The sequence below is a fragment of the Echeneis naucrates genome, chromosome 15 (genome assembly GCF_900963305.1).
Source record: "Echeneis naucrates chromosome 15, fEcheNa1.1, whole genome shotgun sequence".
NCBI lineage: Eukaryota > Metazoa > Chordata > Actinopteri > Carangiformes > Echeneidae > Echeneis > Echeneis naucrates.
Window position 1 is genome coordinate 14835925 of NC_042525.1, and position 64573 is coordinate 14900497.

The 64573-nt window shown below is 39.8% G+C and overlaps 3 protein-coding genes across 4 annotated transcripts; 2 read left to right on the forward strand and 1 right to left on the reverse strand.

The window, feature by feature from the left end:
- Positions 1 to 294: 294 nt before the first annotated feature.
- On the forward strand, positions 295 to 5567 carry LOC115055367 (myelin and lymphocyte protein). Of its 2 annotated transcripts, XM_029521110.1 has the most exons (4): positions 295 to 436; positions 3881 to 4048; positions 4237 to 4374; positions 4779 to 5567. In XM_029521110.1, the coding sequence occupies exons 1-4, from the start codon at positions 350 to 352 to the stop codon at positions 4851 to 4853; spliced, it is 468 nt and encodes a 155-aa protein (XP_029376970.1). In that variant the 5' UTR covers positions 295 to 349; the 3' UTR covers positions 4854 to 5567. The 2 variants fall into 2 exon arrangements, with proteins under 2 accessions (XP_029376970.1, XP_029376971.1); XM_029521111.1 differs by lacking the exons at positions 3881 to 4048; positions 4237 to 4374 and having other exon boundaries at positions 305 to 436.
- Positions 5568 to 7041: 1474 nt separating this feature from the next.
- On the forward strand, positions 7042 to 10376 carry LOC115055548 (myelin and lymphocyte protein). Its single transcript, XM_029521439.1, has 4 exons — positions 7042 to 7237; positions 9208 to 9375; positions 9475 to 9597; positions 9895 to 10376. The coding sequence occupies exons 1-4, from the start codon at positions 7145 to 7147 to the stop codon at positions 9967 to 9969; spliced, it is 459 nt and encodes a 152-aa protein (XP_029377299.1). The 5' UTR covers positions 7042 to 7144; the 3' UTR covers positions 9970 to 10376.
- Positions 10377 to 12768: 2392 nt separating this feature from the next.
- On the reverse strand, positions 12769 to 33939 carry mrps5 (mitochondrial ribosomal protein S5). Its single transcript, XM_029521857.1, has 12 exons — positions 33879 to 33939; positions 32624 to 32776; positions 31107 to 31232; positions 30362 to 30475; positions 29803 to 29922; positions 27306 to 27340; positions 18746 to 18836; positions 18203 to 18249; positions 17662 to 17719; positions 14316 to 14378; positions 13618 to 13754; positions 12769 to 13305 (listed from the first exon to the last, which is right to left on the reverse strand). Exons 1-12 carry the CDS (start codon positions 33925 to 33927, stop codon positions 13081 to 13083), a joined length of 1218 nt encoding a protein of 405 aa, XP_029377717.1. The 5' UTR covers positions 33928 to 33939; the 3' UTR covers positions 12769 to 13080.
- Between the last annotated feature and the right edge of the window lie 30634 nt (positions 33940 to 64573).

Here is a 64573-nt window from a genome sequence, read left to right on the forward strand (position 1 = left end):
TCACCATCAGCTGATTTCATAGCCAATGACAGCTCTGCATCAGCTGCAACATAATCACTTTTTTGTGTGCATGTAAATAGTGTTCTTGCCATTTATAGACAAACTTACACACACTGTAAACACACACACCAACATCATGCCTCTACAAAAACAAAGCCAAAAAAAAAAAAAAAAAAAAAAACACCTGTCAAACTGGTAGTTTCGAGCAGAGCAATGGATGAGTAGGTGTGGTGGAGGGAGGTGCAGAAGACAAGAGAGAAGGGGGGGGGTTCTTTTAAAAAGCTGATTAAAGCAGGTTACACACCTCATTCTAACGAAGATCACACAGACACACACAGTGTTTCGGACTATGGCTTCCACCACATCAGGTGATAGTCTGCCAACAGGCAGCAAGATCTTCAGTACTATTCCTGACGTGTTCTTCATCCCTGAGTTTGTGAGTTTCATATTTGTCAACTTTTTTTGAGTGCGTGGGTGTGTGTGTCTTTGTGTGTCGACTAATCAACCTTTTTAGCTTCAGCTGTAGTAAGTCCATCTTCACCTTGCTTTCACAAGTGATTGTGGAAGACTACAAAGTTTCATTTGCCTGTTTCCTTCTTCATCCTCCTCCGTCATCCCTCACTCACTTAGGTCAGCAGCATTAAGATTAAGATCTTGTTCCCTTCACTCTTTATCTGCTTCCTCATCATTGCTCCACTGAAGTAAATCTCCATCCAGATAGGAATCTGTCACATTATGTTGAAACAGGCAGTGTTTGATCAGTGGAGCCAGCAGAGAGGAGACGGAGCAGCTAACTGACCATGACGGCAGGAGTGGCTGAAAGGTTTGCTTTGGTTAAGAGTTTGTGCCAGCTGAGCAACACGTACCCTTCATTAATGATGGCGGCCACATTGCAACACGCTTCCATACTGACAGTTGTCGCAAGAGGAAAAAGCAGTTTCCAGTATTTGCATGTTTCCGTGGCAACAGGAAAACAACAACCACAGCTAGTTATAGCAACAAACATATGGAGACTTCGATGGAAAGTCCTAATTCGACTGCTGGTACAAACACGTGCTGTCATTATTTTTTTCTATATGTTGACAATGTTTATATCCACAAATCCAAAAGTGTTAACATGGAACCGAAGCTGACTATCAAAGTGTCAGAGGTTGCGCCAAAGCCAATTTCCTCATTTTCAAGACCTTTTTTCCAACGCTATTTGATCAAATAAAAGTCAATCAGTTAAAAACTGACTCATAAAATTCCGTTCAATGAATCACTCACATACAGTGACAGACCGTTAGCAGTTTCTGTGCAAGCAAATTAAAAAGATGAAACTGTGTAACAGGTTTAATTGCTGAGTGAGTGGGCGTAAATCTAAACCAGCCATAATTTCAAGCGGCGTACCTGCCGGCTCATGCCTTTTCTTGCAGCTCAGTAATGGAAATGTACTGGCACTGCTAACTGGTCTGTGCGCACTGTAGAACTGAACCATTACAAGAATAAGAAATAGGCAAGCAGGGTAATTGGCAGAGAGCTTGGCAGCTTCTCTGGCTTTTTATTTATTTATTTATTTATTTATTTATTATTGGTAACAATGACAGAGCAACGATGGTTTAATCATTTCAACCAAAGAAAGTTCAGAGGGAAAAACCAACAGGCAGACATGAGCGTTTTTGAAGCCGCTCGGTCAATTTAGAGACCGCAATGCTCGAACGAGCCTTAACCCAAAGCCTTTCACAAAGTCGCCTTTGAAACAGCAGGGCTCGAAGCTGATGTATGGCAGCCACATGAATGAATGAAATGAAGTGGGCTGGGCTGGGCTCTTGACAATAAAACGATCACTGCTTGGTATGAAAGGATGGAAATTGCATTCATCTTGGATTCATACCAGTCATGTTTGATTCTAATAGTGAAGATAAATGAACTCTCCAACTTTTAAAAACTTCAGTTCCAGTTGCAGCACAAAAACTCCTCGCCGTCAGACGTATATATATCTGTATGCTAAGGGCCCCGCGCACTCAAGCTATTACATCTCCATATGTATGGACATTCAAATACCAAATATCAGAAGAAGCATATTTTGCAATATATGGATGATTCAGGGATTGTTCAAACATCCGAATCAACAGTGTTAACACTGCTGTAGGAATCTTCACAGAGCTTTATAGACTTTCAGGTATGTCTATGTATTTCACACTTCTTCTGAAATTTAATGGCACGCAGGCCAAATCTCCCTCAGCTTGGGATCGATATGAATAGATAAGGTTCCTCCAGCATGCCTTTGGATAAGTCGGATATGGAGAAGTAAAGACAAGGTTTATGTAATATTTGCTGATAAGCTGTCTCGTGTATGTGCTTAAAGTAATGTTTGTTTGAGTGTTCTCACGGTAATGAACTGTTGCTGCAGGCGTGTTCTCACCTCTCCACTTCGTTTTGTTGTCCCCGTGTACCTTCGGTTGCTCTCGGCTTTCATCACAGTCATTGGACTGATGTGGCTTTCTCCCATTAAAGGACACCTGTACATCAGAGAAATTGATGTGGCTCAGCTGTTTATCCATTTAACCAATTTAAAAGACATCTTTCAACATGTTTTGAAATAAGAAGTTTTTTTTTTCTTATTTATTTTCAAAACTAGAAAACAAAGCAATACCACGGATTAATGATATTTTCTCATTGACACCTTATCAATTGTGTTAAAAGTTATGAGTCAGCCAACTGCAGCAGTGCCTTTGACTGGTTACCGGTCTTTATTAAGCACTATTCAGGATGAATGGTAAAGTTTTCAATGTTACGAAGGGGTAGTTTCAAGATACAACTAGAAATATTCATTTTGATGTCATAGCATGTCATCACTGTAGATTCAATGAAAAGGTGGCATGAGCAGATTCAGTTTGCTGTGAGCTGACTGACTGTATCAGTGCAAGAATGGAAAAAAACAAAACAAAAAAAACAAAACAAAAAAAAACTAAACGGAAAAGGATCTCCAGCTTTCAATTTATTTCTTTTTTTTTTTTTTAGCAGTGGTGGTGACAGAAAATCCTTCTTATTTAAATGAGTCTGCACTGTTTGCTCCCGCTCTAACCCGGTACACCTGATACCTGTAGGCAGGCTTACAGAGAGACCGAGACACAGAGGAGTCATGGCAGCCGATGTGTTACCTCAACACAGATGAACAACCTGAAACTGAGGCAGCAGTGAATCATTTTGCTACTCATACGTTGGATTTGCTTACTCTGACATCATAATTACACCGAGAGAAAAGAAGAGAAAAGTTTAGTTGCACAATAATGTACCCTGCTTTCCGTCTTACACGATTTCAGAGTTCTGCTTATCAGTGACCAGTGTTTGCCAAAGGAGGAGAGCAAAAGACTGTGGAATTACACCAGCGTGTGCATGCTTCTTTTCAAATTTCAAATCTAGTCCCAGACCTGGGCATTAACTCGTCATAAAGAGTGAAATGATGCTGTTGAGCTCCATAATGTGAAATGTAGTATCCAACTTTTTTATCCCAGAAACTCAATATTATGATCTGCTGCATTGATTTCTATCATTTTTGAAGTTTTATTATACTACAGTAGCGAACACTGGTGTTCTGCTTCAAAGAGGCCTTTCTCTACATTTTTGAAATGAATTATGTCCTCATGTTAGTTCAACAATAGTAAAGAAACAAACAGGTTTGAAAGAAATAAAAAAGGAGCAAGGATGGTTTGCCAGGCCAAAGCCCACTACAGGTTTATGAAGCCTCACACAGGACAATAAACATGAGTTGAAGTTTGCCCTTTAGGCTCACTGAGGCCGCCAATCTCACGTTGAAATGATTCGTTGTTGTTATTTAAATGCATCATGGCTAACAGAAATGAAACCTCTTCTTCTCCCTCCCCCCACCAACCTGCAGGTGATTGGAGGTTTGGTATGGATCCTGGTGGCATCGACTCGCATCACCCCTTTTGAAAACCCTCTGGGCTGGGTGATGTTTGTGTCCGTCTTCTGCTTTGTACTGACAACACTCTGGTTCTTCATCTTCCTCTGTGGAGCCAATCAGAGCAACATTTGGCCCTCCCTGGTTAGAAACCCCCCCTCCATCTCATAGTTAGCTCACTGGTCAAGCTAGTTAACTGTAGACGGAGAATAACGGCCAGAACTTTGTAGACACGCCACACACAGTATGTACGATGCTGCCTTTTCTCACTTCTTGACTCTCACATTTTGCCTCTACTTCCCCATCTTTCCCGCTCACCCCTCTCTCTGTAGGATGCAGGTTACCATTTCTTGGCTGTGATTTTCTACTTGAGCGCATCGGTGGCTCTGGCTTACATCACCATTATGAATAAGACTCTTTCTCAAATTATTGACGGTCTCAAAATCTACCGGCTGGATATTTCTGCAGTGGTACGATGAAACAATCACACTCAAACACACAGCCATGGATCAAACTGTTATGTGCAATTGTGCTAGCTCAATTTAAAGTATTCTGTCACGAAAGAGGGTAAAATCTAAAAAGCCATATCCGGTACAACAAAACTTCATAAGTTAAGGAAAGAAAATATGACTTTTGGGACTATACTGTTGAGTAAAAGTATAAAGTCGCAGAAAATGGTATGTACATCAATGTAGTTTGACTCTGTGAAGTGGGGAGGGGAATATTATGAGACCAGAGGATATAAGGGATTATTTGGTGTATTAATAAATAATGGGAGTAACTGCTAAATTTAGGTGTAATGCAGTCTGTAGTTGTCATTCAGTCCACACCTGATTGAAGATGTTTAAGGTCTGTCTGTCTTTGGGTGCTTCAGGTGATGTCCTATGTGGCCACTCTCCTCTACTTCATCCATGCCATTTTCTCTGCCATCCGATGGAGGAGATCCTAAACCAAAACTCCAACCGCAAGTTAAGAGCAAGATGACGAGATCGAAAACAAACCAAATTGCCAGCTAAGCTCTTACCAGGCTCAACGCGTGACTTTGTGTTTTGCTTTTTCCTGACAGACTTTTTTTTTTTTCCAGCATTTTGTTTTTAGTCAGCTCAGTGATGAAGTTTCTGTTTGGCTTTTCAAACAACGTGCCAGAAAATGATATGAATGACTGAGAAGAATACTGAATGTTTATCTGACTGTTGAAAAATGTCACATGTTCCTGGCCTGGTCTGGTTGGTGAGGAAATTCTTTCTTTCTTTTTTTTTTACAAATCCATTCAAGTTAAGATGCTTTGGTCAGGGGATATCGTGGAAGACAGATGGGTGTAAATAGCTAATTAAGACTATTAATAACTAAAGATCATGAAATAAAAAGAACGTGACTTACATTTGTAACAATAATGCCAATGTGTTTCCTGAATTCATTATTATACATATATATTAGAGACCATTTATAACGTCTTATCACTGAAACATTTTGATGTCAACAGTTTCAAAGATAGGTTAAAACATTTCCTTGAGTACAAGCCATGCAGCAGCAGAGCTGGTGTGACGGATTTTTCAGTTTTCAGGAGAAAGTCCGTAAAATTTTAACATGTAAATATTGGGTTGGTTTTACTTCATGGCATATTTGGAATCCACGATGAATAAATAAAAATAGCTAATTATTACGACGTATTTCTGCTTGGGAAAAGGGTTGTCGCTTGTCTTCTTTGAAACCAAATTTCACATATTACAGTTATCCTGGAGACAGTTACTGAATTTTAAGCCTCAGCATTAAACCACGCCTTACACATTTGTACTACAAATGAATTTTTCACATCAACACCATGTAATTTCACTTTAAGATGAACAAGTATTATGTGTAAAGCGCCCCAAAGAACATTTCTCTTCCCCTGAGCCAGAATGGATGAATAATGGAGTCTCTAAGATGTTTGCGTCTCCACTGGCTGCAGGTTAATGAACCTGCGGGACGTTTCGTGACGTTGGGCCCTCTCTGTCTCTGTTCCTGCCTCACAGAGTGAAACCTATCAGCGCAGTGGAGTGGCGTTACTTTACACAGCCCCAGGACAGGTCCTCCACTCCAGTTTTCCAATCAAAGATGCAGCATTTCGCAGAAATAATCACCAGTAACTGAAGTTTAACCATCTCCACACCTACCTCAATAAACCACCAAACAAGTTTTGGTTTCACTTCATCTGATGACACAGTGATACACAGACAAACGGCACATCGTGACAAGATATCTTTTTTTTTGCCTCGTGTGCCTGTTCTTATTTTTCAAGAATTCTGGTAATCACTGAGCACATTTGTTTGGAAAAAGTGGCCTCACGACAATAATTTAAAGCAGTGAAATGAACTAAACACGACATCAATGTATTAGAAACTTCTTACATTGCTTATTTACATTTGCCCTCTTTACATGGAGAGATGGATGCAGCCTCTGTGGCTACAGGTTTGTGAGGAGAGGAGAAAATCAGAGAGGGATGCTTTGCTGTTGCTATCATTGCAGTGCCGCTCTGCCAAAAACCTGTTTGGTCTCAACCATTTCCTGGGCAAGTTTTCAGGCTCTTCAGCATCTTAAGACCTCTGTCTCCCAGTTACTCACTTTAATTTTTAATTTGGCGCTGAACAAGTTTAATGAAAGTTTTTTTTTTAGCAAATCTGCTTTGGCTGCTTTGGAAATGGATTGGCGACAACACTGGGCAGTTTTATAGAATAAAAAATAAAAAAGTGCGTTGAAAGCATCTAAAAACGCTGCCTGTGACACATTTCGCACAGAATATTGTTATTTGATCCACTGGAAACTTAAAAATGCAAATCACATAAGTTTGAAAATCAAGCTTTGTGGATCTGCCAACGTGTCAGCAGGTAGACAAAAAGCCCCCCAAAAACAGAACACAACTTTGCGTGCAGTATAAGCCTTCAGCTAACCTCTGAGCTCAGTAGGCTGTTCCTTTACACAGAAAGAGCTGAAATATTTCAGCCACACAGGTTTTACTGTGGCCTGAGGGCAGAAAATTCCTTCCCAGGTCACCATGATACACCAGGTACCCTTGGGTGCTGTGAGAAGGAGGGCGTGTCCAGTTTGCTCCTGACCAAAGACACGCTACGCACAGTGGCAGAACGGGTTTGTGTGCTAACTTGGCGATGCTTTAAGTCTCAGGAACACCTGCTGCTGCTCCATTAGCTCAGAGGAGAAGCAGGTCGCTCACCACTGACTCTCTGGGTGAAGGAACAGGCAGAGATGGCTGCCACCACAGCTCAGCCAATGGGAAGTCTGCCCAGCGGACTGGAAATATGCACCACGGCCCCGGATATATTTTATCTTCCCGAACTGGTGAGTGGACAACGACCGAGGATACAGCAAATGGCTGATTTTCAAGCATTTTGGATTAAGTTAGAAATAAATGATGATCAAATGGTATAAATCGATCCAAATGAGTCCATCCATCCAAATAAATGATCAGATGAAATGAAATGAAATGATTGGTGGACACACTGATTTCATCTCAAAAATGTTAAATTAGCACAAATTACACAGATATACGAATTTATCAGTGTCATTTTATTTATTTTTTTGTAAATCTGAACATAAAAATACTGTATAACTGAGAACTGATTTTGACCTGATTTGTCGAAAGTGAGGCATTTTGATGAAATGGGAGGGGAAACATATTCCTCCTCATTCAAATCTCACTTTTTACTCTTTTTGTATCTGTGCTACTAATCTAAGGGAGAATGTGGCTCGTATAACTGCTGGGGAATAGCTGCATAGATGTTTGCCCTTCCTTATGCTGTGACATTCAGTGTTAAACTTCGCTGGAAAACCAAAGATAACGCCCCAAAACCTACAGTACCGTACCTACAGGAAATGGAAATCACACGGGGTTTTTTGTTTAAAACTCATGCAGCTTTGCATCCAGTCTGCTACCAGCTTATGTTTAACAAACACAGGTGACCTGTCACACCCTGCCCAAGACAGTCACAATAATGGTACTGTGACTGAATATCCATCCACTGCAAACGTCACGCCGAATCTTTCCCTTCAACTGTCAGGACGCCGTTGGTGTTGCTGAGTGACAGCGAGTAAAGTATCCGGCAGAAAGCAGTGGATGAAGACACATTTCTGCTGCTGGTAGGACATCATGTCTTCAGGGTTAGGGTTAGTTTTCATCTTAGAAAGTCACCTCAGACTGACTCAGTGTGCTGCAGCTAGAGTACTTCAAAATGGACAAAATTAAGGAGAAATGTGTCAAATTGGATGGTGGTAATAAGTGTTTGGTGAAATTCTTCTGGCACACCAGATGGATGGAGTTTGGTTTGACTCGACAGTGAGAAATGGAGAGTTTAAGAAAGCATTTTGAGGGTTGAAATTTGCCAACAACATTTGTTGTGATGAGCCCTGAGGTCACCCCAAACCAGTCAGACTGTGAAGGCCAAATTGAGTTGATCACTCACGCCACCTAGCAGTACAAAAACTTGAGTTTTTAATTCAAAGTGCTTGTTTAAAAAAAAACAAACAAACAAACAAACAAAAAAAACTGTTCTGTGAGCTAAACCCAAAATGTAACACATCCTCAGCCTCTCGGTCACCAAACTATGATTTGTTTCAGACAGGGATCCATGAAGGATCTGCCAGTAGAATCTTTTCTTTTTGCTGTGGAAAAGCTGCATTTCCCAGCAACATTTGAAGGAGCCATCGAAATGGGACAGCTTTGTTGTTCCACTGTGATGGGATCAGTCTTCCAACTACAGCATCGAAAGGAGGTCATTAATAAGGACAGAGTGTATAATCTCATTTCCAAAAACAGCTAATTTCAATTTGTGCTACAACGCACCAAAATGCCAAAGCTTCCAAAAATCAAAACGCTTTGTGTCTCTGGAAGGAAGTTTGGCTTATTCCCGACTTTGTAAAAGAGCCAGCCTGTTTTCCGTGTACCATGTAAATTTAGTGTAATTGCCAGCGTCACTGGGATTTCCCATTTTAACTTTGAACAAGAAAGGCCAATGTGTCCCTAAATATAACCTTAGTTTCAGCAGTGCAGGCGGTTCAGTGGTTAGATCGTTATCGCAGTGTCTCCAGTTCAGCTCTGACCTGGGACCTGTGCTGCAAGGCCTCTCTCTTTCCGTCTCCCAGCTGGTTTCCCTGCCATTTTCTGGTCCAAATAGAGGCATAAAAAGCCCCAAAAATAATCTTTCACCTCCCCCCCCCCCAAGAACACAGTCTACCTTTATCTCAGAGGAAAAGAGGTGTTTCGATTAATGCACAGCTGTCATGTCTGTCCGTGCTCCACTCTGGCCTTGCAGGTGTTTGGCGGTTTGGTTTGGATCCTGGTCGCGTCGACCCACGTGAACCCGCCGAACCCTCTGGGCTGGGTGATGTTCGTCTCCGTCTTCTGCTTCGTGCTGACTTTCCTCTGGGTGATCATCTTTGTCGCTGGCGCCCATAAGAACAGCTCTGGCTGGGCTGCTGCTGTAAGAGAGAAGGAATGAATGCCAAAGGAAATAAAACAGAGACAATGAGTGATGCGCTGAGGCCTTGTTAATATTTTAAATGAATCTCTGTGTGCTCAGGACTTTGCTTACCATGGCCTGGCTGCCTTCTTCTACCTCAGTGCGGGGGTGGCCTTGGCTTTCATCACCATGGATAAGAAAGGCGGCGAACTTAAAATCTACCAGATTGACATTGCTGCTGTGGTGAGAAGTGAATTCATCAATAACGCACATCACTGAAAAACTCAACTCTGAACACACGTTACCGTTTGTTTTTTCTTATTGTCCTGAATTTGTGCGATGCAAAAATAACAATAAGTTACTTCCTGTTGCTAAAATAGACTTTAAAAAGATTAGTTCAGTCCAAGAGTTAGATTGAATTTCTTTCGTGTGCGGTTCCATCATGTTAATGCATATTTTCCAATGATCAAATCACTCCTTTTATAAACCAGCAAACACAAAACAGCAATTCATTTGTGTTCCTTTGTGTTTGTGTGTCAGGTGTTCGCCTTTGTGGCCACGCTCCTCTACTTCATCCACGCCGTCCTCTCTGCAATCCGATGGAAAAACTTCTGAACAAGTTCTCATTTTGTCTGCAAATGTCTGTCCTGTATGTTCTTTTGGAAACAATGAATTTTGTAAGGATGAAGTCTACCATTGTTTAAAGTCCAGTGCACAAACAAATCAGCGTATCCTAATTTCGACTCAGTATTTTGCCAGTGATCGAGAAAGTGTCAGAAGTCCATGTTTCTTTGCATTGACTATGATGATTTAGCTGTAAAATACTCAACCTATTCATTTTTTGATTTTTTTTTTTTTGTAGCCATTGTATTTTTCTTTGTCATATAGAATTAACACAAGCAAATTATCAGTATGTAAAGGATCGTAAAGTGTTTTTTTTAGATGTAATACTTCCCGATGCGATTTATACATGTGAGAAATTCATTTTTTGTATAATCCAGATTAAAGAATATTGATGTACATACCGTTGTTGTTTCAATTAAGAGGTGAAGTCACAGATCCAGATGGATTTAACAGCAGACTGGATGTTGGTTGGAAATATTATTTCTGTTCACAGCTCGTGGAAAGAGCAGGATTTCAGGGCGGACACAGCCTCAGCTCGATGCCGGTGCATAGCGTTAGTAAGGCCTTTCTGGCATCATGACAATACTGCCGATCGGGTGAACACTTCAGCTTGTGCGGATTTCTGAGGGATCTGGGATGTTTGGCATCATCATCAGCTCCCGTTTAGTCTGATTGCTCCTGTTTGGTCTTCAGTGGTTCGTCTCGTCACCCAGTTCATGGCCAGCTGAAAATTAGTGTTCGCATCACACAACCTTTGCCTAGACGGCAAAAGATGGCAAAACTGTGGTGACTATTTCCTGACTGACATATTGGTGGAGAAATGAAGAAGGAATTTTCAGATAGAACTCCCAATAAAATAAGTATCTCTTATACAGGAGAGAACTGGCCTTGGTTGGAAATACAATCCGATTGGCTGATGTACCCAAAATGACTGTGTGAGGAAAAGCATTATGGGTAATGGATACATGGCTACATGATATTCAGCTGCTGCCACCAGCCTATGCTGGTAATGACATTTCTCAAGGTTTATATTTGCTCAGCGCATCATCTATCTTTCAGAAATCCCGTTTGCCCTTTCATCAGGTGATTTGCCTCTTGCATCTGATGATTCCTGTAAAGTCGTGTCAAAACACTGATTGGACCTTGAATTGCTTTGCTTCAGTGCATCATAGCAAGAGTCTTAGCTTTCCAAAGATATGCTGAATCTACGCAGATTTACACTTTGGAATTAGAGTTAGCGTTGTTTGCATGGGTGAACTTTAGTTTCAGTACTTTGTGCACATTGCAGTTGTAGCCCAATCCTTCAAACTGCTCCGGGTTCCTCCTGCTCGCCTCCTTCACTGCTGTTGGTCTTGTGTAAGTCCAAATTCAGCCACACATCCACCGTCTGGCAAATATTTAGCCCATTCTTCTCAATATTTAAAGTTGATAAGCAAGATAAGATTCATGGGAATAAAAGTGACAAAAAGCAGAGCTACATGTGGAAAACGCAACGGTGAAGGGAGAGTTTAGACCAAAAGGAGGAGGAGGAACATTTCTGAGACCTGCTTCGTTACGACTTAGCACAGTCGATCAGGTGCTCCCTGACCTATCTGGGACCAACACCTTTAATATCCATGGATTGCCTTAATAAACAAACACTTGTCCTCCTCAGGCTTTGCTTCCTGATCAGATACCTACAAAATAACATGTTTGCATGGTTATATTGGCCTTTAACTGTGGCTGAGTCTTAGTTTTGTTCCATTAAATTTAGTGTCAATATTTTCTTGTCTGTTGGCCATTCTAGATTAAAAGGTTAAACAATTTTAAATCGTCTGCGATATCTGAAGTATAACTGCGCTTCAGTGGAGTAGGCAGACCGAGGATTCCCCCTGGTGATTATTTATGGAACAAACGCAGATAAAGGAGCCTACTTTCCACAACTAATATCGCAGCTAATCCATGTAGATGAATAAACTTTTCCAGTATCTGAATGTGGTCAACAAGGTGTAGAAGAGAGCCCTGCAGTCGAGAAGCACACTTCACGTCATCCTACAAACAAACCACATACATCAGGGGCTATTTGCTAATAACCATATAGCTCTTTGTTAGTACAACTTCTTGTTATCCCTGTTAGATACATTAACCAACATGTAATTTAGGCCACTTTTCTTTCTTTCTTTCTACCTTCATACATACAGAAAGATTATAAAAAAAAAAAAAAAAGTTACTACTTTCCAATCATTAAAATACAAACTGAAACAACAACTATAGGTTGGGTTGAATGTTTCAGTTTCCTTTGAGCTCTGTCCCCAATGAGGCGAAATGTGTGCACATGAAAATTACTTTTGTGACACAGCATGAAAGAAAATGTGTTCTACCTTTGAGTCCACAGCTCATTCCTGCATGCAGTGAATGTAATAAGTCACATGATGCTGTGACCCTGAGCAGACAGTGAGTTAAAACCAAGTGGAAGACGAGAAAACCTTTCACTGAAATATTTGCCTTTAGCTGGATCAGATTTTTATGAATCTTCTAATTTAAACATACAAATGTTTTGTTTAAAGACCCAGCTGAAAGGAAACTGCAGAGTATCAGTGGTGGCTTCAAGTATCTGAAAATTGTTTCTTTATCCTCGACTGTCAGCGGCTGTCGACAGCCGTTAAAGCGCTTCCTTTCAGATTTCTTTAACCTCCCGTGTTTGCCTGAAAATATTTCTATTTCATCCACTTAGTCATTCATTCAATGTTCATCCAGACAATCAGTGTGTAGGCCAGTTATTGACAAAAAAATATTTATGATGAATAAAGCTTTTTTTTTTTTTTTTTTTTTTTTACATTTTTTGATTAAAACCCACTCTTAACACTTAAAAAGGAATGGTGAAATCTTGGGCATTCATATTTTACTGAGCACACATAAAGACCGTTATGGGGTGTAACTGGACAACGTAATCTTAAATCCATAACTGACAAAACAATCACAGATTGAAAAAGTGAATATTCTTCTTGTTTTTTCACACAGTTCCAGCTTTCTGTGCAAAGTCGGAATCAAAGCCTCCATCCAGCACACGTGGCCTTCAGCAGTCCTGTGGCTGGATCCAGTCATCGGCTCACTCCTCTTGCCCTACCAAATGGTGCGTTTAACACCTGCCCAGATTGAGCGCTTGATTCCCTGTGCGGCTTGCACGTCGTCCCAGTGCAGCCGAGTATCGGGAATCTCATCCTCGGGTTCTGGGTCGGGTCGTGGCCCATCTTTAGGACTCGCCACCACTGTGGGCAGCGGGCCTCGCTCCGCCTGAAACTCAACAACGTGGAGCTTCTTCTCGTCGGCAAGAGTCTGGTGGTTTCTCTGCAGGGTGGCAGAACAGGAGGCATACGCTATTAGCACAGGAATCATAATAATGGCTGAGGATGAGCAGAAATAGGGCTGCAGCTGGGGAACTGTCACCAGTTCAGTCCAAAATATTTTACTAGAGAGTTACCTCAGTCTACCTAAAAGATGATAATATGTTGCTATAGTGCTCACAGCATTCGCCGAGATGCTGAGCAACAGCAGACCTGTTCTGGATTAAATATTTTAAAGCTCTCTTTAGGACACAGGATTTTGAACTGTCTGGTGTTTTTCGGTAGCAACTCAAACATGACATGAATATGATCTCACCTGATTGGCTAATCCAATGAAGAGAGCTTTGGTGATGTTGAGGTAATTGATAGATCCCTCCACTTTGCAGTACATGTCTTCGATGCCGATCAACTTGCACAGGGTGATGACTGCTCGGTGGCAGTGCAGACCATAACCTGCAGAGGGAGACTGATCTGTCACCAGGGCAGGAAAGTACAGGCGGAGGATTCAAAGTCTTTGAGACACTGTAAAATAGTAGTACACTACCTATTAATGTATGATATTCACTTTTAGTGAGTGCACAGCAAAGGAGCTCAATTTATCTGCCCTGTAAATTATTCATCATAACATTTAGGATAGATTCCAGTAATTGAACGAATGAACTGGTTCCTATTATGTTTTCATGCATTCATGCAAACAGACTTAAACCAACCCCAAAAGCTTTAGAATGAAGTGCTCATATGAAATAATCAAAAATGACCAATGCCAAAGTCATCAGCCAGCCACACCACTGCATCTGGTGTCATTTTCAATATGATGGGGATGGCCACTGTGTTTCGTTTAGAGTCAATACCACATCTTCCATCCTACCTCTGCAAATAAGGGCTTTCATCCACAAAAATGCACCATACAATTGTGTTTGAAAGAAAGACTGGTGATTTTTTGTTCAGAGTCCTTCCAACCTCAGCCTTTAACTTTGGCCCTGCCAGCTAAACGCTGAATGAATACAGATGTACCTCTGTGTTGTTTCTTCATGCGGAGCGTTGTCCTCTTGAACTTGGATTCAATGTCATGATAAACTGTTGGAGAGGAAAACAACCAGCAAATTACTGTCACTCACTGTAGAGCGGGGAGGGGGGTGGGGGGGCAAAGGGGAGCAAACAGCCAATGAACCCACAAAAGTTTAACTCAGTGTCTAATCGCTCCCATCATTTCTGTGATTTCCGAGTGACCGCGTCTTTTCTCCTGCTCTCCCACAGGGTTTGTGTTTCTCTACCTGCCCACCAGATGTCCGTCCACATGCCAGCGTGTCCTGCTCACTGCAGCATCTGTGGCTGGTTAGTTATTCAGACACACTCAGGTCCTCAGTGGGAGCCCTGTGTTCCTGAGAGAAGCCTGAGGAGGCTGTACACCTTCAGGTAAAAAACGATGTTGTGATGTCTGAGCGCTGTAAAGCATCCTTCCATACAACCAGCTAGTTATTTCATACCCTTGAAGAATAAGCCTTTTTAGCTCAATGATACAAAAAAAAGGGAAGAAAAAGTTACAGAAGGAGGGAACTAACTTTGGGAAAAATTTGGTGCTTATGTAAAACTAAATGTCAAATACATGTTCTCTTTTAGAAGCACGCACACAGAAGGAGTGAAACATTTGCAGCGGCTGCAGGGGGTCTGGACTCAGTTGGAACAGAGTGTGTCCTTTGTGTCATCAGTGACTCACAGATTCAAACGGCGACAAAGTCAGAGCCCAGAATAAAAAAAGAAAAAAAAAAAGGCAAATTTCTTCATGATTCACAGTCTTTCAGATGCAAGTAGCTATGACTGTTTCAGCTCCACCAATCAACTTGACATCTAAACTGACTTAAACCAAAACGCGTGGCTGCTCTTTAGAACAAAAGGTCTTTTTTCTTCCCCCAAATGTCAAAACTGCACAAAGAAACCTCCACAAGTAACCAAACATGCTGTTATTCACTGTCTAGTTGATTCACTTTTACGGTCACTGCAGCCACATGAATATTCACAAAATAACCCCTATCCTGAGAGGCTGGGAGCAAAGGAGCCAACAACAACAACAACAACAACAACAACTGGAGTGTTTGGAGCCCCGACACCTGCCACCTGCCCGGCAAGCAGCTTATCTGCTGATTGCTTGATGCTGTTTCCTTTTTGCGCATCAGGTACGTTTTACTGGAAAAACAACACATTTAGCTGGCTCATTTGGAGATAACCAGACCCGCACTCTGTTGGCAGAAATCCCAGATCTGGACCGTCACCAAGACTTGAGTTATTACTGGGCTGCTTGTTCTCTGACAATCTGATTACTTCAACTGATTCAGATAAGTCAAAGGGACTGAGGGTGGGGCTGGGAATTGGGGAAAAAAAAAAAAAAAAAAAATCAACTCAGACATTTCAAGATAATTTAATCGTGCTCATATCTTTTAAGTTGGTTAATACATTCTTTGATAGGCGCCTTCAGAAAACCTCCCCTTTGAAAAATACTAACTTGGCACAGCTGACAATATGAATGACAAGTTCTTCAGGCTCCGTTCATAATAATGTCTGAACAGTGCCGAGTAGAAACAGAGACCTGGGGAATAGATGACGGAGAAACCTGCCTTGCCAAGTGATTAGGCCATGATCTCCAGCAGTGAGGGCAATATGGACGACGAACAAAGGTAACGTGACAAATGTATTAAATCATAACACCTCCAAATAAAAGACGGACCCAGGCTATAGTGTAAACCAGCTAAAGCTTTGAAACAAGCCAGCAGGTCTGGCAGCAGCGAGTGAAAAACAAAGGTGACAAACAAGATCAGATTTAATTTGAGCCCAAAACACGTCCCTGATATTCTCCTTGGATAGGACGAACAAGGAGATGCGTAACCAATCACAGGATGGATGATCAGACAGGTTGCAGACAGTTGCACAGTGTGAGCTGACATATGTTAGGATCTGTTTTTTTTTGTTTTTTTTTAACTCCACGGACATTGTAAAAATGTAATATACCACAGTTCAAACTGCGTAGAAAGACATACTTCTCGTCTGGTTTCGGGCCAGAGCCGGTAGCCACTTTCTCCTCCGGTGGTCACAGTAGAGGATGATGACTCACTCATACACCATTAATCTTTCTGGCTTTGCTCTCTGGCAGCAGCAGCAGCAGCCAAATGGGTTTTTACAATAAGAAAGTAGAAGTGGTGCATTTTCACTCTCATAACCACCCCGCCCCCATTTTCCCCCAAAAAAACCCCACTTTTTTTTTTTTTTTAATTACATCGCTTATACGAGTACAAGCAGGCAACAGGAGGAAATGATTCAGGACACGAGGCGTGCAAGAGATGTAGGAGAGGAAAATTATAAAAGAGGCAGAGGGGCGATGAGGAGACACAGAGAGAGCAAGGTGGGAGTGAGGGAAGCAGAGCACAGAACACAGAACTGTGTAGTGTGAGAACATATTTCGGGCACCATTGTTTCTGTCAAGAGTTAAAAAGCGTAAAAGTGTAAAAGCGGAAGGGTATGATGAGTCACGGTTGAACTGTCAGTACAAACAGAAAACATCTGATCCTTTGGTTAAAAGGTCCTCATTGTCTGTGCTGTGTTCTCTTTCAGGTCAAGTGCTTCTATTAGCTCGAATGTTTGTATTAGACAAAATGGCCAAAGTTGTCATTTCTAATAATGTTTGAACACAGCACAACAGTTGTATTGTAATATGCTGGTCATGGCATTGGATATAAACCCTCCCTGTCTTCCTCACTATATACTTACAAATAATTTCTTATTATTAACTAACTTTTTTTGCCTTTTTCCTCTGGCATCAATAATGACGTAATCTTGATTGTGTGTGAAATCACAAAAGGATGATAACTCATTACACGCCATGCCCTTTGTCTTGTTGTCCTAATGAACCATTGTCCTGCTTCATCCTAATAAATGTACATGCACTATGCTGTTTCCTTGACTGTGGACATAAAAATGAAAGAGGACAAGTGACTCATTGTTTTTCAGAGGGAAGCGGAGCTGAGAGTGTTAGACGTGTTAGTGAGTGAAAGATCACAGAGCAGAGAAAATGGATGATTTTTTTGGGGTGATTTTGGATGAATTTTGAACTACGATGCTACGTTTTGTTTTCAACTGTGTTAATCAGGAGTTCCTACGTCAAATGACAAACTGAAAGGCGTCCCAATTTCACCATATCACAATCATTGTTGTGAGTTATAAAAGTTGTTATTTTCCTCATGATAGAAAACAAAAATTTGATTAAAAAGTGGATAAAGCCATTGATCACACTTTACAACTGTGTTAAAGCGATAGATTAAACATGGGAGCAAATAAAAACAATAAGAACACACAAACAAACTTCACTTACTTGTGTGATTGTTGTATCGATCTATATAGTACAAGTAGTGGATGGCTCTGTTCTTGGCCTGCAGTTGAAGAAGGAGAAAGGGAAATTAACTCTGGTTGAGAAGTTTGGTGGCTGCTGTAGCTACTGATAAATTAGAAATATGGAAAACACAAAAACAGAGAGGACTCTGCATAAATGAGGGTCGCATCACTCTATTGTGCAGCACAGCTGAAATACATGGATTAAATAAGACACAGGTAAATGTGGTTAAAAGAGATATGTGATGGGAACCAAAATTAGTTCAGTATTCTGTAGAGTAAGTTATTGTTGTATTAGTTTGTTGATTCAAGCCTTAAATGGTAACTGTTGTTACATGAATCATAATACAAAACAATCAACTACAATCGACCTTGTATCTTGGGTTTCAGTGAAATCTAATGCCCTGCTGCCGTTTCTGTTGCACTATTGTTTAACTTGATTTAATTTTAAAATACAAGAGTTCATCACTTACACATTAAAAAATTCTTTTATAAAAGAGGAAAACAGATTTTGCTATTGTTACCTTCCTGAGAGCAGTGGTTCTGTCCGCTGCTTTACCCAACGCAAAGCCTGACAGGAGAAGATTCAGCTTCAAAACAGGGCAATGTTCAATGCTCAATGTGGCACAGACAATACACAAAGGGAAGTTTATTGAGCTCTTTATTAGGAATTTTGCCAAATAAAACCAGATTTTCACATTTCAGTTATTATTGAATTACCATATTTGATAATATTCCCGCATTTTAAACAAAGACTATAGAAGAGAAACTTAAGGGTAAAGACTTTCCTCAGCATTTTGTTTGCATGTGAAAAGTGTCAGAGCCATTTCCTGCACATCTCTGTGTCTACAGAGAATGCAAAACTTATTTGTTTTTTTAATTTAATTTTGTCAACACCCTGAAACAGTCAAAAGAATATTTTTGGTCTATTACAGGCAAACCTGAAAGTTCTTCAACTTCTTGGTTTCTAAAATAACTATTACTGTGACTTGAATTACTTTTGAGTAGTATTTATGTACAATTTATTATATGTTTAAACAGAGCTGGAGCCAAAGAGAGATTCAAACCTGCAGCTCCGTTGCCGTTTCCCACAGCGACCAGGCAGCTGATGGACCTCTTCCTGCCCTCCTTGGCCGTCATGTTGAACACACTCTTCACCTAGAAAATAAAAACCAAACATTACAAAACACAAAAATTACTGACACTGGTGTGAACATATATGTGTTCATATTCTGAACAGAACTGGTCATTGCCCGTGTCAGGTAGACACAGAAAGCCTGTTTCCAACATAAGCCAGGAGAAACTGAGCAAAAGAAATAAGCAATGGAAAGCAGATCAACCAGGTTTTTCTGATGCCTGATCATTAGATGACTGGTTTCATAAGCTTGAGAGTTTGAGGAATTTCTCATGCTGTCATGCTTCAAAAATTGTTTGCAATGGCAAATACTGAGTCCTCTTCTCCAACTCATCTCCACACTCTCAAAAATCACAGGTTGAATGATTCAGTCCATTTGGTTGCCTCTGCTTCAGTGTTGAGAAAAAAAAAAAAAAAGAGTTAGCGTGTTTGCTGAGTGTACGTGGTCAATCCAGACCAAAATGCTTGTCTAGATGAAAGTTACTTTCATCTGTCCAGGAGTAAACAGAGTATTTGGTCATCTGTCACACATGGTGTCTTATCCAACTGCACAGGTCGATCAACTATTTACAGTAGAGCTTTAAAAACACCTGGGGGCAGCAGTGATACACTACAGATAAGAGGATGGAGCAAATGAAAGAAAAAGGAGGCTATTGGGAGTTAACCGGAGAGGAAAGAGAACAAGAAAATTCAAGTGAAGAAATTCAGAGGTCACAAAGAAGAGCAGAGCAGGTTAGAGATGAAGGATGAAGAGAGATTTGTAGAGAGGGCGAGAGCTAAAGAGAAGTAGGGTGGGGGAAGGCTGGAAATAAGAGGAAAGGCAAAGACTATTTATTGTTTCTTTTCACATTCAAATGTGACAAATAATAAAACAAACAGGGAGGATAGAAGGAAAAATGAAAGAGGAAAAGAAACATAAAAAGATGATGGATGACAAAGGATAGGATGAGTGACATGACGGAGCAAAAGAGAGAAGGCCTGCCTGAGAGACAATGATTGTTAATTTCACAATAATCAGCGTGCGTCTGTTTTCACCAAAACGCGTAGCTGCTGCTCATCTACATGTGCACTTGTAGTATCTTCATGAGGATCAGCTTGAGCTTTTGATGCAAGCATGAGGACTGAACCTGTCCTGAAAGCACAAAAGCTGATATGTACAGATAGTCAAATGTGCATCCATTTAGCACTGCCAAATCATATCCTGATAACAAAACCAAGTGACAGCCCACTGTGACATCATTCTTTGGTTTGTGAGCTGCTGTTCTGAAGCCTCTGGTTTGTCAAATAGCCATTGCATTGTTGGTTTTTTGGGACCATATTTGCAGGAGAGGGTGGATTTGATGTCCATTTTTATATGCCGTCTACGAGTAAAACCAACTAGAAAAGCCAAAAAGACCAATGTCACACAAAGAGAGAGGGAAGCAGAGGCAGTGACTGTAAGTGTGAAGGAGAGGAGGGGGGACTCGGTAGACAGAACAAGAACAGGAGGAGAGAAGATGCCATGGAAAATACAAACAAAACCTACAGTGACCGATGAAACCTGGTGGTTCTAAATGTGCATTAGTAAATATTAGCAGTATGGGAGAAGAAGATGTTCCTGCTCGGGTACATGGAGCAGAGGTGATTCAGCAGCTGTAGGACGGGGACAGGAAGACAGAGGACAGGAGGGACAAAACACAGACTACAGGAAGAAACAAAGTTAGAGACATGCAATGTACATGCATGAGAGAGTCACAGAGAGAGGGAGAGAGGGAAGGAAAGGGAAGTTCTCGGCTCAACCTCAAGAGTCAAGCTTACAGCTGCTGAACTAAAAGAAAAGGAGGAATTCAACCCTAAATTTTTAACTGTAGGTTTTGTCATAAAGGAAGGTTTTATGCCTGATCTTGAAAGCCGCAACAGAGTCTGCCCACCAGACTGATACTGGAAGTTGGTTCCATAGAAGAGGAGCCTGATAGCAAATAGATCTGGCTCCCGATTCACTTTCTCAGACTCTTGGAACCACAAGTAAGCCTACACCCAGAGAGCGAAGTGACCTACTGGTACAATAAGGAACTGAACTCTCTGAGATATGATGGAGCTTGGTCATTAAGAGCTTTGCACGTTAGGAGAAGGATTTCTAAATTCTACTCTGAATTTTACCGGGAGCTGATGAAGCGCATCTAGCGCAGGAGAAATGTGATCTCTTTTTCTAGTTCCGATAATATTCATGCAGCAGTGTTCTGAATCAGCTGAAGGCTTTTCAGAAAATCTTTGGGACATTCTGACAGTAATGAATTTCAAGTCTATTTCAAGTCTCAAGGTAACAAATCCGTGCACTAGTTTTTCTGCATCCCCTTGAGACAGGATGTTTCTGCTCTTTGCTATACTGCATAGGTGAAAGAAGGCTGTCCTCTGAGGGACAAAGGACATGTCCTGACCAAAAATGACTACAAGATAAATAACAGTGGAACTCGAGGCCAAAGTAATGCTGTCCAGAGTGGTTACATAATCTCATTGTATTTATGTGGAAATAAAACAGACATTAGTGAACACAACAACCAAAAACAGTTGATCATCACCCTCTGTAAAGAAAACCTATCTCAAATCCAATTTATAGCCAAATATCTCCTGACTCTGGAAGAGGCATTTTCATGCACGTGAAAATAATCATTCATCTTCTAACTAAGTGTCTTGGACTGAACAAAAATGTTTTCTTCTGAAGGCTTGTAAATAAAAATGAAACCACACTTTGGGAACTAAGCACTCTGCTTTCTGCTAGTTCATTATCAATAATAATTCTGATTTGCATAAAGCATATTTAAATTCCCTGAAAATATCTTTAAAAATGTGACATTATAAACTTTATTTTCACTCTCATCATAATTAGTAGTAATAGTTGTACAGGCACAGCTTGCACTGGGACCAGCAGTGGCCTTACAGGGGACTTAACTAGGCCAAAACACACAGTTCACCAGGATGCTTTCATCCTTACCACAGAGCACAAGTGACAGAACAGTGTTGCATTTCAGCTGAGGGAACTTCAAAGTCAAGATCTGCCTTCAGCTTCTCTGGTTATGTAACACATATTGCAGTAAAGGGTTTATAATTTGACTACAGGGCCACAGCAGAAGGATTGGGGTCAGGGTAGCAGCAAAAACCAAATAACAGAAAACACACACCCTTCAGGGTGCACGCACACACACAGAAATATCTCCCTGCTTTGCCATAATTCCATCATATGCAACATATTGTTTCCTTACTGTGCAGCCACGCTGTTCTGTACTGCAATCATTAAAAGGCCTTTTATAATCAAGTAGAGTATTAAATATAAATATGCATGCTATAGCTGCAGGCTTGCAAAAGAGGCAAGCAACGTATCCTTTCCTGCAGTCACAATAGTGTGTGTGTGTTGAGAAATGGGAAATTGTGCATCTGTGAAGATCCCAACCAGGTGGGATCTTTGGTCAATCAGTGGCCAAGAAGGTGCGATGTTAGGATGCTACTCGCAGCAGCTCACAGAGAGCTTCTGTTAAAAGCATGAATGTCTCCAGTGTTGCGGAGCTCCTGGCTTTAAGTGCCTCATTTTTAAAGATCAAGCAGTTTTGGTGGGGTGTGCTGAGCAGATGGGCCGAGTTTCTCTCTGCCTGATGAGTGACAGCATGGCAGTGGGAGGATGATTCTAACTCGCTCTCGCTTCTGTTTCATCTCTTATTTTCTCAATCTGTTGCTACATGTCTCCCTATCTGTATATGTACACACACACACTGCAGTGCAGGGGAGGAGTTTTCACCACATGGAACTAGAAGGTACCGAAAGCGCACAAACCTCTGCCAATACCAAACACTACTACACATAACTTCCTTTCACATCTCACTGAAGTTGATATCTTGATCCCATGAACACAATGAATCGTGGACAGACTTGATTTTCTCCTGCACTTAGAAGATTTCTTGCAAAGGATGCTGTAAAAGATAAATATCTGTTGCAGAAGTACATATCAACTCTACAGCCTGTGAGCCATTTGTCTCTATATGTCAGCTCTGCCATAGACTGGCACCCTGTCCATGGTATACCTCGCCCTCACCCCAATATTAGCTGGGACGGCAGATAGGCTTCACAAATGATTGTTTATGACATTTGAAACTTAAATACCAGAGCCATAATTATAATATCAGGCTATAAACCAACTGCTGTAGAACCATTAAATTCAACGTCATTTCAGTCTGTCTGATTTCTTCAACAAAAGTCTTCCTTCCTAAAGTAAAACTTTGAGCAGTGCGAACATAAACACAAAGATGTTTTCCAATTCTGTGTGACGACATTTAATGTCACCAAAAAAATGCCAAAATGCAAAAAATGACAGTATGCTTGTAAATCGACAATCATTAAATGAATCTATTTTGCTTTAAAACAATGTATCAAACAGCTTTGATCTGCTGGCATCTGATTTGATTTTAGAAAGGACAAAAAAAAAAAAAAAAGAAAAAGCATTTCAGAAAAATAATCCTCATGTTGGCTCAGTGAATCATTTATCATTCATGTAAATGACTCAGGGGTGTATGTGTGACAGTGAGCAAAGGAGAAATAAAAAGACAAAAAATAAATAAATAAATAAAATCACTTTTCTTTTTCAAAATGCGTCTTATTAAAAACACATCAAAATTCTCATATTAATTGAAAATGCTGCATTTGACTGTGACTGAAGATTATTTGGCCACATGATGAAGAAGCTCTTCAGGTTTCAACAGCTAAAAATTGCCTGCATTAAATTTTTGAGTGCTATTTCTTTGTGACTTGGCATCACAGTTAGTTAGTTACAAAGCCAATCACCGCAACACTGTGAGATAACACATGCAGTGAAAGATGAAGCGAGAAAGAAGGAGAACGATGTTAAAGCTGTTCTGTAAAGATGTGTGTCATGGCTTATTATAAACTAGTTGATACTGTTGTTGAATCTTTTATTTCATTTTATATTACTTAGGTTTAAAAACGTGTGCTCTGCAGTTTACCTTCAGGAACGCAAAATTTAGAGAACCATCCAGTTCATAATGAGATTTGTGTCACTAGATTAACTTTCATGAGCACTGTGTGATGTGATTATATAACATTCTATTAATTATTATCTGTGAAGTGTTAATCTTTGATGCTGTTAAACAATTACAATTTCAAATATTGTGAGAAAATGTATTTTAAAATGGAAAATAGGATTCTGCAACAGTATTTTAGTCACTTTCTTAAACCACAAAAAGTCTTCATGAGAGAAACTATAAATAGCATCTATTACAATAGCTGCTTTGAACAAATTCATACCCAAGCTGCATCAATGCCCCAACTTCACATTTTCAGATATTAAGCTATCGTGTCTCTGTTGGCTCCGGCTCACTGTTGAAACAGAACATCTAATTGAAGTGAAAGTTCAGCCTTCCGTCTGTATACTTTTAGAAAAACTTTTCAAGGTTGTTGAGTTCAGGGGAAAAAAAAAAAAAAAAAAAGCAACCTCCTGTGACAACGTTCCATTTCTGTTAATGAAATCACACCATCCTGTCCAAGTGGCTGCTGTACCTGGAGAGGGGCCATGGACATCACTTTTCTCTGTGTCACATCTTCTCCTCCCATTCTTCTCTCTACTGTAACCTCTGTTGTCTCATCCCCCATTCACACATTTATCTTTCTAAAGGCCAAGCTGACTTCTGACTGAGACCGGTTTTCAGATCTGGGATTTATCCTGATGGATTATTATGATGTAGGTTTTTCTCTGCTCCTCCTGATTTGCAGATTGAACCCAAATGACTTCAAGTTCAAAAGTCACCCTCTTTTTAGCTCTATTTTGTTCCCAACCCATTCCTGAGAAAAATCTGTCTCTTGGTTTATCAGAGTCCCTCACCCAATAATAGCTGAGGGCAATGAGACTGAGCTTAACAGAAGTGTTGGCTGAAAAGACTAAACGATGAGGCTAAAGGGCTCCCTGAGCTGAGCTGTCTGTCTGTTTGTGGGTTTGCCAATGTGTATTATCTTTCATGTCATACATGTGCCATTATTCACTCTACATATAAACCATTGTTCATATGAAAATACTCAGTGGTGCATCTTTAATATTTAACAACTTTAATGTACTTGATATTTTCCACAGTTAAAACTGTTCACTTTTCACCATGCTCAAATCTTTGGAAAAATGTTTCAAAATGAGCTGCAACCTCCAGATACATCAAAAAAATAATCTGGCTATTTTTAAACTCATGCAATTTTTTTCATCATAATATAAAAATGTAGTTTGAGCTCTATACTCGCACATAACCGATAGCTTGTTGATCCCCTTATTTGACTAACCTAATTCATTCAGTAGTGGAATAGCTGCGTTGAAATATTAACTTTCTTTACAAATGAAGACTTAATTTTTATCATCAAGGGTACACCATCTACCACCTATCCTCTCACCTCTTGACTTTCTAAATTGCCCCCACAACTTGTCGCTGATCTCTTATACTTTTTATTCAACTTTTCTGTCACCCACTCACTCTCCTCCTGCTGGATGTGTTCCCTAATGGCATTCCCGCATCATTGTCCTTGGGAGAAAAGCATTTTTATTCCAGTAAGCCTTTTTAATTTCATTAGGCCTGAATTTATAGTGATGTGTGCACACCCTGACACACACACACACACACACACACACACACACACGGTATATTTATTGAGAGAGACGGCACCGTAAAAGCATCCGTCAGTTTCCAGGGAAGGAGCCTAATGTCTGTGACACCACTCTTATTTATGCGAGCAGGAGGGCTGGGGAAGACTATCAATGTGACACACAAACCCACTAATATTGTGTGTGCATGGATTAAATAAATGCTAGTAAAATGAATAAACCACAAAAAGTTCAGAGACCTGAAATCAAGCACGGTCAACAAGAGGGTCAATGAAAAAGACAGACTTAAATATTGACTGATACAAAGGGCGGAAATAAAACCCACAGACACACACACACACACACACACACACACACACAACTGCATGAGTGTGTGTTTGTCTATGACCTTGTGGCATTAACCCCATTAGTTTACCAGAGGCCATTAGCTGTAATTGAATTAAGGTAAAATACACCATGACAGAGAGCGCATCCAAATGAATGACGTCTGTCCATATAGCTTATCTCTCTCACTGTCTCCTGCACGAGCACACGCCCGTGGAGAGAGAGCAGCAGCAGAAGCGTAAGTGTTTGTGTGACTGGGCATTTTCTGGTGCAAATCAAACTTTTCAATATATTAGCTAAATTGAGTCTGCTCCGGTTTTCAAGTTTGGCCTGCCGCACTACAGAATCAGGGGTTATTTTTGAGTAAACAGCATTTACCATTTGGCCTTGGGGAAAACTAAAGCAAGTGGAATTTAGAAATGAACTACAACTGCACATCCTTTCTCAGCAAACTTGCCCAAGTCCCTATCAATGTCTACACACCACATGGAATTTTCCAAAGCTTGAAGTTTCTTGAAAACTGTTTCTCCCTTTGGGGCCTCACGCACAATTATTCTGTATAATTGTATTATGCCTGATTAAGTTATAAGACAGTAAAACCAAACAATGTGCTGTAGTTACCTTCGACACTCTTTTACTGTCACTGACAGCCAGCTGCTCAAAATATGTGGGGGCATGCGTTCGCACATCAACATCGTAATCAGTTAAACACAGTTATATACGTGAAGCTATGGCAGGGCAAATGAAATATAAAATACCAATATATAAATATGCATTGATATAAATATCAAATGCATTAAAGGGAAAAGAAGCCAAACATATCCCTCTATTAATGTCCAGTTTGATTACAAAAATCACTGTCTATTATCCCAAAGTGTCCCACAAAAATTTCGAGACAAATTACTGCTGTTAAATCTTCACTGCTGTCCTCCTCTGACAGGTTAGAGCAGCGACTAGCCGCACAGCTGAGTAATATAGCAACAGAAAAACTGCAAGAAGTCTCTTTCAGTGCTGTTGTTTATCTACTAGAAGGTTCCTATTGACTATTTTAGAGATGTTCAATGAAGTTTGTCACTGGCCTATATATGTTATAGCCTCAACCAATAACACCATAAAACCTAATACCATTTTGTTTGCATTTAAACTAAAACCAACTGGTGAAACTGTCCCATCACATCAATTCATCAGTCTTCCACAACGTAAAAATGTCTGATGTGTGATAAAACAGAAGCATCTGAAATAATCTGTTGTGTGCCAAGAACACTTTCCTTCAACGGCCCAAAAATCTGTTCTCAAATAAAAGTAAACTAATGCAATTCAGAGAGAACGTTTATTCTCTTTGCTTCACGACTGAGTGATGCGTTTAATGTAGCTGTCGACTGATAATTCTGAGCCATTATTAGGAACAAGTTTATTTGAAAGGTTATGTTAATTTCTTAAAGCAGAATAAATTGGTTCAAATGAGATTCTTAAATGTGTAGCCATGAAGCAAAAACCTCTTCCATGTTCATGTACATGTTTAGTTGGTGAGAAGTGAAATACTCACCTCAATGACGCGTGAATCAAAATCCTCATATGTTTCTGTGGAGAGAAAAAACAAGAGATAACCAAACAGGTGTACACACACAATCAGACTAAAACCGAGCACCTGCTAGTGTAACAAATACCCAGAAGCCCTTGCAATAGTGTAACAAGGTGACACTTTGTATTGTCAGTGACCTTTGAAGGATTTTACTCTCGTTCACTTCCAACCAATTAACAACAAACAAAAGAGACTGGGCTCAGAAGCTTGGAGGGAACACACACAAACACCCAAACACACCTCTGCTGGGACACTGGTTCACCATCTGTGAGAAACTGAACCTGATCAGAGACAAGCAACCTAGTTACAGCTCTGTGCACATCACATTCAGCAGGGCCTGTGTGTATTTGTAAGTGCGAGCAACAGACAGTGTGTGTGACAAAGTGTCTGTACATGTAGGAGGGAGAGTGTGCTTCAAGGTGCGAGGGAGCTTGAACGGACAGGAAAGATCAGGATGCAGCGGGTGAAAGGGAACCAAAAAGAATATGATGAAAGTAAAAAAGACACTGAATGAAAAGAGGAGTGGCAGCAAGTGAGAAAAATGTGCTACAGAGCCTCATCCTTCATCTGCCAGCTGAAGGAAACATGTGTAGCTCAATTCTAACAGCAAAGATCAACGTGTAATGAGGCTGGGGATAGGAGGCGAGCAACTCCACAAGAGAATCAGTTAGAAACAAGCAGCGGTTTTCCACCAGTTTGTAGAAAGATCTGATTTTGCAGGAAACACACCTATATGGGCTTCAGAGAAATACAAAGTCCTGCTGTAAATTTTCCTGTTAGAAGGGAGCGCTGGGTTCTTTCTTATTTAATAGCAACCATGTGTCTGTGAGGAATTTCCATCTTCTGGGTTATGGTACGTCAAAGCTTTAGGTAAGCAACTTGGACCTCTCAAGCAATTCCAGTTGTCTCCATAAAGCTCTGTGATTCTTATCACCTGATTAATCCATTTATCCACAGAGTAAGTTAAAATGCTTTCATATATCATTGGTGCAAACAATGAACCATACATTTTATCCCGTGTGCAGTTTATGAATGAACGTGCTTGGTTTGCTAATCTGTGCACACAGATTTCCATGTCATTATTTTTCTTACATTCAAAGACTTTTTTATTACATTGAGTTATATTGCTCATTGGAGCAAATGTCTCGGACATGCCAATAAAAGTCACAGGGTTAACTTGACCTGAAAAAGAAAATAATAATAATAAATTACTGTCTCTTGCTGCAACATCTGTCAGTAAATGATTTACTTGGGCTTATAGGCTGATTATGTCAGCATGTTGGTGTTCAGAAGGTATAATGTTCCAGTTATGATGCTTTGACATCAGCAGTAGAGATGGCACTAAGGCGCTCTAAAATAACACATGGCTCTAAAACACAGCAGAGAAATGGTCTGGTCTTCAAACGTGAAGAACAGAAAAGGGCAAGAGTGTGTAGGTGGAAAGAGATAAATAGAGGAGATGATAAAGAAGGCAAAGGAGGAAGGAAAAAATGGCTTGAGGAACTGAAAGAGAGAAGGGCTGGGTTTAAATCTAAAAGAAAAAGGGCGCAAAAGAAAAAGAGAATGAGGGGCAAAGAGAGTGAAAGGGGCAAAGGAAGGAAGAAGAACAGAAAGAAAGGGGGAATGATAGGTTTGAGATAGACAGAATGACACGAAAAGCCACTGAAAGACACTAAGATGAGCAGAGACAGAGAGATGTCTTTCTAAATTAGGAAATTGTCCCACATGACACTTTGCCTGACTCCTCATCTTCATCAGGCCTAATGGGCCACCATACTCCTCTGCCACTCTCCTCTCCCACACAGCACACTCCATATTAGTTTTTTAATGCTTCATTTACCTCTTTTTTTCCCCCACAACCACAATCGTCATTGCCTTCCCATTCCGTGCCACCCAGTGCAAATCTGTGTTAAACTTGCCGTGTCATGAGATGAACTCGTACCGTTGCTTCTCCAGTCGGAAGAGGAGGCAGATTCTGGCATCTTTACAAGGTGTGACATACGTGAACTTCCTAAAAGCAGTTTGTGATTCACATTTTTGTTTCTTGTCATGTGACAAGCGCTTCAGCCATTGTTGTCCTTATAAACGAAAAGTTTAAATGGGCTCTAAAAGGGCTACGTCTGGAGGACAGACTGGAAACTAGTCAGAAAATGGTGAAAGTGACAAGGAGCTAGCTGGTTAGCATGCTAATTTCAGTATAAAAAAGAAGAGTGAACACTGGAGGCTCACAGAAAATGGAAAGGCTGTGTGGCAAAAACTTACAAAACACCGAAATATTTTGGTGATGACATTAGGCATTAAATATTTTATTTCAGGATCACTTCATTAAATATTTTATTTCAGGATCACTTCTCTGTTTAATTCATTACACAAGTTGTCTGACTGTAAATTCTGCTATCTTTGCCGGAATGCGCTGCTGTAAAGCAGATAGTTTTTAATCTGACAGGCTTTCCTGCTTTACCTCCATTGGGTCCAGGGTCAGGGGGGCCAAGGCTGAGGCCCCCCCAGGAACTTCCTGTCCATCCTCTCTCCCGCTTTACCTTCATCTTCCTCCTCTTCTCCCACTCGTCCCTCTGACGCACTGCAGGAAAGATACAATAGGTATTAAGCACTGGAGCCCCGGGAACACAGGGGGAGCACAACAGGCCAGAGCTGACTGCAAAAGATCAACACGATAAATGCACAAGGTGCGATCTGTCTTTGTCAAAATTAGCCATGTAATTACTGTTAACAAATGAGATTAGAGTGGTAACACCACTGGTGTTGTTGGTGCTTGTGCTTCTCTAGATTAAGCCCTCATTTCCCCCGGCCTTTCTACCTGCTGGCTCTTCCCCAGTTGAATATCTTTTTGTCTTGAGGTGATTAATGGGGATCAGTGGTGTAGCCAAGTGAATGAATGAAAGAAATGTTACTGTCACAATATAGTTGCAATGTGATTTTATAATTAAAATTTTATATGAATGAAAGAATGACCAGGGGCTGAAGTGTGTGTATGTACTCAGAGCAATGTGTGTCAGTACCCATCTCAGCCTGCACCTCCTGCTGCTCAGCTTCACTTCTACGACTCATGGTCTGGGCAATACTGCCCTTTACCACCGGAGTGTTCAGACCAGGCCACAGGAAACCTCCTCGACCTGTGGAAAAAAGACATACAGGCAAAGCATGGAGACGGGGAGAGATGAAATATAGGGGGGAAACATTAAATGAAGGCAAGAAATGGAAAGATAAGAAAATGAAACTCCAACCTAAATAATGAATCAATGGTTGCTAGATTACAGCATACACGAAAAAAAAAAAAAAAAAAAAAAAAATATATATATATATATATATATATATAAATCCAGCTCAGCTCAGCTTGAGTTTACATTTTTCTAAAAGCTAAAATTTAATTCAATTTTTGAATAAGGATATAATTTAAGCAGAGGCAGAGGGTCTAAGGGTGATAATATAGATTTAAGGTGAAAGCATAGATTAGGTGAGACAGGAATAAACTTTTACACAGAGACTGACAGATAGGCTGATAGCTCTTTACATAGTTAGTTAGTTGAATAAAGAAACTCAGAACAGGAAAAAGAAGAGGGGCTTTGGGAATAAAGGATAATTGTTGTCCAGGGTAGAGTGACAGTAAATTTCACTGTAAAAAGGGAGAAATTTTAACACTGTTCAAAAAGATGATTTACACAATCAACTCAAACTAACTTCAGGATCTTGAGAAATTGAAACACTGAAAGCTACATGGACAGAAAAAGACAAGTACTGTCTCACCTTCTCCAATAATCTGTCCCCGGTTCAGGTCCTTCTTCATTTTGCGTTTGGTTCTCTTCCCACGGCCTTTCCTGGCTCCAGCCCCTGACTCTGCCATCACACCTTTCCACAGCTCTTCAGCTGTCACTAGGACAATAATCACATAAACAGCCTTAAATAACATAAAGACAAGGGTAAGGAGGATGGCAATTTCACTAAATGCTAAAAAATGCTAAGTAAATGAAATGAAAAAAAATCAAAATGAAATTTTGAAAATAAAAAAAGATGTATTATTTTCATAAATTATATATCACATAATGGCAAAAGCTGTTATTTACATCTAAATTACTTTGGATTGATCACTTTCAGCTCCACTGTTGATCCAATACACCAAATGAATCTCTGCTCGCTCTCTCCAAGCCCAAGGCTGAATTTTGAATCAGCAATTTCACTTAGAAAACAAAATTTATGTGCCCCACTAAAATAAGCTGTAGTTAGAATGTATGGACTATGTGGACTGTAACAGATGGAAATAAAGTTGTCCGACAAGTGACATATGGGCTCCCCTAGGGACTATAATTAAAATACACTCAACTCTTAGTGCTTGCAAAGACTCGACACCTTAAGTGGATATAACGCAGGTGCAGTTTAGGACCAGCAGTATATCTGTGGATTAAGACCCGTCTAAAAATGCAGTAGAATATATGTTTTTCAATGTGTGTATCCCTTTAATCATAATAGAAACTGTGAGTAAGACATGTTGAAGTGTAACGCTTTGAGATACGCTGAGGCAGTGGCTGAGAATGAATAACGTAAAAACAAATATTTAAAAGCGGCGTGACGATGAAAGAGCGTGAACAAGGCAGACACAGGGTGGTATAACAAAAGAGAGCGAAAGAGAATGCTCTACAGCTCTAGACATGCTAACTTCATCAGTCATATTGTACAAACAGAGTCTGCTAACGTGCTTCTGTTGATTTAAAAAAAAAAAAAAAGAAGGGAAAAAAAAAAAAAAAAGAAATACTTCCACCTGAACATTGCACACATGTGATTGCTAAACCTTTCAAAATCAGTGTTCCCCGATTTGCTGCTTTACCAGCAGCTACTGTTCTACGAAGGCTTGCCACATAGACAACTTAGGCTGAGCACAGTTTGGATAGATCACGTCAACAAATCCTGTAAGCTAAAATTTATCTGATGTTATTGGTCCAGTTTAAAAAGCAAATTTAAGGTATCCTTCGCAAACAAAAAAAAAAAAAAAAAGAAGAAAACAAAGAAATGAAATAATAGCTAATGGAAGTTGAAATTGAAGCATCAATCAATACATCATCTTTACCATGTGAGCCAATTTCAAAGATGTTTTGTGTAAATGAAGTGTCTCAGTGTGTTTGCAAGATATAGATTATTGATACAAGTTCTCATATTATTGATATGATATTGATATTGATATGAGAATTTGTGTCATTCCTCCAACTAGAAGATGAGAAACTTGGATATGATAATGATGATTTCGGGAAGAAATATTTTCCCAAACTTACACTTATTGAAGAAGCTGCCGTGCCTAGTTTGCTGCCATGCTGCTGCCGGGAACAGTGGAAGTGCTGGGTTTCTGTGGAGAGAGCCAGCTGAGGCTCGACTCCCAAGCTGAGATACTTGAGCTGCTCCCACAACGGTGCGGAGCGGAGCTACACCTGAGAGTGAGAGACATCCACAAGGTGACGGAGAGGTATCAAAACTGAATCACAGCTAACACACATAAAGACAATATCTCCAAAAACAAAAGGATATCTGACCAACCTCACTGATCGTATGCCAAACATCATGCTTGGTTAAATGTTATATGACAACTTTAAATTGCTGAATCATGCTTTATGCTGACATAAGACACTGGGACTTAGTTCTTAGTAAAGGAGTCACAGAATTTCCATAAACAGATGGAAGACGGTAAAGTTTGATAAAAGTTCACTTACAACACATAATGTCTATGAATATTCTCATTCATCCAGGTCATTGTTCTCTCTCTGAAAACTGAGTCGCAGACAACTGGACTTGTATTTAAGCCTCTTATCCAAGAGGCTTCATCAGTTCATGCCTGTTGGTCTACTAGTCCGCACTAGTCTGAGAAAGACCCAGGTATTTAACCTATATAATGGTTTTGCATTAACGTTGCAAATATGCCGACTCAAGCTAGGACTCAGCCATCCTGTAAATAGTCTTATTTTGATTTCTCAGAGGAGTCTACAGTTTCTAATAAGCAGGGTTCCATTAAATTGAACGAATTTTAAAGGGACTTTGGTTGGCTGCCTGGGAATCAGAGCAAACATGAATAATCATGGGAACGAATATTTACACGGTTTAGACTATTATCCCTTGTGGTACATAGTAAATTAAACAGTAAATAATGATAATGATACTACTACTACTACTAATAATAATAATAATAATAATAATAAAAACAACAACAAATATGTGACTGGGATAACGAAGCAACACAAGAGGGACACGCAATTCAGACACAACGAGGGCGTGAGGTCAATTTCAAATCCAAACGTCGGATTATTATTCCTGACTAGACACAATTTATCATTTCTGACATTTTTGCCAGAAACTGAGGTGTTTTGCCGCCGTGTTTGCTCATGCACACGTCTGCAGCAATGACACACCGGTCCAGGCTGAGGAAGCAGACAGGCCAGCAGCCGAACCGTCACAGTTAGACATAAACAGTAAACACACTTCAGGTAAACACTGAGCAGGTTTAACGAAGCAGAGGCGGGCGAGAGAGAAACAGTTTACCTCCGACTGTGATGCGGAGGGCACAGCACACCCGTACGGTCGCCGCCATGTTGGATATGGAGGGTCCTTCCGGCGACAACGATGTGCCTAAAATATGCCTGTTGAAAAATGCGTGAACTTAAATATGTATGTCCTTTGTGGTATTGTTATTATCATTATTATTTTTGTTGTTGTTGTCAGTGTAGGAGAGTTTTACTTACAAATTTTCAATTCATGATACATTATTCTTCGACTCTACTAATCTGTTGTATTTATATGGCAACAATACTTAGAACTGCTTAGTTTGATTTCTTATACAAAACCTGAGATCAGTAAATACAGTGACGCACCTTTCACTGTGGATAGATTGAACTTGTGCACATTGCTATTTCCACAAACAGCAATCTTTGCTCCTGGTCAGCATGATGAGCTATATCATATGAGACATGGGAGGCTGTCTCTTGATTGGCTGATATTAAATGATCACGTCAAAATGAGAGCACATGAGACAATTATGCTGTGGAGAAGCTGAGAAGAAAATGCAAGAAAAAGATTAAGCTGATGAGAGAAGAGATGGGTTGGAGGGGTTGGAAAGAACAGAGAAGGAAGAGGGTAGAGGAACAAAATTGTGTTTTATTTTTGTGAAATAGTTAGTTTAATTTTAGGTTTACATAAGCCATTATCAAATTATTATCAATTTTACCTAACTAGACTTATTTGGTTCAACTTCTTCAAAACTCCTAAAATAAGTAAACAAAATATTAATCAAAGTTCAATTAATTCATACGCTTATGGACAAGGAGGCCGTAAAACTTTATACACTTCAACACTCAAAAATATTTGTGTATTTTTGCACAAGTATATGGTGGTGCCTACACAACGTACATTTAGATGCTCAGAGCTGTCTCTTATTTCATCAGGCCACCAATCAGCACTTTTAGAATTTGGAAATGTGGCAGAGTGGCCAGTAATTACTGACTGTGTCTCAATTTCATCTTATTCAGGGTAATTTCCTCAACATTACTGCCATTTTCCCCAATCCAGTGGGGAGCTGCAATCAAAGAGCTGCTAAAGGACACACAACTGCCCAGCTGTGCAACAGCAGGCTATGAGAGTTGCTGTGAAAGAATCAATGCCATTCAGACAAAAACATTTCTCCAAAATAATTGCCCCATAATGACAGCTTCACCCAGGGTTTTATGTAAAAGAGTGAGTCACTTTTGTGCAGCAGTGAGTGGAGGAGTGACTGTGGGATAATATTATATTATAAATGAACACAGTGCTACTGGAGTTCAATGCAGCTCAAAGGGGAGAAAGAATAGTTAGCCTGGTAAGTACAAAAAGTTCAGCTAACTAAGAAAATTTTGGTTTCTGCACTGTCCGCGTGGGATGTTTCAACCTGCAAGGATCAACTGTTGTAACCTGTTTTTTAGCGAATTAGACTGCATCATTCTTTTGAGATGCTAAATTAGAGGAATTATTATCAGTGTATAGGATCCATCCATCTTCTAGCACTTTTTCCGTTTCCGGGTTGCGGGGCTGCTGGAGCCAATCCCAGCTCACACTGGACAGGTCGCCAGTCCATCACAGGGCCAACACACAAAGACAGACAGAGACGAACAACCACTCACACCTACGGTCAGTTTAGAGTCACCAGTTAGCCTAGACATGCATGTCTTTGGCGGGCGGGAGGAAGGGAAGAGGGAGACGGAACCCATGCCTGTTGGATTCCAATCCAAAACTGTCTTGCTTTAAGGTGACAGTGCCAAACCATTGTTCCACTATGCCAAATCTTGCATTTCCCTTCATACCATTTACATAAATAAAAATATATTAAAGAAGAAAAAATTAAGCCCTCACCACAAGTTTACAGTAAATTGATGGTGTTTGATTGGTGAGACTAATGATGACAATCCAGGCAGCAGTTTTCTTAAATAGGTATGATTTCTTTTTGGGCCAGTGTTGTGAACTTCACTTGGCAAACAACACTAGCATGGTTACATTCATTGTAGAAATAATGATGGCATAGGTGTGTATGTCTAATCAAATAGGAAAACCCTGTGTTTCTATGTTAAGGAACAGCATTTAGTGTCCTGTACGCTTTGTCAGTTATTTTAGAAGATAAGAGATCTGTGCAGGTTTGAAGTTTTGGGCTTATAACTTGAGTGAATGTACAAATCCCTGTCTCCCCCAGCTCCTCTCCTCTCTCTCCCTGTCCTCATCCTGCAGGTGATGACTCATCACCATCCCATGTTCCTGCTGCTCCCTTATCCTCATGAATTCCATACAGCATCATCTCCATTAGCTTAATGCAGCATCATCTTCCCAATGTCCTGGATTGCTGGTGCTTTGAAACTTTAACCTAACCACATCTAAAGCTTCTGACCTGATCATGAATCTATACGTTAAATCAATACAATTCTACTCTTGTACTAAAACTTTTGCACCAAATTTCATAATAATAATAATAATTTCTTGGGGAGTTTTTACAGTTGATATTTCACTCCCAAGCAAAATCAGCAGCCATCCTCTTGAGAACATGAATGTCTACTCAAGATTTAATGGCAATATTCAGTCCAATAGATTGTGATCTTTAAGAACAAAAATGACAACTTGTTCAACATTTAAGCATAGCACAGGGATAAATATGTTCAAATTTGACTGTATATATTATTTTCATCTTGCATTTTGTGTGTTGTTTCTTAATTGTATCATTAATTCATTCATTCTTCCATCTTCAAGCGCTTATCAATTTCCGGGTTGGGTGGTGCTGGAACCAACCCCAGCTCACTCTGGGTGAGGGTGGGGTCACCCTGGACAGGTCAGCAGTCCATCACAGGGCCAACACACAGAGACAGACAGAGACCAACAACCACTCACACTCACACTCAGACCTACAGACAATTTAGAATAACCAGTTAACCTAAACATGATGTCTTTGGATGGTGGGAGGAAACCGGAAAACCTAGAGGAATAATTGTATCATATTATATCCTATAACTTTTCTCTTTTACTCTGCAAACAGTGGTGACTGGTCAGCTACTTCCCTCCTACACACATACACACACACAACCCTTTTTAATTTTGACACAGTGACACAACATGACCTGATGAAGGAATTAACGAGAGAGAGAAAATGTACAGGGCACAGAATCCTCCGCTCTCCCAACCTTTCCAGGTGGCTTTAGAGATTACTGGTAGACATCTTTCAGACTGCCTGTCAAGGACAAAGCATAATAGTCCCAGCAAACTTGATTTATAATCCACCTTTAAAACCACAAAAAAGAGATAAGAGCCAGCAAAACAAATGAAACAAAAATCCTTGCATAACAGCTAAATAAAACAAGAAAAAGGGTGAGTTTCAAAACACTTTATAAGAATGACAAGACATTCAAAGAGTTTTAAGAAACTTTTTAAAGTGAAGTACCGACTCAGCTGACCTGAGGAGGAGGCTGCTCCATAATGCTGGAGCAAAAGCTTGGATAACAAACTTTCTCTTTTTAAGTCTTCACAGAGACACAGAGCATTAAATAGTAGGTGGTCTTCAGATGTGAGGGGAGCTACTGTAACGCTGAATAGAAAGTTAGAATGGAGCGAAAGGGCAAATGGTAAAGAAAATTGTGGATTTGTGCATTTCCCTCGTCGGTGAAAAAATACCCAGCGTCTAAAAAATACCTTCCTCCCTGGAGTTCCCGAGAATTTTGCTGCTGTAGTTATCCACTCATCCATTATCTATACTGTTTATCTGTCAGGGTCGCACAGGGGCTGACATTGGACAGGTCACCATTCCCACTCACATCTACCAGCCATTTAGGGTTAGGGTGAACCTAACTTAAACGCACGTTTCTAGACTGTGTGAAGAAGCCAGAATGCTTTTCTTTGGGAGACTGACAGGTAAATCCAAATTTTCTAGATACATTTGTTAATTTACAGAATATCAAAACGGGAATTCTATCACTTAAAAAAGGATAAAGAACCCCCTGTTTGACAATTATTGTTTCTGCAAAATGTTTATAACATAGGAGTCTGTAGCAAAGTGAATTGGCTGGTCAAAGATACACACGTGTCCCACAGTTCACCCTGTATGTCAGAGCAAAGAATATTTTGCACGGGTAAACTGTCATAAAACACCGTAGTGAGGCCCTATAAATATTGCTCAGGGCGCTAATAATCATGTCATTATAAATCTTCAGCTTTAGATAAACTTAATAAATTTCAAATTTTTTATTGTGATGGTTTATTGACTATAAAAAATCGATAACATGATTAAATGGGGTTTGAATGCTTTCTTAAAATCACTAAATGTGGGACATTGAAAGATTCTCATCTCTTTAATGGATAAAATTGGAACTGCAATAAAAGTGCATAATTTATGAACTAAGCATAGAGACAGAAAGAGATGCGAAATAGAGTTTAAAAAGCAAAATCCAGCTTAATTAATAAAGGTCCAGACACTGCTTACATTAGTAAAAACTGTTTATTTGAATGATAAGGTTTTCTCATGATACTGCCCCTTGTCAGTAGCTGATAACTATAGTGGTTAATGGTTATAACACATTAATTTGAAGTTTTCAGTGGATAAATACAGGAGCAGTGTTTGACAGCACAAGCCAGCAGAAGGAGGAAGTGAGGCCGATGGAGAGCTGAGGGATTCTCCCAAAGGAGTTACAGAGGTCATCTTTCACCTGGCATGGATCGATAATGTACCTTCCTGCTGTCTCGTCTCTGACACCTCCTCTTCCTCCTCTGTCCCATAGGACGGGAGACCATACGGAAGTGACAAGTGGCTTTAATTTCACCAAATCCTCCTCTTTAATATCTCGGTTTCAGTAGATATTTAAGGTGCCAGTCCAGCAGAGCACCAGACAAAATCAAACTAGAACAACTGAGCAAACATATATAATTGTTATTGAAATTATACAACAGGTTTGTTGGGCTATCTGATAAAAATGAGAAAGAATGGGTACAGAGAGGGAGAAAAAAGGACTGTCAGCAGGAATAAAAAGAAGAGAAGAAATGAGGAAATTGATAAAATACTATTGCATTTCAACGTTTAGCTTGAGGGAGAGAACAGAGAAGAGATGTGGAGAAAGAAGAGAAAGAAGAGAAAGAAGAAAAGGGGATGAAGAAGAAAGCAAATTAAAAAATCAAATCAGTGGAAGGCCAGTAACGAGAGAGAGAGAGAGAGTGAGGGGAAAAAACATTTCTTTATTTGACCTGAACAAAAGAGATGGAAAGAAAGTATATTGTCAAACCCTTCTTATTTGGAGGATAGTTGCCAAGGGCTACTGAATCTGCTTAGCTGACTCATGGTGGCAAAAAAACCTTACTAAGACACTTTATGTTAAGTATATTTTCACTTATTTGTCATATTGTCATTTGTCAAAATGAGATAATCATGAGAGTGTCTGCAAAAAAGGTCTTTTCTCTTTCAGCTTTGCTTTAGTGTTTTTGAAAAGCTTTCCTTATTTCCTTGTAATCCACACATTGTCCTGCAAAGGATGAGCCCATAGTTTTAGCATGGAGAGGAGGTATTATGACTTATTTTTCAGGTTTGTAGTTACCCACATAGGAAATATGACGGGAGCACAGACTGTCACAGTCTGCTGGATTTCATTATAATGCAGACTCTGTGCTTATGTTAGTCTTGAATTTCCAAAAAACTTAATGCTGAGTGTAAAATCCTGAAGTACTGGACAGAAATTATTATTCAGTGGACACTGTGTTCAAAGACTAATTCATGAATAATGTAAGTCATATGAGGCAAACCAGGCGTGGACTGTAACAGTAACCTTGGATAAAAATGTGCAATAATATGAGAGTGGGTGAAGCAGTGAGATGGAAGAACATGAGCCCAACAATGCAGAAAGGAGGGAAATAATAAAGTCCGAATTAGAGTCACACACTGATCCAGCATACAGTAGGCCTAAGAGCACCAGTTATAAATATTGCAAAAACTATCTCGGCCCAATCTGCGGTAACTCAGGTGCAGCTGAAATTAGCCTGCTTCTTCAAAATTAGCTGTAGTAGCAGGGGCAGCTTTATTGATTTATTTTATTTTTTATTTATTATTATTTTTTTTTTTTGGGGGGGGGGGCGCAAACCTGTTTGTTTTCAACATTTTCAGTTACCAAGAAACTTTATGCTTAATAACTTTATAATACCAATGTCACAATAGTTACTCTGCAATCAGTACAATTCAAAGCCAATTTGTTCACACGTTAGATACCCAAAGGCATTTTGAGAAAGGCAGTCATTTACTTTTGTGGAATGGATGTTATTTTTTGGTCACAACAGGTTTGTTGGGCTATCTGATAAAAATGAGAAAGAATTGGTACAGAGAGGGAGAAAAAAGGACTGTCAGCAGGAATAAAAAGAAGAGAAGAAATGAGAAAATCGATAAAATACTATTGCATTTCAACGTTTAGCTTGAGGCAGAGAACGGAGAAGAGATGTGGCGAAAGAAAAGGGTATGAAGAAGAAAGCAAATGAAAAATAAAATCAGTGGAAGGCCAGTAATGAGAGAGAGAGAGAGAGAGAGAGAGAGAGAGAGAGAGAGAGAGAGAGAGAGAGAGAGATTCTTTATTTGACCTGAACAAAAGAGATGGAAAGAAAATGGGAAGAAAGCTGAGGTTAGAATGAGTTTTAAATGAAAATGCGTATAGTGAGTAGACCAAGGGGGGAAGCAGAAGGCAAAATAAGGATGTAGGAGAGTATTAAGTGACAGGAAAGAAAATGCAGCGAGGCAGGGAAAAAAAAAGTGTCAGCCAACAGAAAAGGGTGCTAATGAAACATAAGGAAAGTAAGAGGGGAGGCTTAAGAGAGAAGAGAAACATATGCCCACCCTCAGAATAAAGAAGGGATGAGGAAGAAAAAGAAAGGGAATCATTCAGTCAAAACATTAGCGCGATAAAAGCATGAAAGAGCTATAACGTCTTACTGAAATCCCAGCTTCATTTATTATATTTTAAAGAGGTTTTGATTTTCCAAAATTGATGTGAGAAAGTAAAAGATAGTGTGCTGCGGACACATGCTACATAAAGAGATCAATGAAGCCTTTGAACTTTGTTGATATACTTTCTAAAAGTCTGAGACCATTTACTCAAAATGGAAAAATAAACGTTAATAATGAATTGATAGTTCATTAATTTGTGAGACTTTTAAAATGTATCCATATAACATTTATATAATAATAATAATAATAATAATAATAATATGTACACACACACACCAGTCAAAAGTTTGGACATGTCTTCTCATTTAATATTTTTATGTGTTGTTTTTTTTTTTTCCATCACTATTGACAATGTTGATCCTCACCAAAGGCATGAAAACTATGAATGAACACACATGGAATTATTAAAAAAAAAAAACATATTCATATTCCTCAAATAACCTCAACCACCCTTTGTTTTGTTGACAACACTGCAAACCCTTGGCCTTCTCTCAATGAGCTTCATGATGTAGTCACCTGAAATGGTTTTCACTTCACAGGTGTGATTGTCAGGGTTCATTTGTGGGATTTCTTGCCTTCTTAATGGGGTTGGGACCATCTTGTGTTGTGCAGCAGTCAGGTTAGTACACAGCTGACAGCCCTATTTGACAACTGTTAGAATTCATACTGTGGCAAGGACCAATCAGCTAAGTAAAGAGAAACGACAGTCTATCAGGACGCAAAAACAAGCAAGTGCTACGACAAAACTGCCTCACGAGGACCGCCCCGTGAAAGGAAGACCAAAAGTCACCTCTGCTGCTGAGGATAAATTCATCCATGTCACCAGCCTCAGAAATGAGTTAGTTAACAGCACCTCAGATTAGAGCCCAGGTAAATGCCACACAGTTTTTGTAGCAGACACAATCTCTACATCAACTGTTCAGAGGAGGCTGCATCAATCTGGCCAGATAGCTGCTAAAACCACTACTAAGGAAAAGCAGAAGAGATTAGTTTGGGCCCAGAAACACAAAAGATGAATATTAGACCAGAGGAAATCTGTGCTTTGGTTTGACGAGTCCAAATTTGAGATCTCTGGTTCCACCTGCTGTGTCTTTGTGCGACACAGAAAACGTGAGCGGATGGTTTCTACAGGCATGATTCCCACCGTGAAGCAGGGAGGAGCAGGTGTGGTGGTCTGGGGGCGCTTTGCTGGTGACACTTTTGGCGATTGATTCAAAAATTGAAAGCACACTGAGCCAGCATGGCTACCACAGCATCCTGCAGCGACACGCCATCCCATCTGGTCTGCGTTTAGTTGGACCATCATTTATTTTTCAACAGGACAATGACCCCACACACACCTCCACGCTGTGTAAGGGCTACTTGACCAAGATGCAGAGTGATTGAGTCCTGCCCCAGATGACCTGCCCTCCACAGTCACCTGACCTAAACCTAATTGAGATGGTTTGGGATGAGATGGACTGCAGAGTGAAGGCAAAAGAGTCAAGTGCTCAGCAGCTTTGGGAACTGCTTCAGTACTGTTGGAAAACCATTTCCTGTGACTACCTCATGAAGCTCATCTTATTGTCTGAATATCACCATCAAACAGAAACCTATGTCCTGTTCCTTCTGCTATACAGAATCAGACATGTCATCTTGCAAATACATCTCAAATTCCATGTTCCATATGGAATTCTTTAAAATAGGATACGTTTTCATGTTGTCTCTATCTGCAGTATCCTGCTTAAACATTTAAAAACTCCCAAGTGGCCTGACATTTTTACTTAGACATACCCCATACTGACCACCCACTAAGGCCTCTACAGTTTAACTTAAAATAAAGTTTGACATTCAACTAAATTGATTCTAAGCTCACCAGAGTCTGAACCACTATATTCTCCCAGGACATCTGTTCATTATCTACGAATGTCAGACACATGCGCAGTGGTAAGAAGAGGGAGCCCAAGTAGCCAAAACTCAAGACAGCATCACATTTTCACCTGCAGTGATAATGAGCCAGCCCTGACCAAGACAATTCACCATTAGTCATTCTGTCTGACAGTGAGACTGTGAGACACAGCTTTGTTTCATATGAAAGATCACATCACAGTCTTGGCTAGTTTATTTAATATATATAGTTTTTTTTCAATCCCAGTATATTGTCCAATTCACTGTCCAATCATAACTATGTAAATGTAAAATTTGAACAGTAAAAATATGTCAGCTTGGGTTAGTCAGAAAATATGAGGAAAAACTGTATATTTTCTAAAAGTATACAAACGGCATACAGCCTTTGCACACACACGTTGATCCTTTTGTGTAAACGGTGCTGTGCTCTTATCTGTCACTTATTTTCCTGGAATCTAGTTAAGGCAGTTCCTCCATCAGGCAGAACAAGTACCCTGGTAAACTGCACCAAGTCTCAAAGGGAGACTCACAACTTGTTAAATAGTTTTCATTTGCGAAAAAAAAAAAAAAAAAAAAATAGGTGCAAAACATACAAACAAAAAATATATTTTCTCAGTGAACAGGAAGTTAGTTATAACTTTGTATCTAGCATGCTGTCACATTAATGGTGTAGAACATCTCATCTAACTCAAGCCCATTTTAAAACTACTTCAGACACCGGAATGAAATAATGAAGTAAATATAGATAATTGTTTACTTCATAAAAAAAAAAAAATCCCCATTGTACTCTTTTTATCCACACTAATGTTGTTTATCTGTAATGCAGTGAGTGAACCTGTGAGCTAACACCTGAATACCCTAAAGGAATGTAGAAGTTGTTGCCAGTTACACAAAGTGAAAAATGTGTTTTCTAAGTGACCACCACTCCATTAATCATTTAACCAGCACTCTCCATTTATTACACTTGTTGAATAATGTAAGTTGATAAATAATTTACTCTATGACAAAAATGGCTCCAGTTTTAACTGTGTGCTCACAATTAGTTCAGAGTGGAAATCAATGCCAAACAACATAAGATAGAGGCCTTATTTAGAAAAGAAGTCATACATTTGGTTGTGCAAATATAAGGTTGTGATTTAGGTTGGTATTTAATTAAAAAGACAGATATGGAATAAAAGATGATGGATGAGAGAGAACTAGCTTGAGAATGAACTACCCGGGTGAATGAAATACCTGAAAACTGTAAACCAGGAAATTCATTCATCAATTAATAATGATTATCTCACATTGAAACTTTCCCCTATTTTAGTCATGGTAAATACATTCATCTGGCATCTCAAATAATGTAGATAGCATAATGCCGCAAATCCTTTTGCTCTGGCCTTTATTGTTGTCAGTGTTCAGTATAGATAAAGTCGTAGCTGTATTTTATTTGAAATTCGCCTCAGGTCAAATGTTAAACATGTAATAATCTGTCTTCATTCTATGGCTCTGATTTCTTGAGATTCTCTTGTTCCTCCTATATAGGACTGTATTTTAGTGTTCCTTCTTATGCAGATGACACTCAGTTGTGTTTGTCTTAACATTAATGAATTATCAAGTCGTCGATTCAAGTGCATCCTTGGCTCTAAATTCTGGGTGATTAAGAGAGTCATGCAGGAGAAATGTGGAGCTCATTTGGACAACAACAGTTAATGAATGAATTTGCCATTATTCAATATGAATTACTTAAGGCTTCTCACAAAAAGCAATACCTTTTTAGACCTTTTTTTTTTCTCTCAATGTGAGGTCCTCAACCAAAGCAGAAAATCAAGCTGTTTTTTTTCCAACTTAATGTGTTAAATATTGTATTTCAGTACAAACACAACTAACTAACTAACTTTCCTCATTAAAAGCCCTGATGTTTCTGTTGACATGAGCAGAGTTAGTGCTTTGGCTTTTCTGATGGTGTGATAAACAATAACACTTAAAAATCGGCGCAACATGAATTAAACAGCCTGCTGATGCAACTGAAGTAAAATTGATTTTTTTTTTTTTAAGAGTACACGCAAAAGGGCTTTCATGCCAAAACACTTATAACACACAATAACAATGCATGGAAGAGATATTTTTAATATCGTTGTGACCAAACCAAGTGAGATAATTTCTGTTTGTGTTGGTATTCAATCTGAAAGTGTGTTCATCAGTTGTGTTCAAGGGTTAACGGTTAACGGTAGGGGTCAGATTTCACTACTTCTGTTTTTTTTTTGTTTTTTTTTTATATAGAATCAACAAAGGAAACTTACTGCACATTTACAACACATCAGAGAATCATTTTCTTCTCATAAAAAACCCTTTAACTTCAGTTCACATTTGATTAGTTTTGCTGCAGGAGAGTTACATTTTAGTTTTCCTTTGGCAGTGTTAAATCCGTTAGCTAGCTGGTTGCCCCTCCACTTTGGCCCAAAGTTAGTTATTTCAACAGCTCAACAATAGAGATTTATGGTGCCCAGACAATGAAAGAGTAATGACTTTGGTAATCTGCTTGACTTGTCAGCAAGCACCACAAGCAGTTCCAGGTTTGCACTTTCAATATGAATGAATTGCTACCATATGCCAGCACCAGACTTTTAATTTCGTTTTTCAAAAATGGGTTCAATACCAAAGTTTATGACCAAACTCTGTACTATGGCAGATATTAAATTGCTAAAATACTCCATAAATATAGTGTTTAATGGTAATGTGACAAAAATCAGGTTGAAAATTTGGAAAGATCTCCTTAGTCAGCACAGATAGCGTTATGTCTTCAGGTAATATCTATGCTTTATTTGTGGCTTTATTCAAATGAGAAAATAATTAACTAGCATTTCATCTGACAAACTAATCGTCCTTCTCAGCAGCAAACACACACACACCTCTAGCATAGCCTTTGGGCCTAACCGCTTACTGGAGAGCTCAACTTGTGATGTTGTGTTACATAAATTCCCTCACCCTCCCTTCTATTTTCTCTCATCTGCAGCTTGACTGCCTCTGACCCTTAAGCAGTTCTGTGGCACTCATTTCCAATTGTTATCCCTGGATGCTGCAAAAAACACTCCAAGGGATTGTAAATTTGCCACGTGAAAATGTATCATTCCCTCTTCACAAAATATAGATGGCAATATGTACAAGAAAACATTTCCTCTGATAACTCTTTTCTCCTGCCAGTGATTTCAAACTTAAAATGATATGCTCCTCCTCTTCTTCATATTCTTCTTAATGCACTTTATGGTAAAGCATGTGCAGTATAGTGGAAGGTTTAGCAGCTCTGTTGAGCTTTGCCTGAAAAGGCTTCACCTTAGAGTACCCTAGCACACTGGGGTGAATTTAGAATCCAGAATGAAAGTCTGTCAAAAATGTAGAGGTTGTAAGGTAATTCTCCAGATAATACTGTTTGAAGCAGGTTGTGGGGAAGAGGGGGGGGGGGGGGGGGGGGGGATGAGAAGATGTCATTTCAAAAATGAAGAGAAGAAAAGGACAAACACTGAAAAAGGAAAAAAGAGGCACAAACATTTTTGGTAAGGTACCATATGTTATGAAAGAAAATGTGTATAGATTGAGAAAATGTATTTAAAGACTAACTCCCCATCTACTCTTGGCTAAGCTATGGATCAGAAATTTTTTTCTTGGAATATGTTTCGGCCTGGCAGCATGGTGGCATAGTGGTTCACCCCCCACAACAAGAAGGTTGCGGGTTTGGTTCCCGGCTTTGGGCCTTTCTGTGTGTTCTCTGCTTCTCCCTGTGCCTGCGCGGGTTTCCTTCAGGTATTCTGGTTTCCTCCCATCGTCCAAAGATATCATGTTTGGGTTAACTGGTGACTCTAATTTGTAACTCCCAGGCCTGGGGCCTTTCTGTGTGGAGTCTTCATGTTCTCACAGTGTCTGTGTGCGTTTCCTCCCACCATCCAAAGACATACATGTTTAGGTTACCTGGTGACTCTGAATTGTCCGTAGGTCTGAGTGTGAGTGGTTGTTGGTCTCTGTCTGTCTCTGTGTGTTGTGCCTGTGACGGACTGGTGACCTGTCAAGGATGACCCCGCCCTCAGCCAGAGTGAGCTAGGATTGGCTCCAGCACCCTCCGCCACCCGGCAACAGATAAGCAGTTGAAGATGAATGAATGAATGTTTTTCCCTCTCATAGTAAACAGTGTAATAAGAAAGCCCTGGCCTGCAGAGGAGAGTTATCAGGCCTTGACCATAGTGGAACTGTACAGAGCTGAGGGCATCGTGGCCCCAAACCAAAGTTACTTTCAGCTGTAACTTTAATTGCCTCTGACGTGGAGAGATGTAGCTTTTAGCCTGAAAATGTACGCTACAATTAAGATCAGTGAATCATACCCATCACAAAATCATCCTGTTATCCTCTCTGCCTGTCTGTAAGCCTGGCTGGAAGCGCTGGTCTCCCCACACTCAATGTCATCTCCGGGTAAAGGTCATCCGACCGCCAGCGTCATTTACAGACATTGGAGACCAGTAATGTGCTTTTACCAGGAGCAACTGGACAAAATGTGTGAGAATTACACATTTTGTTTATGAGGTATGAGCTGTAATGAAGGTCAGCTGGAAAGGCTTGGCAGAGTACCTCGTCTGTACTGCCAAATGTGTACAAGTGCCGAGTTCAATTTGTTACTTCTCCCGCAGGGACTTGTGATTTCGACAGTATCTTCACAGAAAGACATTTCCGGCAAAAAACTAAACTCAGAATCGAATATAATGTGAAACAAGGAAATGGGCAGCTGAGCATGCATGTTCAGTTTTTCCATTGACATGGTGCTTCATATCGATATGGATCCTCAGCTGCACAGTACCACTGCTGTCAAATGGACATCGTTGGGACAGAAAGTTTATCTTGATCTTCCCCAAGCAACTTGTTCAAGCTCTTCTGCTGAGGCGGGTCACGTTACACCATAGCAAGTTTTTTTTTTTTGTTTGTTTTGTTTTTTTAACATTTTTGCACAAGTTAACTTGCAAGTGTTAACTGCTCCTCTACTGCAACTCCTGTGTCCACCGAACGGCAACAGGTCGGTTCCAGAACTCCAGATATGGATAACATGACCTCACTGTTGAGTTAAATTGATCGTAATTCGGTCTGATTATCAGTCTTCGGTTCAAGAACAAAGAATGAGTCTAATCAAATCCTATTTTATATGAGAGACCTAAAAAATAATCATGAGATAGTTTTATTTCTTTTGGACCGAATTCAGACTGAGATAGAGTGATTCCTTTTTATAACCTGATTAAGTTTCATGATAATTGCCTGTTTGCTCCAAACCAAACAGGATTTACAGTCTTTATGCATTTTTTTTTTTTTTTTTTGTGAAACCTCCTGCTTTATGTAACCCAGAGCAAAAACTATACTCATGGGTGCTTCTCTGTGCCTTTGTTGTCCAGGAAAGGTTGTGAGTGGTTTTTCTGTCAGCTCTATCTGCTTTTGTTTTTACCCAAACCCATAAATGAAAATGGTGAACGAGGCTCGAGCGACAGTCAGCAGACTGAAGCCTCAATTCAAAGTAAAGCTTGAAAAAGATTTTTACGCTGAGAAGCAGGTTTGACTGCAGTAAGACCTTAAGATGAACCACATTTTCTACTTCACTGACACACACACACATTGGTGTTTTTATAATTGAGGAGAACTTTTTATAACAAGATTTCAAGAAGTGCTCAGAAAGATGGTATACAGCCACAGAAAAACATGTACACAATATACACACCTACACATAATATGATTTCCTTGTTGGACAAACAAAACCGTTTAGGATGGTGACCATGTAAACATCGCCAGTGGCAAGTTGTGAGTTTGACAGATATTTCAGGTCTTGAAAGTCTCTCCTGCATCTTTCTGCTGGATAATGTGCAGTATAGTGGAAAAATGCTTCTGCCATTAACTGACACTAACATCATGTCTTCCTGTCTCATTATCTCAAACCTGACATCTCAAATAGAAGAGGGGATCGAAGAAGAGTTACACTGATAATTATAGAGCATGAACTGGTTATGTATTTAGTTGCATGGTTAACTGAGTGCACTCCTTTTTCAATTCGTGAAACATAAATATTTACAAACTCAGTGTTCTGTGGCTACCAATGTGATTAGTAAGACAACTTGTACCAATTTGCAATGATGAATCTGTGTAATTTACTCATTTACTCCTACTAACGCTTCTTAACACTAATGAAGAAAAGAGAGTGAAAGTCATTTTGTAATGCAAATCCAATTTCTGCGCATTCCTATGAACGTGCAAGAACTGCCTGATATATAACTGTTTAACTGTATTATAAACAGTGTTGGACTGAGTCCAGGGCGGTGTGGCAGGCAATGTTTCTCAGTGACCAGCTATGGATCGTCACCTACAATGACTGGTAGCCAGCGTAGCAGCCAGAGACACGAGCCACACACTGCCACAGGAAGGTAGTAAGTCATTAGGTGAATACAAACAGGTAATACCAGATCGATTCCAGGACCTAATTCTGAAAATTAAGGAATGATACTGCTTTCTAGTTAACGTTACCTTGCCAAACACTGCTTGTCTTGCTTGTCCTGATTACACCCCAGTGACACACGTGCACGCTATAAAAGATGCTTTTTTTTTTTTTTTCTGTATTTCATACACACCCAAATCCTGTCATTAATCATTTATGGTCCAAGCTATTTCCGTGGACAGGAGAGAAAACTGTACACTGCTAGGAAAGCACCAATTGTGCCATCTGCTGTAGCTGTATGGATGCCATAAAACAGCTTCACAACTAACATTAAAGTGATAAACCTAATGGATACGATATACTCACTCTGCTCACACACACACACGGGCAGGCAGGCAGTCTTGCTTCTCATTTTCTGATAAAACTAATCTGACCTTTGATCCACTTTCAGCCACGGTTCAGTGCAGCATGACAGTGCAAATATTTTACCCTCAACACACACATATGCAATTAAGTCCCACAAACTTATGTTCCCCCTACAGTGATGCACAAAGGTGGGGACACACTCACGTGCTGCAGGTACATGCATATGTTGGTGAATGTTCTTTTTTTATTTTTATTTTTTTGAGCCCTTAATCCACACGATCATGCATGCACACTGCTGGCACCGTGTGTTCAGGGACAGATGTTAGCAGGTGAAGGGAAAGCAATGAAATGTAAAAAATAAGAAAGAAAAACACATATGGGCTCTGTGGAGATGCCCGGCAGGAAAAGGGAAGAAGGACAGCTAAAAAGAGACACGGAGATGAGGCACAAATGTAGAAATCTAGGCATTTAATAATCACACTCTGTCCCGGTTGCCCTCTTAATCCAACAAATCAGCATCCTGTCCTCCTCTGATCTTGTTTCACCCCTTTAATTCAGACTTTCACGAAACTCGTTCATATCTTTACTGACTTGAACATTTTCCATCAAAACACTAATGATAAAATCAATATAAAACTAATAAATATGTACATTTCTAAATGTAATAATACATTTTAAGCATTTTTTTAAAATGCATTGTTTAACCCTTCTGAAGGAAAATTGACATGAAGGTCCATATCTGTGGAGACACAGTGTCATAGCTGTCATGGCGTCATATATATTCTAACATTAGCAATAATTTCCACAAGCTGGTTTCTGGATATGTAGGCTGATTCCCCGCCACATCCTGTAATTTGTGTTGTTTATGTCACACATGGGGCTAAAAATACAAGTTAATCTAACTGGCTGGCTGTTTTTTTTTTTTTTTTTTTTTTTTTGTGCTACGCTAATAAATACAAAAAACAAACTCTTGAATAATTTATTTTGACTTTTAACAACTGCAACAATACAACCAAACATTATCAATTTTAGGCCATTTTTTTCACTGGGTACTCAGGGGAGAACCTGATATCAACCCTCCACTAAAAGACTGCTAAAACACAGACACAGGATCTTTAACTCATCTGGTGTTACTGATACACTGGTGATACTGACGAAAACAATGAGCCATTAAAAACAGTATTTTGCAACCTCGAATTTCTTCATTTTGGTCAGACCATCTATACAAGCTAAGGACACATTTTTTGCCTTTTATTTATAGATCCTGTCTATTATTTTGCACTAATTCATAGCTATACATGGAAGGCAGGAATCATCAGTCTGTCCGCAATTGAGTGAGTTGAACTCATGTCTTTGACATGTTCATGTACTGTTACGAGTTGAAAAGAAAACTCACAGCACGGCCAAGAATAAAGGTGCCAAATTGAAAATGGAGGCCTGCCTATTTCAGTACATTTATTTTAGTTCAATAAATATGAAGAAGCTTGAACAAGTAGCTGACGTTGATTCAATTACTTATTGCTTATTACTTACTCATTACTTACGTATACTTAGAACATCTAAATGAAAACGCTAATTATTAAAGAAACTGACAAATACTGCCATTAGTAAACATAGTGTGATTAAACTTTAATCCGTTTTTCTAGTTGTTACTGTAAAATGTTTTGGCTGTAATAGATGAATTTATTCATGAAACATACCGTGTTGGGAACCGATAAATCACATGAGGTGATGACAGACAGGTTTTGCCTGGCACAGGCTGAGCTAATGAATAGATGAACAGAAAGCAGCAGTGAGGAATTGAATGGACACATTACCATACAGCAATACATTATTAAAAACAAAAATGTTCTGTCATCCGGTCATGGGCTCAGAGCCACTTCTTGCAGTACTGTTGTAATTGCTGTGTGATAACCAAAACACCAACTGTTTTAGTTTTTTTTTTTTTTTTTGGCACCAATAAATGGGTTCTGGCAGAATAATGTGGCCATTTGGCGTAATCACAGGCCGTTTTCCATCTGGGACAACACAATTAACTACCTGACAGGTCAGCAGATCAGAGGACTCCTGCTTTGTGAGTCCATGCCACAAAACACACTGACACTGCGTATGACAGTCACTATCTATTCATCACAGCTGAGGATGCATATAGGTTTCTATGTAAACACTGTTGACAACCTGATTTTCTGCTCAGGGCAGCTGTGGCCCTGGTGGTAGAGTGGGTGGTCTGCAAATTAGAAGGTTGATGATTCAATTTCTAGCTCCTGCTGGACTGTCCTTGATTAATGAGTATGAGTGCCATTTTAACTATTAGATAAGTATAGTGTGAAGTACTGTTTGAGTGTTTTGGGTGAATGTGGTTTTCTGATGTGCCGCATGACTACTGTCCATTTTCCTTTTGCTTTTAGAAAACTTCATCCACAGAAAATTGTATCAATTTTATGTTGGTTTATTTCCGTAACTTGATCCTTTTCACATATGGTTTCCTCAGACCTTAACAGATTTGACACATTCACTTACCCTCTTGTTTTGGAGAGGTAGACAAAACAATCAACCTATCTGACAGGCAGTAATTTCCACTCTCATATTGTTACTCTATCGTGGCAATTTCTTATTTTGTTGAATAGAATAACTGAAAATTGATCTCCTTGTGTCATCTTCACCCAAACAGTCCATTATAGTCAATTGTTAAGATGTTAGCTATTTGTTTTTGTGCCAGTAAAACACAGAGGTGGGTGATACATTTCAGATTCAATCCGAATACAACTAAATCTGTCCAAGATTAATGTCAAGATATCTACATTTTATTTAGCTGAGCCAGTTCTGGGGTCCATTGTTGGTTCATGTGGATTCCCTGTCTTTCTTTTCTTACGCTCTTAACAGAACCATGTTTAATTAACTTGACTTCATCTATACTTTTCCTGCTATGTTACGCATAGCTGTATGGTTTCTTTAAGTGTAAGGCCGGGAAATCCTGGATGAAATGTCTCTTTATTTGGAATTTTTCCATCTGTGAGCAAGAAATTAACTTAGAGAATGCTGTCAGTTATATTTTTTATTACCTACTCCTGAACAAGAAAAAAAATAGTTAATTTTACATATAATTCAATCTTGCCAGTGATTTATTACAAATAAAATTGCGTATTCATTAACTCATATAGCTGAAAAGTAATTCAATTGTTCAATCCAAAAATTTACATTTTTGCCTATTCCTTCACAAGACTTTCATAAAAAGTAAACTACATAATCCTCTATCATAAGGATTATACATTTTTGTGCTAGAATGCTCTAGCACTAAAATACAAATTGCAGTATGTTTCTGGGCAGATCTTAATTGCAGGCGAACAGGCGGTTTTGAGGATTTAGCTGTTAGCTAGGAAATAGTTCATTTACATTATTGCTAGTCATTGCCCATGAATCATTCTCATCATGTTTAAGAAGAAGAAGTGCAGAACCTATATAGTCCTATAAACCCCGAGTGTGTGGGAGCCATTAGACATGGAGCCATGTTATTATGTGGCTGTCACTTCAATGATAAGTGGAGCTATTGTGGGCTGTACTGTACAGAATGTATAGAATTTATACAGAACTATTAGAGTAGAGCAAGAGCATCAGCTTTTTGAGCATTATATTATTAAAGGTGGATTTTTTCATTGTAGCACTGAATGACCTATTCAGTTTCTATCAAAACCATTTCACTATCGATGTACAAAAAATATACTGTAGCTGCCAAAGGTCTCCACACACTTCTGATAGGAAAAGAAATATTGCTTGTTTTCTTACGTCTGTCTGTGTGAGTATGTGTGTAGAGACACGCAAATACAGAATTTTATTTTATCAAATAAAATTAGTCACTGCACAAAAGAAACCTAGTAGACATTTATATTACTGTATTCATGACAATTGTTTTTGTTTATTGTCAAAAACATTCTGCTCTAAGGAAACTTAAAAATGGCAAGGAACAATTTCAGTATTTTAATTAGCATAAAAAGACACTTTCGGGAAAGTAAAATGGTGTCAGATTCATTAAAAATTCTCCCACTTAAACAGAAAGATATCTGTCAGAATCTGTTGTCAGGGATTTAAATATAAAATATGGAGAGCTTTTCCTCCTTTTTAATTTCATCATCTCACTTGGTATGACCACAACAATTTGAATGGTTATTAAACATGACAGCTCAAAGGAAAAAAGGGCTGTAATTCTGCCGATTGAGGTAAAAGTACCAGGGTACCGCTGTCCACAATCAATCTGTGTAAACGTTTGTTTATGGGAGCCAATCCCAGCTCACATTGGATGAGGGCGGGGTCCCCATAGACAGGCCGCCAGTCCATCACAGGGCCAACACACAGAGACAGACAGACCAACAACCACTCACACTCATGCCCGGAGTATGACCACAAAACTGCTGTGCTGCCCACTCAGGGAACGATGTTCCATATAATTACACATGAAGTCCAAATCAACCGTCATGCTTCAGCAATGTCGGCAAGGATGACAACAAATGTTAATATAGTAATCAGTGTAGGAAAAATAGGTTTGATGGCCAATTATAACGGCAGGGACATGGACACAGACATCATTTTTAACCATGCTAGTTGTGTCTCAAGGCATGGCGGTGTTGGTTTGTCTGCACTCCACTCTTCGTCCAGACTGGCACATCTTGACACTTACTGGATGGATTTCTGTGACATTTTTCCAGTCATTCCCGGACCACTGATGGCGAACCCTATTAACGTTAATGACTCCCTGACCCTCTTAAACTCCAGCATCAGAGCAGTTTCATCTTCCGCGCCAAAACAGCATGATATCGTCCAGAGCAGTTAACATGGCAGGAGACAAGGGGCATCCATCAGGGCTGAAAAATCAAACGGATATGGAAGAGCAAAAAACTGCAGTTCCTTGAATGCCAATTCGAGACCGGGGACAAAAGCAAGTCAGTCATAATTTAGGGTGAGCCAGATTGAATGAAAAGTGGGTGACATCATACTTGTCACAAACGACCTCTTGGCTCCATGCCGGCCCGGGCAGGTGCACTCACACAGACAGACCTGATCAGTTCCACTGCTTGAGTCCTATTAAAAAAATAAAACCAAAAACGTTTATTTCTGCAATTGTATTATTTTCTGGGTAACTGTTATAGTAAGTGCAGTTATGTCTATGAGGGTGCAGAGAGCATATTTAATCTTTATATATTTCAGATAGATAAGCGATTAAATATTTATCTTGCCGTTCAACATTAATGTTTCAGTTTGGATACACTGGTCAAAAGTGAGGCAAGACATTTCAGGGTGAGCCACAAAAATCTAATTTATCCCCAGAGAATTCCAGGTTTGTGTTGTATTTACACTGCATTAGCAATTAGCAACAGCCAATAAAGTAAATAAACAGCACGCTGCAGCTTTAATTAATCAAACACAAGCCGTAAATACAAATTATAAAGAAAATTACTGAATCAGTATATAAAGGACATTTCTTGACAAAATCCTTGATTAGATGGATAACACTTTACCTTGTAAACCAAGTGCAGGGGTAAATGTGTCTATTTATCACAGATTTTCCATACAGATGTGTTCTGTTGGATTAAGATCAGGATCGAGTGACGCATTCTCTGAAGCTGCAGGTTAATAAAAATACATCTTGTCCTGAATGTTGTGAGATTAGTGTATATGGGGCACGTTCTGTTTTTCTCTCCCTCTGGTGGGTGTGTATATACATACACACACACACATGCACATCCTCCTTATGTCCCACTTTGTGGTTCCTGAAATCACCACGAAAATAAGATTTCAGGATTAGGATTGGGCCGATCTCGGCTCAGCGTATTAGACTGCAGATTTACCGGGCAGGCCCAGGTTTAATGCAGTTTTTCCATTGGCGTTACACATATACAAACACATTCTTAGACACAGAAACTTGGGTGAGAAACGCAACATGAGCCCCAAAGCCTGAATCCAAATGCCCACCTGAACAATCTCACATATTGTTAGTTCTAAGGTAAAGGGTTACCCAGACTGCATTAAGAGGATTAGCATAATGTTAATTAGCATATGTGTGATTAGCATAATGGGATTTTTATATGGTGACTGATTGACTTTCTTGTGACCTCATCCATTATATAACCTGTTCTTGGTCTCCTTAGTGCATAACTAAACTTCCCTGGCAGATAGACAACTTTGCCCAAAGAAGTTTTGCCTGAGACTATGTTGTCTCGTGGTGACAGAAGAAGACCACAATTTATATTTCATCTGTTTAAATAGATGAAACAGACTGATTGACACAGTGTGAGTAATGTACTTTAGCGTCACTGTGAATCTCTGTGAAGTAATGCTAGTGTCAGATAATTAACATGTGAACCTGCAGCGGAGAAACTTTTCTCTCATCGTCTTTGTTTATTGGCTGCACATAGATCTGTGATGATATGTTGATGACAAGCAACTTTTCATTTTCCCAACAAAGATTTAAGTCCGTTAGATTCTCCAGTTTAACAGTTTTGATAGGCAGCATGGTTAGTGCTGTTGCCCCACAACAAGAAGGTTTGGTTCCCAGGCTTGGGGTCTTTCTGTGTGGAGTTTGCATGTTCTCCCCTTGCTTGCGTGGGTTTCCTCCCACGGTCCGAAGACATCATGTTTAGGTTAACTGGTGAGTCTAAATTGTCCGTAGGTCTGAGTGTGAGTGTGAGTGGTCTCTGTCTGTTTCTGTATGTTGGCCCTGTGATGGACGGGCGACCTCTCCAGGGTGTACCCCGCCTTCGCCCCATTGTGATCTGGGATTGGCTCCAGCAACCCCCACGACCCAAAAAGGGATAAACGGTAGAAGATGAGTGTGAGTGTACAGTTATGACACATTGTATTTTAGGGCTATTCAACGAAGGCTGAAATAGTGTACTAGAGCTTTAGATTTTTTTTTTATTGTTCCATTTTAAAGGCAGTCCTGCTTGCTCATGAACATCAGCATTTCAAGCATTGTGTGTGTGTGTGTGTGTGTGTGTGGGTGGGGGGGGGGTGACATCTTGCTATTATCATGCTGTAATGAACAAAGTGATAGAGCAGCAAAATTGCTCCAAGGTGTCTTCATTTCCATCTGCAAGGTGAAACCAGGTCAGCGACAAAGACAAGTCACTGAGTTTTGACGAAGAAGTAAAAGAACAGCCCCAGATGTCCATCCTTGTTCTGATTATCTTACACTGTAAAAAAAAAAAACTCCAAAAAACGGACATAGTCCTTCTGACACTTCTGCGAAATATTTTCTTCTTCCTCGAGGGGGCGTAACAGAAAGTAATTGAGAAGCACTGCTTTGCAGTGACGTTACCTCCTGTATACCTGATAATAAACAAACGTGCACGATGAGAGCAGGAAGCGTTCCGCGTGTGTCTGATACAAAGTAATACGTTACTCTGACATAACATAGTGTGAGCAAATATGCAAATGAAAAAGACGAAAGAAAACAAAAAAACCAAAAAACAATATTGCAGTGTCAATTTTTTTCCATCATCATGCAGCCCCAGACAGTTTCTTTGAATCTGAAATGTATAATTCAGAATAGTCCAAAGCAGCCTACATTTTCCGGTAAATAAACATGTATTTCCTAAAATAACTAACATCTAATACAGCAACATACATAAGCATTTGGACACAACTTAAAAAAATTGAACTTGTTTATTTTTTATGCCACAAAGGATTTGTTTTTTGTTAGCTTTGAACATGTAACAGACTAAAACAATATATTGAACAACAATTCATTATTTCCAAAGCACCATTGGAAAGGTGCTTATTTTGTAGAAGACCACTTAACTAAAATATAACGTTAACTCAACACCAAACTTGCGCTTAAGTCCCAAAACGACAAAAATGTTCTTGGCTTATCCAGTAATGTGATGTTAAACACAGTTTAACACAGACTGGACAACTCTTTCCACGTAAAACTCTACAAAACTAACGTTTAGTCCATTACATATATTATTTTAGTTAAAGTAAGTATGTATATATATATTTTAACCACAGGAGTGCAATAAAAGGTTTTCGCAACTCCGAAGATGAAACTTTAGCGGGGGTAAATGTCGGTTGATGGCACTGGCTTCTTCTGACTTCTTGCTCCTGCAAAGTAATTGTGTTTGTTCATGTGACAGTTTTATCACCTCTGCTTCCCAAAAAGGTCTTTTTTGCTTTGTTGCTTAAAGATAATATTTTAATAATATTTTTGTACTTTAATATCTTTCTACAAATGTTACATTTAATGGGAGCCCGTCTGTCACTAAAGCAGTGAACTCCCTTACAGGAACACTCCGCCTGGTTTGAAAATATCCTGATTGCTCAAAAATTTTCAGGAAGGTGCTGACAAAATTTGACGAATGGTTCCTCTCATCCAACTAACGCTGTGTATACTTTGTGATTCAGAGTTAATGAGTTTGAACTTCTTTTCCAGTAATGGCACATTTTCTGCACTGTATTGAATGGAATTATACAATACAGAACCCCCCCCCCGCGACCCGGAAACGGATATGATGAATGAATGAATGAATGTTTCCAAGGAAAACGAGTGCTTTTTGTTTCAGAAATTTCCAAAAACAAATGAGATCTGACAGTAAAGCAGGTTACAATAACACAAAGAAACAGAACAAAACCATATTACCTGTAATTTCCATTTTCCAGTTTTGAGCTGCTTAACTTCATGCTTAACCTGAGACCGTGAATGAGTTTAAACAGTGTACATTTTCAAAATGAGCCTTGTGAGCTCTTTCAAAGCAGATTTGAAAATGGAAGGTGAATGTGCTTGGGCTGCAGATTGAGCGTTCTCATGTGCTCAGTTATTCACCAAAACTTACTGTCGCTGATAAGAACACAATAACTTGTACCCACAGGGCTCAATATGCCTGCACAGTGGCAGCCCTTCACCCACCAAGGCTACACTCTGTGTGTGTGTGTGTTTGTGTATTGTATTTGTGTTCTTTGGGTAATAACATTCTGCGTGTATGACTTTTTCATTGACTTTACCAAAAGAAATGTGAGAACCATTTTAAATAACACAACCTTGGAAAAACATAGCTTCCTTTCCTGTAGCTACATATAGACTATTAGGTCTAACATTTAAATCAGGCTCAAAGCATGATATGAACTATAGAACAACAAAGCATTTGGATTCACAATTAACTGCATCTGTACCCATATTTTTCACCAGACAAAAAAGGTTCAGGCCTTGACTTGTGATTTACCTGAAATCTTTTTCTCGAATTGAAGGCTGATATTGTTCCAGGTTGTCCACCTCATGGCTATCTGACAAAGCAGATACATTTCTCCTTCTATCTGGACAGGCTGCATGGTGACTTGGGGTTTCAACATTTTAACATAAACTAAAGGGTAACACACATGCACAGAAAAGCAGGTGAATTCTTCACAAGTGACTGATGGCTTTGTCTGTGAATATCATTTTTAAAGTTTGAAATAAATCTGTAGCATCTGTCATCATGTCCTGCAGTCTTTTAATCTCTATCCACCCCTCCCTCGTTATGCCCATCGCATTTCCTCACCGCACTCCATCTTCATTTTTCTCTTCCATGTGGAGACTTTTATTTTTACCTCAGTCTCGCTCCAACTCGGTGATTCGGTGGACTCCGTGCTGTCTGTTTCTGCTTTTTAATATTCTTCTTCTTCACTCATATTTCTTTCCTTCATTGATTTTCTTCACTTTTTACTTCATCTTAATTTCTGTTTCTCTTCTTTTTACTTTCTTTCCTCCTCTGTTTCATGAACTCCCCTCAGTTTCCTGTTTCTTGTTGGCTTTTTCCTCCATCTCTCTTCAGTCTCTGAAGAAATAAACAGGTCCATTGATCAGCTCCCTGGCTGCTTATGGATGCACAAATCTGTAGATTTTTTTCAATGAAGTTTTCTCTCAACCTTTTCCCAGCCATTTGTCTAAAATCTTGACAGCTCAGACACAAAGCCCCAACAGACAGCTAGAAAACAGACCTGCTATTTCCCTAATTACATCAAGTTTCAGACATCAACTTTACACTGGAGGAGATGCTATGATTAAGTCCTTGCTTGTTGAAGGACTGACAGCTTGGCCACCAAAGTTGAAGCAATGAAACAGAACAGAATAATGCACGAAATAGAATAAGACAAGAACTGAAGAGCACTTGAAAATTATGGCAATTTGAATTAGTGACTGGGAAAACACAATGTGTTGTAAACTGACAGCCCCTGGCATTATACACGTAATTATTCAACTAATTGTTGCCAGTCAGTCCACACTAGCACACAGGAGAGAATAAGGAGTTAAATTAAACCAAATACCAACCAGACACAGCACCTCATTCTCTGATTACTTAACATCACATTTGGTTATTTGGATTTGGGTTTTTGTCAAATTTGTCATCACAGTGTTGTTGGTGTCTCAGCTGGAGGCAATCCCCGCTCTCACTGGGTGAGGGCAGGGCACACCCTGTACTCTGTATCTAATTATTGTAAAAATGAATTGTTACACCCCTATTTGCTGTGATTTGGACTCAGAGATGCTCTTCTGTGAACCTCAATTGAAAACAAGTGGCCAATCTGACCTCTGGCATTAAAAAGGCCAAGAATAAATAAAGTGGTTGTTGAGGGTAGCTGCCAACTGTCTTGGGAAAAGCCAAGTCAGAGGGCTTTGGTTAGCCTGCTGCTGCCGGTGACCTGAGTCTGAATAACTAAAGAGATTCAAATTTAAGAAAAAAACTTGTGTCTCTCCGGTGCGGGAGAAAACCAAATGGTCTCCAAACCATGTGCAGTGCCTAAGAGTTTAAAGAACACGTTTAGTTTCTTGAGGTTGTTGAAACAATTTGTGGCATGTGATACATCATATCTCCTTTTCAGCAGTAACGTTTTAACCGCCGACAGGTGATGTGAATAAGATTGGTTGTCTTGTTACGTGGAACCTGTTAGTGGGATATATTGAGTATCAAGTGGACTTTCTCCACTTGAGCACAAGCACTGGCTTCAAAAGCCCAGCACTTAAAGACCCAGACTCTTCTGAGCTCCATTTCTCAGAGTGTTTAACAGGTAGATGAAAGACTCTAAGAAATGAGGTGGTATGAGCCACTCCACTTCCAAAAGAGAATGCTACTTTTCCAGTATTAGTCTTGCATACAAACACAAACACAGCCGGCAGAGCTTATATCCACCATGTGACTTGTGTTTGTGGAAATGAAAGCGATTTAGTGCTTTGAGGTTGCCCGCTCTCTTCTTCAGTCACAGTGGGATCAGCTAATTTCACAGCTAATGGCTCTGATTGACTCTGTGCATGCTTGTGTGAGATGAGCAGGATCACTTTGTCTCTACAAACATGAAGTTGATGATTTGATTCTAAAACCCTAATGTGTCCTGCTTGCTAAGGGCTCAAAGCTAACACAATCATATAAACCCAATCTTTGTGTATGTTTGTTCACCCAACTGTGACAAAGTGGGTGAGAATACACCGTTTGTCCCTGCTTTTACCATCAATGCCACGTAGCTTACCGATTTAACCATGCTTGTTAATTGTTTGTTCAGCATTAATCATTATGTTGCAGACACTTACTATCCTGGGTTTGTTCGTAGTTTGCATTATATTTGGTTAAAGTTCACATTTCACTAACATCTATGGTTAAAGTAAGACACTGACAAATATAATTAAGTTTAGTTATTGTTTATTGGCGTCATTCGGTTTCATAACTCAATCATTCTTTCTCTGCTACCTACCATACCAACCACGGGCTCCACAGACAAAAGGGGGAGGCACCCAATCATGCCCTAAATTTATACACTGGTGAGCTCATTGGTGATGTCACTAGGTTGGACCATGTCGGGGGGTGGTGGTAGATTATTTACTGTTATGTTGATTTGCTTATGTATGGTTGTGGGTGAGTTATGCGGTAATTAATGGAAAAGGTTCACCTTGGAACTTGGTGAGATTGTTTTAACTTTATCTCTTACCTGTGTTTAGGAGAGACACGTTATATCCCTGCAGCAGTGGTACAGTCCAGTTGCCTCTGATGGACTGCTGATGGTAGGGCTATTCAAGCAGTTGCCTTTTAGTTGCCAGGGGTGTGTAGCTGTGTGCACATGATGAAAGTTAATTTAAGTTGCGTTTTGATCAGTTAACTATTGGTGTTAATTTTGTGCTTTTTGTACATATTTCTTTCTTTCTTTGGGTTTTTTGTTACACATGTAGCATGGTGCCACTTTTTGTAAATAAATCACCTTGTGATACCTGAACAAGGTTTCTTGTGTCTGCCTCCTACCAAATGACCAGCCGCTCTGGTGAGGCCGCATCGTATTTGGTGGCAGTGGTGGGATCCAGGCCAGTAGGAGGCAGTGAAGGAAACGTTGAGCAACCTGAGTGTCTTCCAGAAGTGTCTCAAGGTGTCTGTCACCAGCAAGGGGCAGCAGGTGGTCAAGCCCAGAAGTAAGTATGGCTGTAATGGCAAGTCTTCTATGATGTTTGATGCAATAACACTCACTCTATAAGTGATTTGACTCTTCAAATGAAACAGTGATTGATGATAGAGAGTTTAGATGAATACCTACAAGAACTGTGAGAAATATTAGCTGTGACTTTTTTTTTTATTTTTTTTTCTCCTTGTCTGTGTGTCGTATTGCTCCTTACTCCCTCGTGGCTACACCACTGGGGTTCTGCCCTGCTGTTTGTTTGCTTCAGCCAGTCAACACTTATCTGATTGTTCACTTTGGGCAGGCAGCACGGCGGCCTACAGGTTAGCGTTGTTGCCCCCACAGAAGGTTGTGGGTTCAGTTCCCGGCCTGTGGCCTTTCCGTGTTTGCATGTTCTCCCCGTGCTTGTGAGTTTCCTCCCATCATCCAGACATCACGTTTGGGTTAACTGGTGAGTCTCAATTGTCTGTAGGAGTGAGTGGTTGTTGGTCTCTGTGTGTTTAGCCTGAGATGGACTGGTAACCTGTCCAGGGTGTACTCTGCCCTCACCCATTGTGAGCTGGGATTGGCTCCAGCACCCCCTGCAACTTGGAAACAGAAAGTGGTTTAAGATGAATAAGTCTTTATTTTATTCAAAAGGACCAGAATCTGTGGCCTCAGACACATCCAACTCTGAGTGATATTCGAGAGAGAGAACCTTTTTTTTTTTTTTTTTTTTTACCTTCCCCAATCTCAACAGCTTCCACAGGGGGGAAAATTTGCATTCAAACATTTCAGGTATTTTGCACTTTTCAACATTACTGAAGTCATTCTTTTGGGATGATGCTGTATTTGTTTCTGACATGAAATTTCAGCGAGTGTTTCAGTTTTCAGTTATGATGCACTGATACAAGTGCGAGTCAGTCCTTCATGGACCAGAAGGTGGCAGAGGTGCTAGCCCTCACATGTAGGTGGCCTTGGACTTATGTAACTGCAAAATCAATACATTAATGCAAAGTGTGTATATATACATAAGAACATTTAATATAGTGTATGATTGGTGCATGCTTGTTATGGATGCAGACTGGCAATGGAACAATAACTTGTTTTATTACTGCTGGCTGATTTTTCTCCAATTGCCACTTATCAACAACAGATTTTAATCAGCCACAGTAACAGCATAGGCTGAAGCAGAACAGCCAAAGAGGCATCAAGCAAAGCAGAAATGAATCCATCACAGTTTTCATTTCAGGGAAAAGTAGCACACACGGGACACAATTCTACCTCTAATATGGAACGAAGCAACAAATTGTATTTCAGGGTTCCACACAGTTTGAGGATGTTTGTCTACAAAATTAGATATCGATTTTCATTTTTCTTTTGCTGCCCTCTTCATGTCTTGCGTTGGTATTTGTCGTTCATTAACTTCAGCCTTTCCCTTCCTGCCGTTATGCCAACAGCTATCACACAGCCTGCTGCCCTTGCCATGTCTGTCTAATATTATTCAGCATGCACAGGACCAGGATGCTTCTCCTGTGAACAACGTGAATATTGGTCTGTCGGCTTAATGTGCTTGCATTACACCCCATGTTTGATGCACATCACGTTCCAGGTGGTGGGAAACCAATATGAACAGAGGAAACACTCAACCTGTCTTTCTCTGACAGACTCGTTATGCTTGATTTCCCTGCAGGGATGAGTGTCTGTATTTCTGTGTTTCCCTTCAAACACAGAGTGACTGATTTTTGCTGAATAGTTCCTTCTCACTGATTGCGACTCAGTAAAATGGTGAGTAGGACAACATGCAGACCTGCACCCTTTTCAGAGCATATGGCCATTAATCAGTTGCAATGTTTTTAGATCAACCGTAAATGAAGAACTTCTAAGAAACTAACCGGTGACTCTTGTTCCCCATGGACATAAACACTGAGACCTCTCACTTGAGCTCCATTGTGCATTACACTAATGGGCTCTGCAGAATCTGCAGACTCGTTATCCCATCTATCTTTCTACACCTCAGTTCCTTTCTGAGGCTCCACTCCAAAAGTCTTGAGCTCTCTGTTTTTTTTTTTTTTTTTTTTTTTTTTTTTTTGGCTTATTTTGTGTTCATTCTGTATGTCAGCAGCAGTGCAACATTCATTTATACAATGAGCTACACGCAGTAACTTTGTCGTGGGGCCAGCTGGTTACCCCCAAAACCTTTCATTTCATTGATTTCATCCTGTAAATGCATGAGAAGCCTGTATGGTGTCTGCGGCAGTGTGTGTGTGTGCATTTGCGTGCACTTTTGCACATTATAGAGGAGGCAGTAAATCAAAGTGCTGTGTGTTAAGCTCCTCCATGTCAAGCATGATTCCTTCAGACACACACACACACACACACACACGGTCAAAGCTATGCACACACTTACATTTGGACACACATCTGCACAAACGCACACATTACTGCTGCCTCAGTCTAACAGCTATCAAATGGAAGGCAAGTGTATCTCAGTACATACATATATGCATATAGAGACTATTTTAATCCATCAGCCGACTGTGACAGGCCTATTTCCTCTGAGCCTATGATGCTGATGGTTTAGAGAAATTCAAAGCAGGATCAATTTGTCACGTCCACATTGGTCTCCAGTTTTCATTACCATCCACTTCCCTACAGTAAAGCTAAGCAGACTCATGTATCTGAATGTTACGC

Bases quoted from the DNA above. Each gene is read 5' to 3' on its own strand.
- LOC115055548 (XM_029521439.1), top strand. From the start codon at position 7,145: ATGGCTGCCACCACAGCTCAGCCAATGGGAAGTCTGCCCAGCGGACTG. The intron at 9,376-9,474 runs GTAAGAGAGAAG...CTGTGTGCTCAG, and splicing joins GCTCTGGCTGGGCTGCTGCT to GACTTTGCTTACCATGGCCT. The intron at 9,598-9,894 runs GTGAGAAGTGAA...TTTGTGTGTCAG, and splicing joins AGATTGACATTGCTGCTGTG to GTGTTCGCCTTTGTGGCCAC.
- mrps5 (XM_029521857.1), bottom strand. From the start codon at position 33,927: ATGGCGGCGACCGTACGGGTGTGCTGTGCCCTCCGCATCACAGTCGGA. The intron at 31,233-32,623 runs GTAAGTTTGGGA...TTATTGTCCTAG, and splicing joins CGGCAGCTTCTTCAATAAGT to TGACAGCTGAAGAGCTGTGG. The intron at 29,923-30,361 runs GTACTGACACAC...TCTTTCCTGCAG, and splicing joins GGAGGTGCAGGCTGAGATGG to TGCGTCAGAGGGACGAGTGG.
- LOC115055367 (XM_029521110.1), top strand. From the start codon at position 350: ATGGCTTCCACCACATCAGGTGATAGTCTGCCAACAGGCAGCAAGATC. The intron at 437-3,880 runs GTGAGTTTCATA...ACCAACCTGCAG, and splicing joins TGTTCTTCATCCCTGAGTTT to GTGATTGGAGGTTTGGTATG. The intron at 4,375-4,778 runs GTACGATGAAAC...TGGGTGCTTCAG, and splicing joins GGCTGGATATTTCTGCAGTG to GTGATGTCCTATGTGGCCAC.